At 38.5% G+C, this 72,089-nt stretch overlaps 3 protein-coding genes across 4 annotated transcripts; all 3 read right to left on the bottom strand.

Moving 5' to 3' along the window:
- Positions 1–5,407: 5,407 nt before the first annotated feature.
- mrpl52.S (mitochondrial ribosomal protein L52 S homeolog) lies at positions 5,408–7,472 on the bottom strand. Of its 2 annotated transcripts, XM_018239803.2 has the most exons (5): positions 7,319–7,472; positions 7,117–7,228; positions 6,966–7,033; positions 6,196–6,260; positions 5,938–6,108 (listed from the first exon to the last, which is right to left on the bottom strand). In XM_018239803.2, the coding sequence occupies exons 1-5, from the start codon at positions 7,356–7,358 to the stop codon at positions 5,962–5,964; spliced, it is 432 nt and encodes a 143-aa protein (XP_018095292.1). In that variant the 5' UTR covers positions 7,359–7,472; the 3' UTR covers positions 5,938–5,961.
- Positions 7,473–14,636: 7,164 nt separating this feature from the next.
- Positions 14,637–67,890, bottom strand: LOC108704934 (capping protein, Arp2/3 and myosin-I linker protein 3-like). The gene is given in 41 exon segments (XM_041580186.1): positions 14,637–14,900; positions 16,197–16,280; positions 20,119–20,208; positions 20,530–20,542; positions 20,544–20,762; positions 21,601–21,683; positions 21,951–22,014; positions 22,114–22,221; positions 22,397–22,652; positions 22,795–22,892; positions 22,971–23,200; positions 24,113–24,176; positions 24,273–24,395; positions 26,622–26,709; positions 28,480–28,652; positions 28,746–28,859; positions 29,580–29,708; positions 29,881–29,976; positions 30,974–31,067; positions 31,383–31,451; positions 32,737–32,909; positions 34,201–34,255; positions 34,918–35,014; positions 35,765–35,846; positions 41,863–41,932; positions 45,949–46,053; positions 47,550–47,626; positions 47,798–47,875; positions 54,785–54,894; positions 56,060–56,146; positions 56,256–56,350; positions 56,480–56,568; positions 57,002–57,077; positions 57,170–57,243; positions 58,650–58,720; positions 60,435–60,535; positions 61,002–61,120; positions 61,206–61,265; positions 63,989–64,039; positions 66,699–66,796; positions 67,357–67,890. Coding segments are annotated over 41 exon segments (4,047 nt in total). The 5' UTR covers positions 67,397–67,890; the 3' UTR covers positions 14,637–14,856.
- LOC121399448 (putative uncharacterized protein DDB_G0271982) lies at positions 67,602–70,275 on the bottom strand. The gene is made up of 2 exons (XM_041580188.1): positions 69,670–70,275; positions 67,602–67,733 (listed from the first exon to the last, which is right to left on the bottom strand). Exons 1-2 carry the CDS (start codon positions 69,836–69,838, stop codon positions 67,654–67,656), a joined length of 249 nt encoding a protein of 82 aa, XP_041436122.1. The 5' UTR covers positions 69,839–70,275; the 3' UTR covers positions 67,602–67,653.
- Between the last annotated feature and the right edge of the window lie 1,814 nt (positions 70,276–72,089).

The following is a 72,089-nucleotide window of genomic DNA, read 5'->3' as shown; positions in this document are numbered from 1 at the left end:
ATTTCATTTCTCACCTTCTAATAAAGCAGCTCTGGGAGGGGGGGGTTAACTGTTTTAAATTGATACATTTAGTTGATACATGTGTTATCTTTAGCCCTACCTAACAGAACTGAGTTTCATAAAAGGCAGCTGTTAAAAATTGATACAATAGTTGCTAATATTCTAAAGATACTGACAAGATATGTATCAATTGATTGTATCAACTAAATGTAGCAAATTGTACCAGTTCAGAATGCTCCTGAATCACTGAGCTGCCACACTGAAACCCCAGAGGCACAAACATTAAACTTTAAAAGGGAACTCCACAAACATAATTTAAGCTTTTTTGAAAAGTAAACATAATTTCAAGCAGCTTTGCAATATACATTAATTAAAAAATATGCAGACTTTTCATGGTTTTTAATGGTTTCTGACAGTTCCCTAAGCCTAGCCCCCCACTCTTCTGCGGATATTTCTGACTACTTTGCTGAGCTGGCTGACTATTGTTACTTTGTATCAGCCTGTCCTCAGCCTGCATCCTCCAAATACCACAATTCCCTGCACACGTGATTTCAATAAGGATAGGAAAATCACAGTGCAATGCACTGTGGGTTATGTAGTTCCTGCATGCTGTTGAACAACCCCTTTAATAAAATATTATAAACGACAGGAGGGCCAAACCACAAGGAAAAAAACAAAATTGGTTGTCTGAAAGTAATATGGTGTTCCTTTAGATACTCCTTTACCCAGTGATGTAACTAGAGGGGGACGGGCCCTGGCACGGTGAAGCGCTTCCTAGCCCCCCGCCCCCCTCCTTACACCCAGAACCGCCCGGGAATCGTGGCGCGTGAGCTGCCGGGGGTGCCCTGAGGGGGTGCGGGCCCTGGCCCAATTGCACCCCCTGCTCCCCCGGTAGTTACGGCACTGCCTTTACCAAGGTGTCACTTAAGGGTAAAATAAAAGTTAAAAACATCACAGGGGTATTATAGACATTATGTCTTCTGTTATATAGTAAATGCCTCAGCTGACCCCACTGTTTTTAGAAAGTTTAGTTTAAGTTTGCCTTTGTGGTCCAATATTTAGTCAGGACTGTCCTTAACTCATTACAAAATAATATTAACTTGCTTTTATGCTGAATTCCCACAGCCAGTGGTGTGAATGTTTATCAGGGGACCAGCTCCACAGTCCTGAATCCTATGTGTAAACTCTGTTATCAGCAGTACCAAAACACTTTAATACATGGATGTGGGTAGTCAAAATTGCCTCCACTTTAATTCATAAAAACTATATTTTCAGTTTGACCTCCATGACCAAAGGAAATCACTGTTTAGTCCTAAACACTTGCTACGTCACATTGAGTTATGCAGCTTTGGACTTTTGTCTACATGCTGAATCTTCCCTTGTAACTTAGAAGACCAAGTGCACAGATTAATTAATTCAGTGTGACTGGGGAGCAAGGAGCCACAGAAAGCAATTGTCAGTCTTACAAACAACAATATATTCCAGTAAGACACTAGAACACACTTGCTTGGGCTTGTAAGCTTTGATACTCTGTGGTCATAAGTTCACATGCTGCAGTGAGATCATCAGTTATTGGGATCTACAATCAAACTGGGAAACCTCCATACAAGATACCATCATCTCTTGCCTTTGATGTATGTAGTCCTTTTGCTATGGATTTAATATGATCAATATGGTTTCTGACTTTTTAGAAAATGTTTTCCTGTCATATGTTTTTCCACAGCTGCACAGTATTTACTAGGAAAGTCCAGCTGTTCTTTGTTGGATACGGATTGTACTATAGCTTGTTGTCAGTGATGTTACTCGTCTGTAGCAATCCCACCCAGTCAATGATACTCACATCCTAGGGCTTCTTTTGCATTCTCTAGATCAGTTATTCATAAACTGGGTCGGCATATTTCTTAGGGTAGGCAATTCTCTTTTTAAAATAAAAGGGTTTATTTATGGCTACTTGTACTGCAGAGAAAGGAGCACAAAAGGGTGCAGAAACATAGTAGGAAGGCAAGAGCATAAAAGGCAGATCTATTTAATGATTATGTGTCCATTTTGCACATTGCCTTCCAGTTCATTTACAAACCCTAGTAATTTACTGCATATGCATTACTGATACAAGACTAGCTGATTATGTCTAATTTCTCTCTTGGCTAAGTCATTTACTTAAACATGCTTTGTGATCTCCTCTAATGAAAGAAGGGAATAAACAGGACTACAAAGCTATACGGGATGTATGTGGTCCACTGATCCCAGTCTTTTCAAGGGGTCTTGAAACTATTCTACAAATATCCCAACACCAATATTGAGGTTCAAATAGATATATATATTTTCTTGCTCGATTCTCTATAATGTAAAGCTTTATAGCGGTTAATAGCCGCTCACCATTGGTAGTAGTTGGCTCGGGTGCACCTGCCCCGAGCCCTGCTCTTATTACACATTCCTCCACACTTTATTCCCAATGCTTATTTTCATACATAGGTAAATACAAAGGATCAGCTTACCCTCTCCACAGGGTAACCCGGTTGCTGCCGCCCCGAGTCTGCCGCTAAGGGAGACGTTTTCACAATGCACATCCAAGACGTTGCAGCACACTCCAAAGTCAAAAGATCGCTCAAGTTCGTTTTCAGTTTAAGATCAACCTTTATTAATTATATCAGTTTAAAACGAAATGCTAGCTCATGGTCTGACGCATTTCGTAACTATGTACATCATCAGAGGGGTCCACCCACTTCTTTGCACAGCATCATTTTACAAATACAGTCTGATACATAACCCATTAAGGTCATGGTTAATGGACTGTTTGCCTTTGATGTGAAGAAGAGTGTAGCAGCATTTTCTAAAATGCCAATCCTGCCCCCCCCAAGATAGTTTAAGAGGTAAACCGGCAGAATATGGGTTCATGTTGCACTACAGGTGGCCACATTCAAAGGCACCTGGGCTATGCCATGGCTATAGCACCCTAAATAAATGTACACACAGAATCCACCTCCTCAATCATCTCTTGGAGGAATAACATGTTATTCAAGGAAACAACAGAATTGTATACAGTTGGCAACCATTTAAAAATGACAACAGCTATAGGGTCAAAAATGATTGCTAAAGAGACACAGACAACTGTTTACACTGCATAGGCTATAAAGCCACATTGACAGGACTAACTAATACTTTGAAAAGTAGCAAATCAAAATTAGCACAGTCGTCAAATGCATGAACTTGTGCAGTAATTGAAATGTATTAAAAGGACATACTCTGTTATATTTTATATAGGCATGGGATCCCTTATCCAAAAACCAGTTATCCTGAAAGATCCAAATAATTTATTATTAATGGATGACCATTTTAAACAAATAATTGTAATTTTTAAAAATAATTATGTTCTTCTCCAAACTCATAAAACAGTGCATTGGACTTAATCCTTACTTAACTGCATGAATCCAAATTGGTGGCAAAAAAAAATTCTATAGGGTTTAATTACTTGATATTTAGCAGACTTAAGGTATGGTGATCCATTTTTTTTCTGGTAAAGTGAAAACAACTGAACTGAAAAAAAGTGTTGGTGTAAAACTCTTAAGGGTGGTGGCACACATAGCGTTCCTGGGAGATTAGTCGGCCAGCGACAAATCTTCTCTTCATTGGGGTACGATTGACATTCTAGCCGGTGGGAAGGCATTTCGGGGAGATTAGTAGCCCAAAGAAGAGGAAATTTGTCGCTGGGCAACTAATCTTCCCAGAATGCTATTTGTGCCACCACCCGTAATGAAACTCAGGGATTCTGCTCAGCAGAGCCAAAGATAAGAAATGTATCAACAAAATGTATCACATTAGAACAGTTACAAAGTCAGTAACCCCACCCCGGAGTTGCTACAGAGAGACGGCAAATGATAGGAACCAGTATGGCAAATGTTGGTAATTGTCTCAGTATCTGTTACATATAATTGCTTTGTGGTTCTGCTTAAAAAAATGTCACTAATCCCAACTCTGAACTGTGATGGACATGGGAAACATCATACCAACAGGTGACACTGGGCTGGGGTTGGTGGAGGGGCTACAAAAGAACTGCACAACACTTGTTAGTGATACTAACATGATTCTAAGGGGCAAATTTACTAAAGGGCGAAGTGGCTAACGCTAGCGAAAATTCGTCAGCGTGACGTCATTTAACCGATTTATTAACGGGCGCTGGCATAAATTCACTAGCACAGTGGACACCAGGCGAAGTTGCGCTATGGCGAAGGGACGTAACTACTCTAATTCACTAACTTGTGGATTTTACTGAACGTTACCTCTTGTGTCAGACTTGCCTTCGCCACCTCAGACCATGCGAAGTGCAATAGAGTAGATAGGGCTTGTTTCAAAAAAAGTTGAAATTTTTTGTAAGTTCCAAAAAACACTGGCGTCTTTTAGTTTTTTTAGGGTGATAGGCTGAAAAAGATCGTAATTTTTTTGGGGGTACCCACCTTCCCCCTATATTTCCTAACATATGGCACCTAAACTATACAGTATGCACATGTATAGGGCAAAATAACAACTCTTTTATTTAATGAAGCTTTCCTAGGCTTGTGTAGTGTAATGTATTTGTTGCTACATATACAGTACGTCCATTCAACTTTAACTTGGCGCCATATGCAAATTAGGCATCACTAGTGTAACTTCGATTTGCTTGACGAATTAACGCTAGTGCAACTTCTCCACCTTTCTCCTCCCTGAGCGCAATTTCAGATTTTAGTGAATTAGCGCCGCACTGGCGAAGCCAACACTGGCGAAGCCAACACTGGCGCAACTTCGGAGGTAAGTAAATTTGCCCCTAAAAATTTATAGCAGCAAATAAGTATCACTTTAAGTTCAGGGCATTTAGTAGTAATACCACTTTTGCAAATAATAACATTGATTATTTGCTTTTTATTCCCCTTAGTTTAATGAACTGACAATTTTTATATCATGGATAACTGGACAATCATACTAAATAGCATAAAAAAATATTAACAGTGAAAAAAAAAATTAAAAGTGATAATGGTCCTTTATTGAATTTGTGAATGGAACCACAAAAAGAGCAAGGTAATTTCTAACCAATTTCTATGAGACACCAATTAGCAAGCAGTCTGCTTTAACAAACAGTTAACTAAGTAGAGAAACATGGTAAAAAAAAATATGCAAACATTTCTTAATTGAGTTGATTAATGTTTCTTTTCTGTAATGAAATAAAACCTAGCAGTAGATGAGAACTAATGGTGGCCATAGACGCAAATATCCGCTCGTTTGGCGATCTTTCCCCGATATGCCATTAACGAGCATGGCTATATCGGGGGTAATCTGATTGTTCGGCCGTATGGCCGTATGACGAAAGCTGTCGGCACAGTCCACACACAATCCGAAAATCATACAAATCATTGATTCGTACGATAGGATCTGTGTGTCTATAAAAACAGGTAATTTATAATATCGTTATATTTTACAAGAGGGGGTACTTTATTCACTATATAAATTATAATGCCATAAAAAGATCAGCGTACTTGACCTGTTTAAAATACTTTAGCAAATAAGCATCACAAAATGTGACGATGGATTAACTTTTAAATCAGTAGGTCTGACATCTGGCAATGAGTCAAAACCAAGTAAATATAGATAGGAAATGGCGGGTGTGATTCACAGCCATGGAGTGTGATTCAGTGAAATATCCCTAATTTTGTCTTCATTGATCTGGTCTGTTTCTGGAAATATTACCACTCTTTTGGTCTGAGTACCTCATATTCCTCTGCATTACAGTATATGCACTTATGTGGCTTTCCGAGTAACTGACTACATCTGAGTAACTGACACCAGGAAAGAGCAAACTTCTAAAGACACACACACAGAAAGTCAGCATCAGAGCAGAGTCACAAAGTAGAAAAACTAAATGCAGGGATATAACCTCTCAGCACTGCAAACAGTAATCCAAGCTCAACATTTAATCTTAAATAATTATATTTATTAGGTGTTGGTTGTTTTATTAGGGGAAGCCTTGGACTTGAGTTTGCTAATCTCTTTCTGTAGCTGTTCTGCTTTCATCTCCTGCTGTTTTTTGTGCCAGTTAGTCATGCCTTGATCCATTTCTGTGCTCAGCAAAACGACTCGACGCTGAAAAAAACAGCAAGTTATTTACGGCAAACTCTGTAATCTTACAAATGACCGGTGGCAATGCCAGTCTTCACGAAGAATACTTACAGCTAATGCCTCACGCTCCTCCTTTCTTCTAATCTGGCCTTTCCATGGTGGTGCTGGGCGACCATCTGTAAATCAAGGAGTTACTTTGTTTCAAACAGCATAGAACAAAATCTACCCTATCTCAATATTTTAAAGGAGACATTTTGTGTAAAAAATAAGAATGTACCAGTGCGTCATACTCATTTATATATAGAAGAATTGTGCTTAAAAAAGTAGTGTTTCAGGCAATATTTCTGCAAAAACCCTAATAATCCCTCCCTTCCCTTTCTGCTCCCTGAATTCCCAGGCTGTGCAGGGGAGCCGGCGGCTCTCAGCGCACTGCACTGTAGGGCAGGAACCAATCAGCATCTAGCAGGACCGGATAGGGAACTGAAAGGCAAAGGCCTTTGTGATTGCGGGGCTGTGATTGGCTGTCCCCTTGTACTGTGATTCTGGTAGGGACCCTTACGACACGTCCAGCCCTCATTTGAAACACAGACAGGGACCAGAGAACATCTATAGGGAGCTCTAATAAAGGGGCTATTTTTAAAGATAATATAAATTTTTAGCACCATGTATATGCAACACCATATATTACCTATAATTGCCTACAAAATTAGGGTTTTTTCATTTATCCTATGTCTCCTTTCTTCTGCAGTCCTCAGTATGTAGTCTTGCTAACAGCAAATGACTGGTGGACAACAGGTTGGACTTCCCTAGAGTACCTGGTTCAGCAAAATAATCCTTGTCAATCTACCAAATACTACTCTACACACTTTAATCCACTTTACCTGCAAAGCTCCAGTCTGGTAAATCTGTCAGGGGGCCATATTCTGAACCACTGCGAGCAAAGCCACGCCTGCAAAGAGATGAACAGTTTAGATACAGTACATTATTAAACTCACTCCACTGTGTGTGTAAAATCATACAAAAAGCACCCACCTTACTCTCCAGTCCTGCCCTGCGCACCTTAGTGTAGAACTATGCACGCTCCTGTTCCCTGTCCTGCTTAGATCGACACTGTTCCGCAGCCTGACGCATAACAACCTTGTTACTGAAGAAGACAAGTAAAAACCAGGGCAACAATATAATAGAGGCATAATATAATCAAAACATTATTCGCTTTATGTCTGCGTGGACCAACCTTGCACAGTACATCTTATGCTCATAATGGGCGCCGCCATCTTTCTCCAAAGACTAGGACGGCCCACATATGACGTAACGATCAAAACACCCAACCACTGAGTCTATGAGCGCGGCAGTAGGCAGGTCGGCAGCGCCATGTTACATGTGGCAGCGGGTGACAGCAGTGCGGGGCTTGTCTTCTGTCCAAGACACATCCCAATTGAAAATCATATAACCATGTAGAATACAGTACTTACTACAGAAGTGAACCATTCCTGGCCGCAAACTATTAGGACAACATTAAGATTTCGATTTTTTTTAACAAAAACTGTCGACTGAAAGACTTATTAGATAGACCATGGCATCATCTTGTATTTATGTTTTATATTGGTGGTACCCTACGAGATCTGGGGTTTATAATAAGCTAAAGTGCAAGCTTTGTGATGAGTTTCAGAAATTTCATAAAAACTGCTACGTTTAGGATGGCCTTGCAGTTTGGTAGTTTGCTATAGAAAAGTGTATTTACCCGTATTGGTTTCATCCAGAGTTGCAAGGTTGGCGGGTTTCCAGCCAAATTGGGCAAACTAATTTAAAGCCCAGTCTGGTTTTGAAAGTACAGAAAGCCAAGGTATGGATTTGGGCTAATTTTTGAGCCAAAGTTTTTTCTTACCCTAATGTGCCAAGACTGTGTCTCCTAATGCATGTTGGGTAATGTAGTTTTTGTTTAACAATTTTCCAACTTCCAAGTTTAATGTAAGACTACAATACCCAGCATGCAATGGGACTGACTTGTGTAGAAGACAAGAGTTAACAGATTTTAGGCTCCTCTCCCGTCATGCTTAAGCATTCTGGTGAGTTTTGGGCAAAAATTTGCTGGCCACCAAAATGTCTTTTGGTTGACCTTTTTTACCAATATTCATTGAAATTGTATATATATATTAGGGCCCCTATACCTCCTGGGTCCCCCTCTGTACTTATCTGTACCATTTTGCTTCATGGAAAAATATGAAAAAGGAGTATTGTCATATATATTAATTTATTTTTTAGACATTTATTTTCACTGCACATTGTGCTATTTTTGGGCTACTTTTGAAGTGCCTCTTGGCTAGTTTTGGGTTAGTTTTGTAGCTGACTTTGGCTGGTTTTAAAATTAAACCTGGCAACCCTGGATTCATCAGATTGTGTACTTTCAGAAAATACATGGTTTTGTAGGGTCTCCTTACTGTTAGGGGGTCTTATGGCCAGGCTTGGACTGAGAATCAAAATAGGCCCTAGCATTTTAGGTACACAGAGGCCCAAACAGCCCCTCACCAGCTCAATAAATAGTAATTGTCTGTGGCAACTTACAGCAGCCCCTCTGGCATTTGCCAGAACCCACAGATTGCCAGTCCAGGCCTGCTTATGGCACATAATACACATACCGGGTACTTATATTGCAACAGCCAGAGTGTGAAAAGACTGTGAAAATTCATATGCACTATTTTCATTTGTGGGTCTCTGTGCGCTACATTGTTTGGTTAATCTATGCATATTGGGCATCAAAGTGATCAGTAGACCCCTGGCATGCTTATTTAGGGTGGTGTATGTTGGTACCTTACAAAATCTGGGTTATATAATGGGATAAAGTACAAACTTTGAGACAATTTTCATATAAACCTCTACATTTAGCATGGCCTTGCAGTGTGGTAGTTTGCACTAGAAAGGCGTAATTTGGAGTAGTTATAATGTATATTTTTGGAAAATATGTGGTTTTCTGGGGCTGATTTACTAATTTGCTGCTCTTACCCCACATAAATCAGACAGTATTTAGTTTGGTAGTAGAAATACATGCTATGAAATGTGTATGCACTAACTTTATTTTGGGGTCTCTAGATACTTTGATAATGAAACAAATGTGGAATGAGCTTCAAATGGTAAATGAGAAAATTACCAAAATATATATTTAACAGTTACAACTTTTAAACATAATCCCACATTGAAATATGAAAAAACACCACCGTTTTGTCTTGTTTTATGACTTTTCGGTATACAGGATATTATGTCACTGACATGAGATTATTGTTGAGGATGTACAGGTAGCTTCATTTTAATTTCCCAGGTATAACCTGACAAAGGAGACGCTGGTGAAAAGGGTAACGTACTGAAAAGTTCGCACTTTGATGATGGAGTAACCATCATTCACCTGACCGAAAATTTGCCTGGCGAAAGGGAGCGAAACTTCATTAGCACTGAGCTCTTTCACTAGCTAATTGTCATCTACGCCTGTTAGTAAATTGGCGAAGTCCCTGCAAATTGCTGTTTTGGAACATTTTCGCTTATGACAGCCACTTCACACTATAGTACATCTGCCCCATAGAGTTAATAAGAAAATGACAGGAACCTGTACGGCAGGCTTTTCTCTTTGCCCCCCTCTCTCTGAACTTTCTTTTTTTGCCAATACTCGACAATATTCAGGAAAATATTCAGCAAAAATTTAGGCGAAACACTCTGGTGTGTATGGTAGATGAATCCTGATCTTAATGTGTGAGCTTGCAAAGGTAGTAAGAAATCAGGGGAGCTAAGAAGTGTAGTCACGTAATCTGGTCTGCCCTTATCCAGAGATCAGGGCAACCAAAGTGAAAACTGCAGGTTAACGAACTAGAGTGCAATAGTCAGTTTTAGTGACTTACAGCAGAAAAAATGTCAAAGCAGGTATATTAAAGAATGAGGACTTCTGTCATTGCAGATTTCTCTTACACTTATATGCTACATATTATGGCTAATTATTCCAATCATACTATGTAAGTTGTCTCACTGAGTTTTCTAAATAATATTGCCAGAATCGTTAACAAATAAAGACAAAATTGTTGGCAGTTTCTATTGCTAACCCGAGAGTGGCGACATGTAATAAAATGTCAGAAATTGTATAGTGGGACAGATAAATTCAGAATTTAGCATGAGCTGCACTAGGGAAAAGTGATACTTATAAACATAATATTAGTGAATTAATGTAGAATAATTATTGTAGTTTAAAAAAAAAAAGATTTTTTTTAGTATAATAATAATCCCACAGGTATGGGCCCTGTTATCCAGAATGTTCAGGGGGATTTTCTGGATAAGGGATCTTAACGTAATTTGAATCACCATACCATAAGTCTACTAAAAACTCATATAAACATTAAATTAACCCAATAGGTTTGATTAATAATGTCTCAATTGGAATTATAAACATTGCACTGTTTTATTATTACAGAGAAATCTTTTTGAAAAAATTTGATCAAATTGAGTTACGGGAGATGGCCTTCCTATGATTTAGAACTTTCTGGAAATGTGTTTCCAGATAAGGGATCCCATACCCGTATTTGTAATAATACAATCATAAATTGCTTATAAATACTATTTGATACAACCTATTTATTAGTGTGGCTATTAGCAGTGGCTCTGAAAAAAATATGCAAACTTTATGGCAGATTATGCAATTAACCTAAATGAGACCCAAAAAACAAAGCCAAAATCAACTTCTGTGCTTGCGTAAATAACGAAAAATAATTCTGTTAGACAAATTTGTCACAACGCGCTTTAGTAAATATTAAGCGGTATTAATTTTGTTGCAAAAATATATGCAGTGTTAATGGATGAAGGGTTACAGACAATATTTACAAACTTACACCCAGGAGTAGGGATGGGCAAATTTGACCTGTTTCGTTTCGTCAAAAATTTGCCGCTGAATTTGCATTTTGTGTTAAAGGAGAACTAAAGCTTAACTAAAGAAGTAGCTAGAAATGTTGAACATTATGTTTTGAGCTTCCGTACCAGCCCAAGGCAACCACAGCCCTTTAGCAGTAAAGATCTGTTCCTCCAAAGATGCCCCAGTAGCTCCCTATCTTCTTTTCTGCTGATTCACTGCACATGCTCTGTGCTGCTGTCACTTACTGAGCTTAGGGACTGACTCACAATATACAATACACATAGAATATAAATGTCACAATATAAGGCTGATTAGTTATTACTACAGATAATAACTATATAGCAGCACAGAAACCAGTGTAACTAGCATCAGAATTTAATAATCAGCCTTGTAGCATCAGCTTATATTACAGACCAACCTCATTTTCTGCTTGATAATTAGTGACGAGCCCTAAGCTTAGCTTCTCAACAGCTGCTCAGAGCCCACTGAGCATGTGAGTGTCGCAGACACTTTCCAAGATGGTGACCCCCTGTGACAAGTTTGAAGTCTTGGATCATTGCTGCTATTGACAAGCTGAAACTTTAGGCTGGTACAAAAAGTTCAGTATATAAAATATGGCATTTTTAATCATATTCATTTTTAGAGATTTGGAGCTAAGTAACACAGCATTACCCCATTACATGAAGGAGATGCGCCATCATATGGGATTTTTCAAAAGGAAAGACCATGGCAGCTCCCCTCAACCAAATTCTGATGCTGAATAGCTATTTTTCAAGAGGAAAGCTCATGCCAAATGGCTCCTCCTCAACCACATTTTGCCACCTGTAACTAATATCAATGACAAGTCATGGTGTAAATAATGTTCAATGGCAGTGGTATACAAATTTCGATCACTGTTAATAAGTAGGGCCCATGTACTGCCCTCAGCCAAGCATACAATCCCCAGTGTGCTACTTACCATTGCTGACCAATCAAAATTCCTCAGGACATTGCACTCTCTGGTTGGTAACTACACCAAGCATTAGCTCAACAATTAGGGTCATTTTCATAAAAATGAGAACAAACATTTTAAATTTGTGCAGTTTCCTGGCTTTTTATATTATACAAACAACAAAGGGAGGCTCCGTTTTATTACACATTGCCCAACCTTTTTATGCTACCCATTCTACACTTGTAACTTACATACCTCAAACATACAATACATACTTAAAAAATTGTCCGCAGAATAGGGACTTATTTATCACAATAACCAAACCTTTCACAAAGACATAAGTCAAAAATAAAACCACATAAAGGGTGTTGAGCGCCACTGGGTGAAAATGATCCATAGGGAGGTACACTCTGCAGGAAGTTCAAAATTGCACACATAGAGACTGTGTATGATTGGAACCATACTGTATACCATCACGCTGAAATTCATCTTATCAGTGTTTTTCAGATCATTTGTTGCCCTCCAATGACTAAAAAATATGTGTGTCTGTTCTGCCTGGGCAGTCATTTTTTCAGGGCTTTTGTCTTTAAAAATAATGTATTACTTTTAGAGAGGTCCTTACTAAAACTTGACTTTTTCTAACTATATTAAAAAAAAAATTCGACCAGATTCCCAAACCTGAATGCCCTTAATTTACCAATATATCTGAACGATAAAAGCAAGAGTGGGAAAAAGTTGTGACAAAATTGTTCAATGTTTGCGATTTAATGTTTTTGTCGGTTTATCAAACAAAAACCAGCCAGAAACCCTTGAAGATCATGAAGGCAAGAAACATCTTCAAATTGTTAAAGGGACATCTGCCATTGAGTTTGACATGATTTCGACAGGTTTTAGCTGGAGTATTTTCAGATTCGGATTTTTAGCAGCTTTGGAGCATAATAAATCTCGAAAAATTCAAGTTTTTTTCCCCACTAAAAATTTGATGTTTCCCCCCTAAGAAAACTCAACCAGAAAAAAATCAAGCCTTCATATATACGCCCCTTATTGTTATAACTTACTGTTTTGTGCCCTTTATTTCCCTAGCCAAAATCCATGTTAAAAATTAAATGTTTCAACCTTTCTGTAGAAAATAAACAAACAAAACAAATTTTGCACCCCCCCCCAAATACAGATAAAAAGACTCCTTTTTTGCAGGCGTCATTTCACTTTGCTTCAAAAATTCCTTTCCCATGGAAACTGATAAACTAATGGCATCATCAAAGGGCATAAAGCATGACTAAGGGTAGGACTACACGGATGTTTTCGGTGCCATTCTGCTTGCCCACTGCCTCAGGAATTCCCTACATTAGATAAACTCCCACAATCATTCGTTTCACAGTTCTACTTCTCCCAAAGGAAACACTTCAGTAACAATGAACTGTGCACACCTGCATAAAATGTGAGCTCTTTGGCCCAGGGTCCTTATGCTAGTTGCCATTCCACACTTTCATTCTGCCCTATGTGATAGGATTTGTGTTTTTTGCAGTCATAACTATTGTTTTATTTGGCAAGTACTAAATAATAGTACTAAATAAGACATACAGGACAATCTACAATAAAGCAATCCACATTAACGAAGACATTTCCCAAATAGCATATTTTCTGTTAAAAAGAAAATAAATGACATTTTAAGTAGGGTTTCTATTTCATATAGTTTCATTTACACTGTAAATTGGCAGCAAAATACAGTATTAGATCATGTATTGTTTGCACAGAACATTTCTAATCCTTATATTTAGATCTATACATTAAAGGCAGGCACTATATGCTGTAATAAAACTATAAAGTCATTGTACTGTATATATTGATATCCCCTACACAGTCTTCAATGAATAAAGCCCTGGACTGGAATTCAAAATAGGCCCTGGCATTTCAAGTACACAGAGGCCCAAATAGCTTCCCACCAAATAGTGATTGTCTATGGCAATTTACTGCAGCCCCTATGGCATTTGCCAGAATCCACTGACTGCCAGTTTGGGCATGAATGTATCTATATTAAAGGACCCAGCCTTCATAATACTGTGATCCCATTATCATGTATGCCACTAGGACTCCTATAGATAATTGGCCATTCCCCTACAGTACTCCTGCAGATCTTCACCCAACCAACCCCTGATGCGCTTGTCTATCATCTCACATACTGTACCTCTTAGAATTCTTGCACATCACACACACCAGTGCTCTTGCTGATCATCACACAGAACTAACTGTTGCTCCAGCAGATCTTTACATTCACTAACAGTGATTATGCGTATCACAAAGCATGTTTTGCTCTCCTGCAGATCATTATACATATATAATGCTCATGCACCTCATTGCAAACAACCTCTATGCTGTTGCAGATTACCGCACAGGTTTAAGGCAGAAACAGTACTCTGTGTCTCCATCAGATTGTAAAAAGCTCACCAGTATCTTTTCTTCAGCATGTCTGCACTAGAATCCGCTCTGTTTCATTGTGTGTGGTTGGCTTATTTCTGCTGGAGTATGACATTAGCTGAACAGTATATCAAATCATTAGTATTAGCCTGTATATTATCAGATGTTCTTTGCCACCTCTTCCCTCCAAAAAGTGTGTAATACATTAACAATGCAGTATATCTGTCTGCTTGCTATGCTGGCAGTTGACTGCCAAACCCTACAAACACTGGAGACAACTATGCTATAGTATATAGAATAAGTTGTAGTTAAATGCAAAAGATCTTTTCGATGACTGGCTTTTTTTTTATTAGGTGCAGAAAATGCACAGATGGTACAGGGGACCGGTCACAGACTGTTGTCACACACTGAGATCTGGCTAGAGGGAATAACTCTTCACACTGTAACACTGTCCCAGGTAAAAACCTCCTACTAGTCACAGGTAAAGATTTCCAAGCGTGAGTTGGCAGAAGTGAGAACTCCAGTCCTTCCTTGGGTTGAAAAGTCAGGCCGAAGATGGCAGGCTCTTTGCATCTCTTTCTTTGGGTTCTAGAATATAGTAAAATACATATTACCCTTTTTTACCATTGCCTGTAGATTCCATGGTCATAAAAGAGGGGTCATAGGTAAGTCACTTTTATATTTAATCTTGACAGACTTAATTTTAGTCATCTGCTTGGTCTACTGGGTTTTTGCCTCTTACCTGTATGTAGGTAGCAGTAGTATTATTTGGGGTACCGGATTTAAAGGGGTGGTTCACCATTAAAGGAGAAGGAAAGCTGCCAAGGCAGTTTATTGCCAATAGATTAGCCACAACAGTGCAAGCCATGCCATTTCTATTCTTTAGAATGTTTTTCCATACCTGAGTAATCAGCTCTACACACTGTCTCTGTTTAGGATGGCAGCTGCCATATTAGCTTGCTGTGACATCTCTTCCTGCCTGAGTCTCTCCCTGCTCGCTCATAGCGCTAAACTCAGATTACAGCAGTGAGGGTAGGAGGTAGGAGGAGCAAACTGAGCATGCTCAAGCCCAGGGGTGTAACAACAGCGTGCCGGGCCCCCCGGGCCTGGCATGCATAGGCACTCCAACTAACTTTTAGTATGTAATAGAATGGCTATTTCTAAGCAACGTTTCAACTAGCCTTCCATTTCTCTTTTTTTTTTTTTATAGTTTTTTAATTATTTGCCTTCTGGCTCTTTCCAGCTTTCAAATGGGGGTCACTGACCCCATCTAAAAAACAAATGCTCTGTAAGACTACAAATGTATTGTTATTGCTACTTTTTAATGCTCATCCTTTTATTCAGCCCTTCTCTTATTCATATTCCAGTCTCTTAATTCAGTCAGTGCATGGTTGCAACGGTAATTTGGACCCTAGCAACCTGATTGCTGAAATTGCAAACTGTTGAATAAAAAGTTAAATAACTCAGAAACCTCAAATGATAAAAAAATTTGAAACCAGTTGCAAATTGTCCCAGGACATTATAGGGGGCGAACAACCCCTTTAAACTCTTTTCACTGTAGTTATTTCATGCAAAAAAGTTTCCCGATGGATTCACACAAACTGTAACTATAAGTGTGCCTGAATATTTAGTAAAGTAGCCTTTCAGATATAGTCTGAAATAGGTTGTATTAGAACAATGAAATATAGGATGTAGAAGGTAGTTATGTAAATGGCATGGATAATGTGGGAACTCTTTCCTTGCACATCTATAATGGCGTTCTACCTTTATTCACAAATTGTGCTTTATGTTTTATCTTTATTTAATTATAGTATAACACCCCTATATGATTTTATAGTCCTGCCGACCTAAAAGTATGGAAGAACTTACTTCACTGGGACTCACCAGCAGTGTGACGAAGTCCATGAAGAATGGCACCATCACTCTGAGGCATCTTCTGTTCTGTCAGCATTCCACCTGTGATGGTCACTGAGACAAAAACATTAAGTGGTGAGTGTTTGGAATTAAGTCCTGCAAACCAGGTTTTAGATGCAGTGGTCATAATTTAACATTTTCGTGGAAAAGCTTAAGCAGAGCAGCATCTTTACTAAAAATGCCTTCTTGACAGCTCATTATAAGATAAAATTATTAAACTCCAACAACCACAGCAGTATTATTCACTATAGCCTGTCATCAAACCATCTCACCTACCAGTTTCCCTACCCTAGTGAATATATGTTCCAAAATCCACCAATAAATATGTTGTATAGAAAGGACCTACTTAATAATTGAAATGCCTTTGCCATTAACTTACTGTGTGAAGTATTGCTTTATAATAAATTATGGAAATTAGGAACATTTCCTATGCTTCCTGGATTCATAAAGAAATTGGAATTAATGTAGCTAAGGTTCCAACAATTAAGCAATTACACCTGTGTGACTTGCTTTATGAAGTGTTACTTCAAAAAAAAGTATCTTATTCAGGAATAGTGATCCTTTAGCAGAAGTGCTGATATGTTGATTTCTTAGTTTCTAGCAGCATCAAATCTTTGGCTTTCTCTTTTACTTTCTGGACATGTGTGGCCTAGCAAAAAAAAAATTATTTTCCCTGGAACCACATTTGATGTCTTAGGGGAGGAAACAAGTCCATCTTTACCTCTTTGTTAACTATGTCTGACATAAATCCTTTAGCTCCTGTAGCCTGCTTTACAGTACATTATAGTTCAACCACTGCTTTAGACTGTTTTTGCTGAGAATTATATGAGTCTTTCTGATGGTGAACATGGTAGTTGTTTTGGCTCAACATAAATTGACTATTATTTGTTAGTCTGGCTCTGGTGACACATACAGTACCTAAACAAATATTGTACAATGCACCAAATGTCTTTAAACATTCAAAAAGCTTCCCAAACACCATCCGATAAAAACTGCCACTGCAGGTTCTATAGAAAGTCATACAAAGAGAGACTTTTACAAAAGAGAAATCTCCTCTTCTTATATTACATCTGAAACACTAGCAAATGGTATATCACTTAAGTCCCACCATTTAATATATGAATAAAATTAAGGATGGGTGGCATGATGGTGCAATGGTTAGCCTTGCAGCTGTGGAGTCCTGAATTTGATTCTAGCCACATCACTATCTGCAAGAAGTTTGGATGTTCTCCCCACAATTTCATCAGTTTCCTCAAGATACATCATGAAATATAATTTCTCATTTTTATTTAAAGGAGAAGGAAAGGCTTGCAGCACTTGGGGTGCAAAATGTTAGGCACCCCCCAAGTGATTGTATTGACTTACCTGAAACTCCATTTACATAGTTACATAGTTACATAGTTAAATTGGGTTGAAAAAAGACAAAGTCCATCAAGTTCAACCCCTCCAAATGAAAACCCAGCATCCATACACACACCCCTCCCTACTTTTAATTAAAATTCTATATACCCATACCTATACTAACTATAGAGTTTAGTATCACAATAGCCTTTGATATTATGTCTGTCCAAAAAATCATCCAAGCCATTCTTAAAGGCATTAACTGAATCAGCCATCACAATATCACCCGGCAGTGCATTCCACAACCTCACTGTCCTGACTGTGAAGAACCCCCTACGTTGCTTCAAATGAAAGTTCTTTTCTTCTAGTCTAAAGGGGTGGCCTCTGGTACGGTGATCCTCTTTATGGGTAAAAAGGTCCCCTGCCATTTGTCTATAATGTCCTCTAATGTACTTGTAAAGTGTAATCATGTCCCCTCGCAAGCGCCTTTTTTCCAGAGAAAACAACCCCAACCTTGACAGTCTACCCTCATAATTTAAGTCTTCCGTCCCTCTAACCAATTTAGTTGCACGTCTCTGCACTCTCTCCAGCTCATTTATATCCCTCTTAAGGACTGGAGTCCAAAACTGAACTGCATACTCCAGATGAGGCCTTACCAGGGACCTATAAAGAGGCATAATTATGTTTTCATCCCTTGAGTTAATGCCCTTTTTTATGCAAGACAGAACTTTATTTGCTTTAGTAGCCACAGAATGACACTGCCCAGAATTAGACAACGTGTTATCTACAAAGACCCCTAGATCCTTTTCATTTAAGGAAACTCCCAACACATTGCCATTTAGTGTATAACTTGCATTTATATTATTTTTGCATATATAAGTGCATAACCTTGCATTTATCAACATTGAACCTCATTTTCCAGTTTGCTGCCCAGTTTTCCAGTTTAGACAAATCACTTTGCAAAGTGGCAGCATCCTGCATGGAACCTATAGTTCTGCACAATTTAGTATCATCTGCAAAAATAGAAACAGTACTTTCAATGCCCACCTCCAGGTCATTAATAAACAAGTTGAAAAGCAAGGGACCTAGTACAGAGCCCTACGGTACTCCACTAACAACACTGGTCCAATTAGAAAATGTTCCATTTACCACCACTCTTTGTAGTCTTTGTAATCTTTTAGCCAGTTCTCTATCCAGGTACAAATACTATGTTCCAGGCCAACATTCCTTAATTTAACCAGTAACCTTTTGTGTGGCACTGTATCAAATGCTTTAGCAAAGTCTAAGTAAATCACATCCACTGCCATCCCAGAATCGAGGTCTCTACTTACATTCTCGTAAAAAGAAATTAAGTTAGTCTGGCAAGATCTATTACGCATAAAACCATGCTGGCACAAACTCATAGTATTATGATTTGCTATGAAGTCCAGTATCTTATCCTTTATTAACCCTTCGAAAAGCTTTCCTACCACTGACGTCAGACTAACTGGCCTATAGTTTTGAGGCTGAGAACGGGATCCTTTTTTGAATAGAGGCACCACATTAGCAATTCGCCAGTCTCTCGGCACTATGCCAGATCTCAATGAATCCTGAAAAATTAAGTAAAGAGGTTTGGCAATCACAGAGCTAAGCTCGCTAATTACCCTGGGATGAATACCATCTGGCCCTGGACCTTTGTTAATCTTAACATGTTCAAGTCTCTTTTGAATTTCTTCATGTGTGAACCATGCATCATTAGTTGTATTACTAGAATTGGGACTGTTAAGAAGGAAACCTTCACTTACTGGTTCCTCATTTGTGTAGACAGATGAAAAATAAGAGTTCAGAATCTGCGCTTTTATTTTGTTTTCATCAACCAGCTGACCCCCCTCTGATAGTAAGGGTCCCACCCCTTCCTGCTTCATTTTTTTACTATTAACATATTTAAAAAATAATTTTGGGTTTTTTTTACTGCTTGCTGCAATATCCTTTTCTATAGCAATTTTAGCTTGGCACCCCCAAGTGCTGCAAGCCGTTTCAGGGCACTGAAAACAGATTATTGTTTGTCTAAAAGCTATATACCAGAAAGAGCTTCTTAAACTTTATTTGATATTAAGTCTTCTTTCATTTACTTTGTGCACCAGCCTACCCAGGATTGGCCTTAGGACAAATAATACCCTGGAAAGCAATGTAAAAAATAGGGGTACAGGTATGGGACCTGTTATACAGAATGCTCAGGACCTGGCACTTTCCAGATAATGGATATTTCCATATTTGGATCTGCATACCTTAAGTTGTCTAAAAGAAGATTTAAACATGACTTATACCCAGTATAATTGTTTTGCCTTTAATAATGGTTAATTATATCTTAATTTAGATCAAGTACAAGGTACTGTTTATATAATATATATATATATTGGATAAAATTGAGTCTATGGCAGATGGCCTTTCCATAAGTCTGATCTTTCTGGATAATGGGTTTCCATATAATTGATCCCATACAGAACTCCCAGATCCATAACTCTACTAGCCACCTATCCCACCCAAGCCATAGAAGCATTGCATGGCTCACCAGGCGGTAGTGGCTCTGCTGAGTCACATGACTGCATCCTGCGTGATCGCTGTGGCTTAAGTGGGGGTCTTCGCACTGGTGGAGCGCAATCTGTGCACAGAGGAATGTATAAATTAAGAAACTGGCATGAGATTAAGAGGAAAATTAGAAATGCATTGACATTGCAATACATAAATTGCAATTATGATCAAATGTTGGTGGATGCAGAGCATAATGGATTAAAGGTAGGTGATAAATATTGCAAGGTGAGAGGGCCAATGAGGGTAAGATTGAGATACAAAGACAGCGAGAGATAGATAGGAACAGAATGTAAAAACATAAGAATGAATAATGCACAAAGGAACAAAGAACTTGAAGGGGCAAACAAGATACACTTGGGGGTGGGGTATTGGTGAGAAATAAAGAAGGTACAGTTTATGGTGAGGAGTCTTTTCAATGATCACTGGGCTGTCCCCACCTCCCCCTGGGGGGGCCGCCTCTCTCACAGATTCCCTGTTTCGTGGTCTTGGCACTGGGATTTCCTTCCTGGTCTCTTCAGAACATTCAGTATCACCATGCCCCCCTCCACAGGACACTTTCCTACCCCGTGGGGCAGCAACTGGCCTCGGCTCTGCAGGAGGGGGGCAGGAAACAACAAGACCTCCCTGAAAAGAGAATGTGGAGATGTGCTATGAATGGCATGTAACATTTTATTTCTCATTATAACTAACTACATTGTACCCTATTTTGTATATATAAGAGTTGTGCTAGGACCATGGATTTAATTGGTCTCTAAAGAAAAAAATAGACCCCACCCCCAATTTTTAATGAAGAATCAGTTTCTCCTATATTCTCCAGTCAATTGGTATTCTGTATTCCTCTTTGCCTTAGAATCCCACCTCCTAGGACAGTTGGCAGCTCATATGCCATAAAAACCCAAATCCACATCTAATTGTGGATTTCCATTTGGAAAACCCAGTCCCAAAACATTTTTAATGTGGTCCTTTGCCCTAGTACGTAAGTGCCATTTTTCTCTTATCAGCTTTATTGCTTTGCTGCATTCAGCTTTATTTTTGCAGCAGCTAAGATCTTACCTTAAAGCTAGTGAATATAGTCATATTTGCATCCACTTGGAGTGCACTGTGCACTCTTGTTTAGTTTTAAAGACTTCTAAGCAATGTCAGGCTCTGGGTATGGAAAATAAACATTCCTGGAAATGAAACTGAGGCACAGTCAGCTGCAGTACATACAATAAATATAGGAACTATAGGTACTATTTTGCTCTGAACGGTCCAGCTGTTGTGTGCCTACTTGAATCTAGCTCTTTCTGCAATGATATCCTTACTTCCTGAGGCCCATTAGCAGTCACAGAACCAAAAAGGAGCACACATATCACTTGTCATGTTAAGGCTACATTTTCTTGAGCTCTAATTGCTGTAAACCTATAGTAAGAAGAAGCCCAGGTGTCACTATATTTAACTGCCTTTGTAGCTTTATTGTTACCTCTTCTCTTGATAAATTCTTCTGATTGCTGCTGTCTCCATTTGATATAGAAGGCTGTCTGTCCTCAAACGTAGCACCCTCCTCTGAGAGACAGAGAGAGAGAGAGAGAGAAGGAGAGGAAAAGGGAGGAACAGAACAGAGACAGAAAGAGTGAAAGGCAGAGAACAGAGACATACTCTGACAGATGCACAGAGGTATGACCAGAAAAAGACTCCAAAGAATAACAGGGAGAAGGAAAGCCTGGCATCCAGAGCAGTGATATAGGATGGATTGCTGGTTGATGGCAGAGGAAGCCTGAAGATGAATTGTAATGGATGCAATGGTTGAGAGCAGCCTGCATCAATACTTACCCCCATCCCCAGATGAACGCCGCCTGTCATCAGGACCGCAGTTGGTTCCCCCCAAGGTATCCATCTATATAGTATTGGAATATGTTTAGAGATAATCATAGCATTATTTAACTTTTTTTTTAACACATTCAGCATTACCATTCTTATCACATAATTCACATACCTCCCGCCACATACGGACACTGTCCATTCCAGGAAGTGGGACTCCACCAGGCAGAGGGACTCCTCGCAATCTTGCAGGCTGAACTTCATCCACTGTCTGCTCACAAGACTGTATATAAAAATGCATAGGTTTATTTGCTCCTGTAGCTTTTACCCTACTTTTTCATTTCCTCTGTTTCCTTTAACATCTTCTATTTCAACAATTATCTTTATTTTATCCTGTATATAATATATCTTTTTCATTTTTGTGCTTCTCCCCCTAAGTTGGCCACACCCAGACGAACCGGAGTTCCTCGACCAGGCAGTCCTCTCACTGCTCCTATATAAGGTCCTTCTACTCCATTGCTGGTTGGCGTTCCATTAGTCATTGGTATCCCTTCCAGCTTTAGGTGGTCTATGTTTCCCTCAAGACCTGGGGAAGGTGGGGGCGCTGCTCTTTCTCGATCACGTTTTGGAGTCCTACTTCTGCGGAAATGAAAGAGACTCCTACGACGCCTTTTGGGTGGGCCTTCTGAATCACCTGATGGGGCTGAAGAGACACTTTGGGGCAGACAAGGAAAGAAAGAACAACGGTGTCATATTGAAGTGACATGAAGCAATAGTAGTATAGTAAAGGCTGAATAATCTTGTCTTAATATCTATGATGATAAAATGTTTTTGACAGTGGTGGAAAGTATAGTACCTGTGAGACTGAGTCAACACTGTGCGATGGAAGAAATCATCTAGTCCTTCATCAAGTGCTGCATCTGGCCTCTCTGAATCAGATGTTGGGCCTCGAACCTAAGTGTTGAGAAAAAAATGATCTACTCCTCTTTTAGTGATGTCTTTCTTGAAACACGCACAGTTAATAAAACAAACCTTTCCCCCTCCTGGGGCTCGCCTGGACTGCTGTTTGGGTCGATCTCGGGTCTGATGCTGAAGTTTGCTACCTTCCGTGGGGAGCTCAGATAGACCTTCCAGAGAAACACTAAGGGAGCGGGACAGTTGACTGCTGGCAGACGAAGAGAGTGCAGGTGGTGAACTAAGGTCACGTGATCCTGGAGAACCCAAATCTAGTGTCCTGGGGCTTAACTCTTGGTCACTAGCACCTATAGGATAGATTATAGAGTATAAATATATAATTTTGTAGATGTGTGTATTCCATACATTGTCTAAAATGTCTGGAATGATGAAAGTCTACATGAAAAACTCAATGAGAACAGCAATACTGTTATTTGACTGATATTTGACTGGAAATCTTTGAACAAATTGTATTGCATTTATTTTGTCCACATGTCATAAATGTATAAGGTGTAACTTCCAGTGATTATTCACTCCCACTGGCTTTTTTCATTACAAAACAATATATTTGATTGTTCAAGAACATTATGGACTGATATATTCATATGATATTGTCATATCCCCATAGTTTTTCCATGTTACTCAATCAATTCATTTAGAATTTACTGGAGGGATTTTTTTCCCTACAAGATTGGAGCAGTTGAAACTAGTGTGAATGACTCCTAAGAGTTTGCTTATTTACAGTATAAATACTACACTTTGCATTGCTTTATACTTTCCCCTTTCATAACCAGGTGCATTGTGACAAACTACAAAGCTGCCAAACACTGCCAAAGTCAGTTATTGAATAGCTAAAGGAAGGGATATTTAAAAGGCAGAGAATTGGCAATGGGTCATTTGTAAGTACCTACACTAGGAAGCGCCATAAGTATGGTTTGCAATAGGCCTTACAATTAGACCAATGTGCATAGTACTGTCTTAGGGAAAAAGAAATGATAGAATTAAGGACCCAGATAGACAAACAGTGTGGTATGGTACATTCAGAAGGATTAATGAAGAAGCTACCTAAAGACGGGATAAAAGGTCAGGAAGATGAAGCATAATTGGCATGATGGCTGAATAAAACATGAGAAGATCAGTCACAGAAAAGTTATGGAAATAGCAGTATTTAAAGCATATTTAACAAGAATTAAAGCAGAGGAGCATTATTAGAATCTTACTGATGAATGCAGAGACTGGTCGGATTTTTCTCCCTTGAAGACGCTTTTTTATCACCATGGTATCCTGTGCAGAGATATAAGTACAAAATGTCATCTTCGTTGGCAATATATTTGCTTATGTTAAATGTGTGGGGGGGGGGGGGGCAGCCTTGTTCCTTACAATGCTGGAGTAGATCTCTCCTTCATGGCTTTCTTGTTTATTTCTTGGGGGTGTTTGGGGCAGATATCCCAGAATCCTCTGCTCCTCCTCCATCAGGATTTGCAGTTGGGATCTGTGACGGGACTAACAAAATAAGAAAGAAAAGAGAAGAAACATTTGATCAAATTACAAATATTACTCTTGCTAATCCCTTCTGAATGAAACTTTCCTGCAGTGTCTCTTTCCTGCAGTGCTTCAAAGCATACTTTATAAGAGGGAAAAATCCTGTTTCATGTTTTTCCTACCTCCCATAGCTCCTTTTTACATGTAAATTACTACTACAGCATTGCTCACCCAGGTTTCATTTCAGGATGAGTTAGAGGAAGCAGCTTCTATAACCATGACACATCCTACTTACAAAAGCTCCTTTTTAGGGAAAAATGTGCATTATTAAACAAATATTGCCTACTCAGACTTTACTGCAGGATGTGTATCTGATGCATTCGGGAAATCCACTGATTCACTGGGCTTATAATAAGTCCAAATTTGCAAGAAAAGAAAGAGGATAACTAGCAGATGCTATGCAACAAAATGTTTTAGGTTCAGTTTGCTTTCACAAAACCTATTATTTACATATTTATTTGTAGTATTTATATTTAAATTGTACACTACAAAGTTTTCAAATGTTTCATTTTTAATTGAAAGTTAATTAAAATGTCATCATGTCCAACATGATTTCAACAAATAGGGCATGTGCTGCACATACTTTATGCCTATTCTTTTAATCAGGAACAAATCTGTTTCCTTTACATCTAATCGTGCAGCACATATGGGGTTAAGCCCCCCTCTTCATTTGGTAGGACAAGTGAGCACCAATTAAAAAACGTAACCACCATATAACAACCCTCCCCCTTCAGTTTTTTTGTTTTTTTGTCCTACTTCCTGAGGTAGGGACTGAGCGAGGCGATGCAGTGAGTTGTTTAGCAGCGCTCTTCTGTTTATATCCCGGGGCCAGAGTGCCTTGATGACCTTTGGGAGATCTCCAGAAGGTGCTGATAGTAGCCTTGTGTGTATATCCTATGCTTCTATGAGGCAGTAATTGGATTATGTATTTTACATATATATATATATATATATATATATATATATATATATATATATATATATATATAGTTACATATATATGTGCAGCCTCATGGATCCTTCTAAAGGAAGAAAGTCTCAGCTAAGACTAAGCATCTAGCTTGTAGAGAGTTTACTCTCTTGGATAGTTATCCTAGGGGGTGCTGTGAAAGTTGTCTAGCAAAGGACAAAGTCCCTTCCACCCAGGAGACCTCTATGGGTTGGTTTAAGGAGCTGCTACAGCAGACATTTACTGAATTCAGGCAGTCAATCCTGAAGGGAGTTCCTAAGGTGGTGGCTGAAGACACACCCTCCTCAGTTGACGAAGGTGAACATTTTTTAATTGACAAGATCTCTTCCTCGGAGGAAGAAATGGTGGATACCTCTCTTTTTCAACTGGATAATATTACTAAGCTTATAAAAGCTGTTAAAAGTGATATCGAAGCTCAGGAGGGGCAGTTATCGGACCTTGTTTGTAAATTTTTCTTGAAAGAATAAAGGTCTAAAAGCATCAAAATTAACCTTATCTAGATGGATAAAGGATACTACTGAGACATGTTACATAGCGCCAAAGTTGTCTCCGCTAATTTTCATAAAAGCTCGTTCAACCTCTGGGCAGAGCATCTGCTTGTTCCACCAAATCAGATCTGCAAAGCCGCTACTTGGTCAAGCCTGCATACCTTTTCCAACCATTATAGGCTGGACATTGATGCTTTGCAAAAAGCAGCCTATGGAAGAGCAGTTCTCCAATGAGAGTTCTTTGATTTTTTGTTTTTTGTCACATCCTTAGTTGCTATATCACATTTGTGCTACTGTATTGGACATGAAGGAAAGAGGAAATTTTACTTACCGTTACTTCTTTTTCCTTCAAGTCCATACAGCGGCACAATAAATTCCCACCCTAATAAATTGAGTGACATTGTGTCGGTGTAGTTTTTTTATAACACTAGGTAGAACTGAAGGGGGAGGGTTGTTATAAGGTGGTAATGTTTTTCATTGGTGCTAACTTGTCCTACCAAATGGAGAGGGGGGCTTAACCTCATATGTGCTGCTGTATGGACTTGAAGAAAAAATACATTACGGAAAGTAAAATTTCCTCTTTTTTGTTGGCAAGCAGGGAAACTGAAGCTACTCCATGCTTTTTCTTTATTTTGTGAACAAAACCCCCTATTAATGTAATTGTGTCCAATTGCACAAATAAGAGCAGTATCTATGAAATTATTGAATGCGGCCTCTCACGCTAGTTACCAGTTTTCTGTGTGTTCTTTGCATTTCCTGTAGAACCTGCTCCAAAACAGAATTACTGAGACGAGACATGAGGGAAAGTTGTGCAGCCCTGCAGAAAGAACATGACAGTGTATCAACTCTTCAGAGTAGAACTTTGGAGCAATCCTGCATTTTAAAGTAATTCCCATCCCCAATTATTCCTAGATCTGCTGTCTAACAACATGCAAGTAATTGGCCAGCATTCAGAATCAGGTTTATATAACTTATTTATCCCCATGGATTGCTGGCACCCCTCAAAAGTAAATGAATTTTGGAAGTTATATGGTTGCTAAGGTCTAATTTACCATAGCAACCAGACAAATATTTGCAAAAGTTACTGGAATATGTACAGAAGAGGGAACGAATAAGTAATAAAAGGTAAAAATAGCAAGAAAAAGTTATATTTATAGAGCAATAGCTTTATGAATAAAGGTGACAGTGACCCCCATACGAAAGGCCGAAAATGCCAGAAGAAGAATACTAAAATTAAGACCAACTGGAAACTTCTATAGTATACTATATAGCATTTCTATAGCATAGAAAAGTTAATTTAACTGTGAACTCCCAGGCCCGGATTTGTGGAAAGGCCACAAAGGCCCAGGCCTAAGGCGGCAGGATTTTAGGGGGCGGCATGCTGCCCGACTACATCCACATTTGTTCAAAAGCACTGGTAGATATGAGCAGAAGATACCGTACTATAGTTTTTTAAATTTTCCATACGACAATCCCCAGTGCGCTGAACCCGATGATGAAAATGTGTGCATGTGCACAAATGAAGGGGAGGGGACAGGGCCGACGAATGGCAGCAATCCTAGGGGTGCCGACTACGACTTCGAATCAAAGGATTCTAACTAAAAATCCTTCTACCGAACCCAATGTTAGCCTATGGGGAAGGTCCCCATAGGCTTGGCTAAGTTTTTTTGGTTGTTCGATTCGAAGAATTTAATTCGAACGATTATTCCTTTGATCGCAGTTTTCGCGCAAAATCGAAGTCGAAGTATTTTCATTCCCAGTCGAATATCGAGGGTTAATTAACCCTCGATATTCGACCCTTGATGCATCTGCCCCTAAGTGTTCATTCGGAAGTCACTTCTTATCCAAGTCTGGCTGCACTCTGCAACTTGCTCCAGGTACAAAATCTGGTACAGAGAAGAGACTGCCCCTAACCTAAATTAACCTAACCTAAATTAAGGGGGTCATTTACATGCCCCTTGTGAATACAGTGCTGACAAATGAAGGCAATGCCGTATCTCTGTTCTCAGAAATGGACCTATGGCGATTCAGACAAATAATGGAATGCACATATATTTGAATTTTACAGCCTACCTTCTACATTATAAATGGAAAATTGATTGATGATAATTTATATGACAAATACTTGCTATTATATATATATATATATATATATATATATATATATATATATATATATATATATATATATATATATGGTTGCACCTGTTTCTTGCATTGCCCTATGGTCTGATTCATGAAATAGTTTTTCTATGCATTTATACATTTCAAAATGTTTAATTAAATTAATTAGAAAGAGGTAGTTTCATTCGAGCATGTGAAAGAATTCGTCTTTAAACAGGGCCTTCCAACATCTTGTACAAAGAAACAACCCAGTCTATATCTGAGGCTGCAGTGGCCCTTTATTTGTCAGACATATGTACAGATCATTCATTTATTCCAATATCCCTTACATAAACCAGGACTGGACAATTTTTCACAAAAGATAGTAAGGATAGTGACATGAGACCCAGGAATGACATCATCTTGTGTAACACAAAAAAATCCCTGGTTTTGTGACATAAGCTGTTCTGCATATGTCCCTCACCTCAGTTTGCTGTGTATCTCACATCCAACTTGGCGAAGCATGTCTCGGAAATGGGGTGGACTGAGCCCATGTTGCTCTTTCAGCCTACAGAGCATTGCACTCCCTCTTTGAGCATCACGAGCAGCTCCTGGGAACAGGTCCTGAGTTGCTTCCCACATTGAATCTGCAATATTCTGTGAGGAAATGGAGAAGCAAAATGGAAGGAATATACAGTATGAAAGAACATCCTTTAAGGATACAACACAGACCTTTTGTTTTTCTAATACCTGCATTTCTCTATCCACTGCACGAGAGAGCTCGAATGAGACAGTCTCTAACAGACGCTGTGCAGGGCCCGATGGAGACAACCAGCTTCCTGCTTCCAGGAGGCGTGGCAGCAGCTGAGGAGAGACATTGTGAATTGTGAAGACAAACACACAAAGCCAAGGCCAAGATCTCCAATCCTTTACATAAACACTACATTTACAGTATTGAACAATGTGAGTTAATGGTTTAATGGCCACAACCATTACATATTCCCCTACCAATAATTGTGTATAGTAAACCATGGAAAGGGGGATCTCATAAAGCAGAAGTGGACTAGTGTAAATTTCTATAAGAGCGCCTATTGCAATGTGTGAGTTTATGGTATGGGCCTTAAGATGCTTAAGATTTAAACAACGTATACAAAATTCAGGGTTGGCCCCAGTCTGTTTTAGGTCTGACCAGCACATCTCACACACATCATTATCAAACAACATTTTTTATAGAAGTGATGTGAGTAGAGAATCTCAACTTTTTTGACATTTTAATTTTATAGATATTTCCTAAACCATTTCAGTTCAGTTGTTGTTTTGTTTCATTCATAATTTGCAGGATTCATTTACTTTAATATGTAACTATTTTACGATCTAATTGAAAAGAAACCTAATTTATCTTGATATTTTGCAATATAAGAATACGGTTATGTATTTATTGACACTAGAAGTATCTGCCTTCTCTACACTGTCATTCATCATCTACATATGCCTTACATGTTTTACATGTACCTGACATCCTAGCTTTACACTGGGTACCCTCATTAAATAAAATTATACATAACATCGCAAAAGGTTACTCACAGCTCGACAATTTTTTGCATCTCGGAGCAACTGTCTTGCACATAAAATGTCGTCTTGAACAGTCTCCAGGTCACAGGAGCTCAAGGCATTAATGTGATCATGAATCATCACTGAGAGTGTCTGTAACATCTAACATGGATTCGAAAGATCAGTGACTACTACTATGTTCTCTGCTACATTACATATTTTATGTACAACCCAATGCAGCCCATCCAGTCTTGTAAACATATTATTAATCATACAGTTATAGGTGATCTAAAATATTACTGAATGTCCCATGAATAAGTGTAATGGCCAGTACCTGCTCTGCACTGCTTGTTACACCCTGCTGCAAGCGCAGTGCTCTCTGGTCTGAAACAGCCAATGTCTGAGAGTTCCGCAGGAGACAGCTGTGTATCTGTCAGAGACACAATTAATAGTAGAAAGTACACAAAATTAATATTCATGTTCTAGAAGTTAATTTTTCCAACAAGAAGAGCACACGAAAGTGTACAGAATATGAAGTATGGGCCTATAATGAAAACACAGAGGACTATGTAGCCAGAAACAAGATGGGAGGGAGGGGGTTCAAGTCTCAAGTGTTCATGAAAAAAGGAGAAAAAGTGAAGGAGCTCCCATAGACAGAAGGGAGAAGGATGTTTCCCCATTGGACAGCAGGAACATGATTTTGCCCTACTGGATAGTTCTTGTAATATGTATTTTCAGACAAATCAGGAGGAAGACCTATTCCCTAAAGGGTGAAGTGAAATTCGCCAGTGTGATGTCATTCAGGCGCTTCGCAGATTTCCTAACGGGTGCAGGCGTAACTTCGCTAGCGAAAGAGACAGACGCTAGCGATCATTCGCACTTTATCGCCAGGCGAATTTTCTCTGGCGAATGGACGTAACTCTGCAAATTCACTAAGATGCACATTTTACTGAACGTTACCTCTAAGTGCAATGGAGTGCATAGGACTTCCTCAATTTATAGTGCAACATTTTTCTAAGTCCCACAAAACACTGGCCTGCAAAGGTCTGTAAAAAATGTTTTTTTTGGATAACAGGTTCCTCCCTCCAACAAATGGAACATAGACTCATGTGTAGGGCATTATAACAACTATATTTGATTTATTAAGGTTCCCTGGACTTGTGTAGTGTAATGTATTTGCTGCAACATATACGTCCATGTAACTTTATCATTTTGCAGTGTGCAAATTAGGCAACGCGAGCGCTTCTTCGCTTTGATTGGGGAAGTAACGCTAGCGAAAATTCACCAGCTTTCGGCGCCCTGGACGCAACTTCGCACATTAGTGAATTAGCGTTGTCCTAGAGAATTTATGCCTGGTGAAGTGTTCTGATGGCTGCGAAGCCTTTGCTTTTCGAATTTGCCCAAACCCTCAGTTGCAATACTGCTACCTTTTTCCAGGCACTCTCAGCTCTGTCCGGATGTCTCTGATAGGCTTGGCAGATATCTCCAACAGGAAAAGACATAAAGCGCAAAGTTCGATTCCTGTGATGTTGCAGGAAAAGTAACACCAATCACAAAGCTGTTATAGTGCAGCCAGGAACATAAATTAAAAAATTAGAAAGTGCAGTATATATGTGTATATATATATATATATATATATATATATATATATATATATATATATATATATATATATATATGTTTGTGGACTTTATCGGGATCGGAATCAAAGACTGTCATCTATGTTTCATATCTATTACATTGAATTTAGCATATGTGGCTATAAATTAATGAAATGTTGGAAAGTGAATATGTGTGGCTAAGTGCATTTTTGGAATATACATTTTCTATACTTACTTCTCCAAAGCTCGAGCTACATCCATAAACCCAGAGGCAGTAACTGCATTTCTGTCCCAAAGCACTGACCTGCACATGGGAGATTGAGAACACTGACAAGGCAGATCGTAAAGGCAGAAAAATACTTCTAATTGGTACAGGACAGACACATGGAACAAATTAAACTTTGCTTCAGAACTCTGCTCCACTATAGAATAAGATGGTCATTAAACCTAAAATACACATTGATCCAACAATGAAATATAGAGCCATATTCAATTCAGGGAGTAAAAGGTTTATTACATGAAAAGTCATGGACAAGATTCAATTTGAAAATCAGAAAAACTTATCTCACTGTTTATCAAGTGAAAACTCTATTGAAGCCTATGGCAAAAACACAAACTGAATTTGGAGAAAGTTTTTCATCCTCAAATTAAATCTCATCCATGTGTCCATGAGTTTTTATGTGACAAACAGCGAGAAACTCTCTGAATAAAATCTGACCCAAAATTTGTAATATTTACAAATGTATATGAATTATGATAAAAGTTGAATGAAATTGAAGCTAATCTTTTACTCTATCCCCTCTACAAGCTATTGTATATATATATATATATATATATATATATATATATATATATATATATATATATAAAATCATGTCCCCCCAATTCAGGCTTCTTGCATTGGCCTTCAGAGCACTGTCCCAGGAAGTTTGAGATACATAGGAATACACTATCCTCTTATGGTCCAATTTTTAAAGGGAAAACACAATTTTTTCAAAGGGGAAAAAAAACGTTTTCATGATTTATTAAACTCTGATGGTATTAAAAATTGCAATAAAAAGTACTTTGACCTGCCGAGTTTGTGTAGAAGTCAATGGCAGATCTGCACTGGATTTCGTTCAATAATCTGAAGATTTCGTGTTTTCGGATATCAAAGCCGAAAAAAGTTACAGTTTTCGGGCAAATCCGAAACATTCGTTGGATTGGGGGGTTTTTTCACAATTTTATTGAGTTTTTTCCCGCACAAGAAATTTACTGAAATATTTATTGATAAATAGGGTGGAAAAGTTTGTGTGGATTTGGTCAGAGTAGTTTTCAGAAATAGTGAGAACTTTTAGGATTTTGATCAATAACCCCCTTAATATCATAAATGTATGTATATACCGTAAGTATGCTAAGAAGGAATGCTTACTTTAATAAAATTGTGAAATAATTGATTAAAATAGGAGTCTATGGGAGATGGCCTTGCCGTTATTCAGAGATTTCTGGATAATGAGTTTCCAGATACCAGATTCCATACCTGTATTCATGCTAGTGCTGTCTTCATTTGAATTTTACACTACAGATTGTTATGAGCATAGTGTGTTTACCGCAATGTGGTGTTAATCTGCAGGGTTTTGCCTAGCATTTTGGCTCCAATATCTGACATTCCGTTTCCACTGATGTCAAGCTCTTGTAGAGATGTATTGCTTCCAAGAGCATTCAGGACAATGCAGGTGCGAGACTTCAAGCGAGAGTCTGCGAGGGAAAGAGACTGCAGGCACTGAAAGAGAGGGTGGATAGAAGTAAGTAAAACTCCTTGTTGATGATCATCACAGTTCTCCCACTTGGCATTGTTAAATGAATAAACAACATGGACGGGTTCAGTGGCTATACCCTGTTGCCTTCTATTTGCTATTGAGGGGCACATCTATTAAAGGGCGAATTGTGTATTTTTGGTGAAAATTCAGCAAATTGACAATTTGCAGCGAATTTGTCAATATACTAAAAATCGAAGAATACAATTCTGTAGCAAAAAAGCTCAGCGCTAGAGAACTTTCGTGATGTTTGTCCAGGCGAATGATCTAAATGCAAATTAATTAAATTTATTATTTCTCCAAAGTCTACTTTGCCTGGTTCTAACTGGTGAATTGTTGAGATGAAGCTACATCCTTAACATTACTATGTCAGTGACATAATATCCTGTATTTTTTTTAAAAAAAGTCCTATAAAAACGCTATAGTGCTTTTTCAAATTTTAATGTGGGATTATGTTTAAAAGTTGTAATTGTTAAATATATGTTATTTACACGTTTTAACCATTTGAAGCTCATGCCACATTTGTCATTGCAAATTCGCAAAACTGGCGAAAAATTTGCGAATAAATGGGCTCCGGCGTCGGAAAAAATTTGATGCCGGCGTCAAATTTTTTCCCGACGCCGGTGGATTTTCATGGCAAATTCGTGAATTTATTCGCCCACGGCGAAACGAGCAAATACATTTGCCCATCACTATTAATAATAAGTGACCACTTCCAGCAATTTCACCAACATCATAAATAAACTTGTATGTAGCCCACATATTTAAATTGACGTAAGTGTAAGTATGGTAATGAAGAAAATAATGCTAAAGAAAATTCGCTAACAAACTTTCAAGGTGACACATTTTCTCTACTGAAAATACACCAGCGTTCATTTGTTCATTTTGATGAATACACATAGTCATAGCAAAATAATGTCTGGCCTGGTTGGGTGAAGTATGGTGAAGTTTTCTCAAACGAAAATTTGGACCTAAGTAAATTTGCCCCAGAGTGAAGTTTTAGCTGCCCTAAAATAACCTTTCTATGGTGCCCAGTAGAAACTATTTACTATTTCAGGACTGATAATACTCAATAGACCAGAATTGCCACATTAAAATTTGCCATGATGGGAGGTGGAGAGATATGTTCACAGAATCTATGTTGATACACACATGGCTTGTCTGCACAATGCTCTCAGTTATTATAGCTCCTTGCCTGCTATTATATATTACTGTATAATCTTAGAGTTATGTGAGCATTGCTCATTTGCCACTTACACAATCCTCATCTTGCAGTAGATTCACTATTCTCTGCAGTATATCTTCCAAGACTCTGAAATAAAATAGGGGTCAGATAATTGACATCTTCTTTGTCTTTCATTTACCAAAACCTATTGCCCATTGCTTAGATACTTAATCTATGCATCACCACCTACAACCTTTACTTTCTTTACTTATCATTGAATCTTTTGTTGTAATGCTCATGTTTTTTTTTTTTAAAGGTAAGTTTTATTTCTCATTTTTAAACACATACAACAATCATACGTACAACAATAAGTACACTCGCAGACTAGACTGTACAATTTAGGCAGGAAGAAAATATGGCACATGCTATCACCAAGCATAACACAATACAGTTATTGAGCAGTTGAGATGGACACTATCAAACTCAGGGGAACTATACATCTGACGGTTAGGTTGGGACCCTCGAGGATACGAAGGATAGCAAACCATGCGGGGTGTCACAGTAGGAGATGGACTCGGCTATGACCTACTATAGAGGGGTCGGGGCAATGTCATTCCACAAGCCCCAAATTTTATCGAATTTTGTTGGTGTTCCCCTAATTTCGTAGGTGAGCTTATATAGGGGTACTGCTTTGTTAATCAGTCGAATGCTCATGTTTTTATTACATCTATTCATAATAAGCCATTTTGTGAACCCTGAGGGTGGTCAGTTTGGTTGCTGACTTCTGTCTCAAAATGGGCAATTCTTACCGTGATTTAACTGAGAAGTTTCTGCCTAAAGAGAGATGCTTGAGATGTCTGTTTCGTCCAAGGGCAGGAACAAGAGACAGTAAGTGAGAATCCAGTCCTAATAAAAAGAATAAAAGACACTGCAGGAGATGTCACAATATGAATAATTGCAAATGGAGACAGCATATATACTGCAGATATATGTAGATACAAAATAAAGCCAAAAGTATGTGGACATCTGTCTGCCAATATTGCATTAAACAACCAAGGCTACTAATATGAATTTGGACTTTTTCTTTTCTGCTAAACACTCTTTACCCACTACTCTTTTTGGAAAGCTTTCCATTGATGGGTTGGCTTCCAGCCATTTGTAAAATGCTGGGCACTGATGCTAGAAGATCAGACCGGGCTCGCATTGGTGGTTCCAATAAATCCTACAGGTGTTGAGAGAGGTTGCGGTAATTGTGTGTACAGGCCAGTCAACCTCATCCACTCCCATCTCTGCAAACCAATTCTGCATGGGCCTTTCTTTGAATATTTTCCTGCTAAAACAGGAAGGTAACTCCTCTAAAGCTTTGCATTAAAGTAGGAATATATCAATAATAAAAGGGATGTCCTGATACTTTTGCTAATATAATATATATAAATAAAGGGAGAGAAGACAGAAAGATGCTGACAGGGGGTGATAGCGTTGACCCAACAGGCAATGGGAGCAAGAATGAAAAATACTGAATTCAAAATAGGAGACAGAATGATGTAACAGTTAGAAAATCAGAAGAAAATTATGTTCTAAAAGACAGTATAAAGAGTGAAAGAAAGTGAGAAAATGCACCAAATGGCTGCAATAGAGATAAAAACATATTCTCACCATTATCGGATATGTTTAGACTTCCAATGCTTGCGATTGGAGGAAACTGTTCTTGTAATATCTGAACACCTAAAGAGCGCAACTACATAAAGGTTTGGGGATGACAAATAATTGGAAGCAAAAAAATAAAAAATAGGGAATATAGTAGGAATCCAATAATGAAAGTAAAACAACATGTACATGGAGAAAGGGATGCACACAAAGAGAGGAGAAGAAGGGAAAGAAATAAGGAATTGAGAGAACATAAAATATACTATTTTCCCTCATCTTAAGACTGGGAACAGACTTTGGGGTAATTTATCAAAGAGTGAAGTTCCGCCTCTAGAGTGAAATTCCGCAGCTCATAATTCATTTCTATGCAATTTTGGAAGGCATATTTATCAATGGGTGAAAGTGAAAGTTCACCCTTTGATAAATACGCCTTTAAAAATCCCATAGAAATGAATGGAAAGTGGCGGAATTTCACTCTAGTGGCGGAACTTCACTATTAACTTCACTCTTTGATAAATAAACCCCTAAAGCTTTATTTGCATAATACCAATGGTGATTTGCAACACAAAATAGAACTATGAAACTAAACGTAAAATCCAAGCTTTCTGCATTCCCCTCTTCCTGTTGAGTCACAGAATCTGAAGCCTTCTATACAAAGAATGGTTGATTATACTAGTTGGCTTCAGGCACCAGTCAAATTAATGGAATTAGAAGGAAAAGGGTAATGCAGGCATTAATGCTAATTCAAATTGCAGACAATGTCACACGTGTTGTTCAGCTCATAGCCCCCAACTGTTGCTGAACTGTAGCTTTCAACATGTCTCATCAGGATACAATCTAGTCGGAGCGGTACAAGTGGATAGTCTAGCCTTAATATGGACTTTCTTCTAAAATCAGAACATGATCACAAAGGCAGTCTTAGGGCAATGACAGAGAGAGTATTTTGCTGCCCATGATTTTGTTTGTAATTGCCCATGTAAATTGGCGTGGGTTGATTGATCAAATCATACAATTGTGTGAAATTGCTATATTAATGTGATTTTATTGTGATTACGCAATTTAATTTGCCCACAGCAATTTACAAGGGCAATGTCACAGTATTTTAACCTGTTTTTTAGGCTGCAATTTAATGGGGGCTGAGAAAAGTCCCGACTATTATTTCTAACCAGGCACACACCTGATACTGGTTGCCAACATGGTCACTCTAGACTGAGACGGCAGCTTAGAGGCCAGTATATTGAGCCAAAAAGAACATTCTGTTTGATCAATATTTGTCAGGGATTGGGCAGGTTTGAAAGTACCATAATGTAAGGATCATACAGGTCTATCTGTGTGTGATGGGTTTGAATAGGCCCCTATTGTGATCTGACTGTTGGCACAGACACCGGAAGATCAGATCATCCTGATTATGGTGACAACAACGGATCCTTCTGTGTTTAGTGAATTTTATTTTACCCATTGCTTTTTTATCTTCATCCAGGCTTCATCCCATTATCACACTGCTAAATATCGTTTTTATACTTCCTGTTGGTTAAGTGTTATACACAGCAAACTGCAACTTCACTTAAGTATCTAACATCTGCAACATTGTAACAATTTCTTTTGGAGTAACCACCCCACAGTAATCACATGAGGGTCTGAAAACCTAAACAACTGTGAATTTTGCAACATCATCTTAATGGATAAACAATATTGTTTGTAAGTGTTACTTTTTCTTTCAAGTAGCAATTTAAGATGGTTTGCTTTAATAAGTAACTATATGATACCACCTTAAAGGGGACCTTTAACAAGTGTGCTAGAAAATAGTTTAAACAGCTGCTGCCCTCATTTAGCCTCTAAAACCCATTTGCAGGTCAAAATGCTTTTCCACCTGGCATTAGGAAGGCTACAGTGCATGCCAGAGGTTTTTTGATGTCCCTGTGTGTGACCACTTCACTTGTTTTGATGTTATGCTAAAGGGCTCTCAATTCTAGGCAAGCACACAGCTGTTTCACTCAGAATTATGACCGCAAAAAATTGCTTTTATTGGATCCCTACTAGAAAAGAGTTTATGTTGTAGTCAGACAAATAAGATGGGAATTTATTCTATTCAGCATTAGGCTAGCTAACAGGCATGCGGTGCCCAAACTGGAATCAGCATCTTTTCCATGTAAAGTCAAACTAGAAGTTACACAGAACAATGTTTAATTTGTGCACACACATTATAATGATGTAGAGCTGTGTGGGCTGTAATGAGTTTCCCTGTCATGCATTGCATAACATCATTCACTGGCTGTCAGTCATTGCTAAATGCAGACATTTGACACCCACTGGAGTGTAGAGCAGTCGTGATACCACTGCAGAACAGGCAGGTGGATAATATCTTAACATTACATTGGAACTGCCAAAAGAAATGCACTGGAGGAGGGAATGAGACAGAATTGAACCAAGGGAGCTGGCAAGGAAAGCAAAAGGGGAAAAATATGTGTGCAGTGTAAAAATTGTCAAGAACAGGAGGATAAGGGACATTTTTAGGCATGTATTTTAGGTAAATATAATTACAAAATGCTGTGTGGATATATGAAAGAGATGAATAAGTTGCAGACCTTGTTTCCAATGTATTAGAATGGTGTTTCTACAACATGAAGTTGGAAGATGATCTGTTCTAATAATGCTTTTACAGGCTAGATCGTATTGGAATGGTTATGGCATACCAAAGAAAAAAATATCAATGTGTCTGGGGGTGGTATAAAAACCATGTGGAGGGGCACAACATGGCACGCAAGTAATAGTGATAAAAGGTTAAGAATATGCTGCTAAGTAAAACAAAAGGAATGCATTTGTTTTAATGATATATAGATTAGTATAATAACAAGCAAAAATTTTACCCTAGGGCGAGTAATAAGTGTCAATTTATCCGATTTTTGCTTTTAAGCAAAAGGAAATGCTAATTGGTGATTTGTTGCTATTGGTTGCTGGTAGTGGAACAACCATTTCACACATATATATCTCTCCCATAAAATCAATCTGCTAATAAAAGATGCAGTTTGCATAGAAATAGCAAGAGCACTGAGTCTGCAATGAGTAGGCAGTTATTTCCCACACACAGGATATACAGACATTCTGAACATATGGCATGCATGACTACATTCTGGAAAGGGTAACTGGAAGTAAAAACAATAAACATAATTCCCAAAGCCAAAGAATACAGATGGGTAAGGTAGATGTGAGAAGTTTTTAGAGAAGTGAGGGAAGGCAAGTCTGTGAAACAGATGTAGGGAGTGAAGACTAAAACAATAAGGTGGGGAAGAATCCATTGCAGGAAACACAAGGGGTTACGTGAATAAAATGTATGAGATACTGAGATTGGGAGTGGAAAGAACAGCTGTGCAAGTATGCGAGAAGAAGTATTAAAAAATATATATCCCTAATTGCCATATTGTATCCTACAGAAGAGATGCTTCAGAGATTGTATGCACAGTGTGAGACAGATAATATATTTAGGTGGTGCAGTAAACTGCACTGGCACACACTAAGCTGGTGTGTCAGATCTAAACTTGCAGAAGGGTGAATTTCATGTGTAAAGGGTCTGCCTAAGGAACCCTTGTAACCTGCTTAGCACTGCGGAAGGCAATGCACAAAGAATCTGGTATCTGGCACTGGTATGCATCTATGCCACCACCTGATATGCCTGGGGAAAAGTGACATAACACAGATGCAACACTTATCGCTTAAGTTTCCCTCAGTGTGTCACAAAATCGATTTCTTGAACCCACACTAAAATGTCAGTGCTAGCAAGCAGTTTACAAAATTTCAACTTGCAACAGTGGGAGTGACAGTGGGAGCCATTTGGAAGCCACATTCATCAGTTAGGGATACCATTCATGATTTATATTTTGTAAATTGCATGATGTGCCTTTGGACTTGGAGCTGTTGCCATTGTTTGCTTCCCATGAGAAATGCTTTATAGATAAATTATAGAAAATAGCTAAGATGATGACAATACTATTGCCTTTTGCTGTTTTAGTTATATGCCACATAAAAATCCCCATCTGACAGCACAAAATGAGGCTTGCTGTGCTTTGGTGCTCAAGTACAAGCAGAGGCAACTGTCATTGGGCTCCACAGTGAAAAGCAGTTTGTATAAAGTGAGAAAGTAAAGAAACTCATTATGCACTGCTGATTTACCTCTTTAGGACAAGGGACTGTACAGAAAAGCAAGTTAGTATCAACTATAGGCATCCATCTCCAGGCATTCTGGGAGTTATAGATCAAAAACAGCTGCAGAGCTCCCGGTTAAATTACAAACAAAGAGACCCTAAAGCTTCACCACAACTCTTTTTTTGTCCTAAAAACTAAAAAAAAAATAGAGCTTCCAGAAATGCTTCCTAGGATGGAGTAGCCAAGAGAATGTGGAAAAGGAAGGAAGGTGTCTTCGCTGTACAATAAAAGAGTTCGCTGGAGGCAGACAGAGTTAACATTAAAAACAAGCTTCCGAGTTGAAATACAGTACAAGGGCCTCAATGATGGGGCTTTACCCCTTTTATCATATTAGTATATATATTTATGTTATAAACATTTTCCCTGAAGAATAAAATTCTCAAGTAGTGGCTAAATCAATTTCAAATGCCTTATTATGTGCTTTAATAATCCACCTCCTTCAGATTTTTCCGTTGAGATAATCCACACCATTTTCCACACTATGCAATTTGCCACCAACTCTGCGCTTTGTGCTAGAATACCAAACTTCAGTATGAAAGCTGTTGCTTTTCTTATATGACTTATGGAATAGCACAGGACTGAAGCTACTTCACAAGGATGGAAATAAGCCATTTTAATCAATGTCCTGGAAATGACAGGGCAAACAAGGCTTTATATGGCAGGAAGGCCTATGGTGAAGGATAGTTTACATCTAAAAAAACAACTACAATTGTTGTATTAGGCAGTGTACAGATTTCTTCTAGATCTTTTTAGATCACTAGTCATTTATCTACTCCAAGCATCAGTAACGCCCACCCTGTCTTGAGGTTGCAACTGGACTTAATTTTTAAATCATTTTAAATATTTTTTTTTATGTATGGAAGTATAAATAATAATAGTAAAAATCTCTCTTCAGGATTAATTAGTTTTCTTGCTACTAAGCTCAGTGACTCCAGCAACTAGTGGCGTAACTACAGGAAGCAGACCTCGCAGTCAGGGGGGTGGACTGCAGGGTCTGTAGAAAGCCGAGTTGGACAAAAACATAACATAGTGTGGAGGTAATATGTATAGAATTTGCATTTAAGTTCATATGGAGCAAATGGAGTCCAAATGGATATGAAAAATATAAAATAAATCAGGTATACCCATTAAACAGAAATTTCTGAACTATAGGAAGGCCATCTCCAATAGACTCGTTTTTAATCAAATGATTTAAAAAAAAACATGTAAAATTAATTCCTTTTTTTTTGTAATAATACATAAACAGTACTTTGTAGACCAAAACAAACATATTATTAATACGTATTGGAGGCAAAACAATCCTACAGGGTTTGTTTAATGTTTAAATGTTTAATTTTGGGCACACAGGCTGAAGGCTCTGGCTGTTGTCAGCCTGCATATTTTTGTTGGCTGAGAGAAGCAGATCTGCTTAATGCTCCTGCTCAATTGATCTGAATCCGATCAGCCTGCATCTGCACACACACAGTGAAGCTAAAGCTGAGGTCAGCCTGGAGATGCCTTATTTCACGTATTTGGGCTGACCTCAGCTTCAGCTCTCCCATGTGTGTGCACATTTTTCTCAGATAATCTTCTCAGATAAACCTTCACAGATGCCACAACTACCCAATCTTTTGTTTTTGACATGCAGATAAGGGGTCAACATGCCAAGAAATTGCACACACAGTACATTTAGAGAAAGAGGAATCATAAGGGAGACTACAAGGTACAAGGTGGAATGAGGTGTGAAGTATACCATGGTGATCAGAAAAGTAGCATCTGTTGAGGTGAGCACACACTATGAGGAAAAAGGAAACTGAAACATTGTATATTGGAAAAGGTCTGAATGTAATTCTCTGGCCTGAAATATATAATTCAGCCCCTGTCCCTCCCCACCTCATCACTACCTCTGCTCACATTTCCCTCCTCACCTCACAGCTGCTCAAGTCTAGATGAAGGTCCTGGATGTGCGTGTTTGAACAAAGTCCTTGCAGCAGAGCCCTGAGAAACAGAATGAGATGGTGAGAGAGGCACAGAGCCATAGCAATTTAAAAAGACTGCAAAAACATTCATGTTTTATGTGGTAAATAAACAAATACAAGCTCCTACCTGAATTATTTGCTATAGATAAAGCAGGTAATGCTTATTAGTGCAATCAGTAATTGGATTGGACTTGTATTGGGTAACTGGGTACCTAATGGTAACTAAGCTGCATAAATCCATGTCATTGGCAAAATAATGCTATAGGGTTTTTTAATGTCCAAAATTGTTTTACTAGCTTCAAGGTGTGGTGATCCCAGGGTCGGACTGGGGGGCCAGCTTTAGGGCAAGGGCACACGGAACAATTTGTCAAAATGCAGATGGAGGCAAGCGGATCAGGTGTCACATCTGCTTCTATGCTTAGTCATATTGACAGGCACAGCACCAACCTGTTTGGAACTACAGAGTGGATTTCAGCACAAAAATGAAAACTTTCACGTTTCCACACAGATATCCACTTAATGTATGTCTGCACAGGGCGTCACCATGTCTGTCAGTGGGCCTGTGCAATGCAGTGGTGGATGGCACCGGATCGCCTTTCTTCCACCTGCATTTTGTACGGATGAGTTTGTATTTTCGTGCTAAAATCCACAGGATGACACTGTGCATGTCACTGGAACTACAAAAAGGAGTGGATGAGTGGACAATAATCTGATCTGTGTGCCCCTGCCCTTACTTACTCTTTTAAGTCAGAAGTTGCATACCTCCCAACTGTCCCGTTTTTCACGGGGCAGTCCCACTTTTGACAGTTCAACCCGCAGTCGCGGATTGTTACTGAAATGTCCCGACTTTCTCTTTGATCTCCTGCACTAAACAGCCAGAAAAAGATGTTTTAGCAGATAGTGGTCTATTTATACAGTGGTCTGTTTGGCGGCACCTCGCATTGATGCATGTATGAAGATGACATTAAAGTGAGTCTTTTCCTCATAGGAGTTCTAAGAAGAGAAATATTACAAATAAAGAAAATACTATAATCTGAGCTGCAGTATGAATATATCTAATGTTTCATTTGGCAAACTGAAATGGTGCCTTCCGTTATATCTGAATAAAGAGCAATATCACCACCTAGTGGATCATCTATGTTCTGGTTTCTCCTCATTTATTTAATATAGGTTTTCCCCCCTATCTATAAATATAAATAATATTAATATTATGCAGTGCTGTTTGATCAGAAAATTTAATATATCAATCACTGATAACAATAAAAACTCATATGAAATAACAGGTAAAGGGCTTTACTCTATAGAGCTAACACTGGAAGTGATGTGAAGAACGATGCAGAAGAATAAGGCTATCTAATAAGGCTATTTAGAAAAGGCTCAGCCTGTTACTTTCAGGAACAGGAATAAAATTTGTGATCTAATATAACAATAAGCTGAAAACGGAAGTGTTGTAAACAACGGTTTTAGATAATAGAAAGCAGGTTTAAAAATAAACTATTGGAGCTAATCCAATGGTAATAAAGGCAAATGGTAAGCTTGTCTGAAAAGTGTTTTTAAAATGGGAATGTGCAAAACTTTGAAGGTTAGGGATTAATTACATTGGGTGGAATAACATATTTTAGAATATGAGTGCTGCACACTAGAAATCTACTGAGGAGGAAAAGATGCCATTCATAAAGTTGAATGAATAAAATATGAATCCAAGACTTGGGATACAGGGGACAAAGACAAATTTTATAGAAAGATTCATTTATTGGGGTGTTACTGGAAGGCAAATACAGCACTCATAAGATAAATACATCCATACATACAGCAATCAAAATCGAAATACATCCTATTTGAAATTACAATTTTTTTTCCTTCCGCTTACATCAACATATGTGCAGTTTTAGGGTGGGGGCAAGTTGGTGAATGAGTATCACAACAATGCTTATAACATCCAGCTTGGGTTTATTGCTATTAGATGCATTTTGGCCTATGGCCAGTAAGATGTACTGTGGTGCCAGCATCTTCTCAGAAATACTGTAGATGTTAGCTGCTGGGAAAATACTGGCTGGCGGATTCATAAGTGAGTCTAATATAAAACCAGGTTTAGTATAATAGGTTGAAATACTATACCAGTTCATCATGGTTTAATAGTACTAGGGCACAATAAACATTTATATTGAACTAAAGGAAGATACCTCCTCACAATTTGTCTTAGAATGGCAGATAGGTCATTTAAATCAACAAACTACAATGGTATGGATACAATTGGTGGCAACCTTAGCTAACAATTATATATATATCTTGTCTGTGACCATAGATTATTTAATACTCTGTTAATTTACAAGGGAATATACTTTAACACAGTACTGGAACTAAGACAGAAGAAGCATGTGGTGAGGGAGCTGGGGGGGGGGGTGATGGTGCTACGCATATAACTCTTCTCTCTGCCTACCCCAAAATCAGGATCAACGGGATCCCTGGACGGGGTTTTTGTCACACCACGCTCACCATCACTTTCACATGCGTGTACAGCTTGCCTTGGATGCACCTTCTAGAAGGGGAATGCTCTATGGACAGCTATATATCAACATATGAGGATGTTCTATAGGTATCCTTAGAGCATGTCTTGCTTTAGCTATGCAGTACAACATTTAAAGGGATGGAATTCAAATGTACCCTTACTAGTACTACTAGCACTTGATGCATAGCATAATATAAGTCTATATACAGTATCTCAATGGCATTAACAACACTTATTCATAACCCCCATGTATAATATTAATGTCATGCAATCCAGGGGGATCACTGGTTGGGCTTTTTGTCGCACCACGCTCACATTCACTCTTGCAGGTGCACATAGCTTGCCTAGGGTGCACTTTCTAGATGGGGTATTCTCTATGGACATATATATGATAATTTTCTATAGATATCTGTGGAGTATGTCTTGGTTTAGCCAGACAGTACAGCAATTAAAGGGATGGAATCCAAGCATGCTCTTACCAGTAATACTAAAAAGCAAGAAAGTGATGAATGTATATATAGTGACTTCACTGCACTTATAATATTAGCTTACATATATTAATGGCACAAACAAACACTTATTCTAGGCCCCCATGCACAGTTTCAGTGTCATGCAGTCTGGCTCCTCTTAGTGTTGTAGCCCCATGCATTTAATTCCATGCACTGTACATGAAATTATTTGTTTATCAGGTTAGTGTTTAGGGTGTCAAGTGGGTTACACCCTGGGGTGCCAGGAGTGCAAGTGCTTAGTAAATGAGCTCTTGCTCCCCTTTGTACTCTTGCGCTTACTCCCCCAGGGGTCATTAATAAGAGAGGCCAATTATGTACACCAACCCCCAGGCAAAACCTTACAGATAATATTTGCATGACTTAATCATTTTGAAAGCTTCCGCTCCCAGAGGGTACAACTAATAAGTCCCATTAAACTAGAAATCCAGAGAGCCTCAGCTTTCACACAATTTTGATTCTTTCCTATGCTTTGGTATAGAGTATTTACATTTTGATTTGGATCTGTTTAAGTGCCAGTGTAGCTTTTTAGTTTTTAACAGGCATTTTATTAGGCTGTCTTGGAATGTCCATGAAATGCTTCGATTGTCTTGTTTTAGATAACATAATGTCTACATAATCAATAATTAAAGCACTGCTTTTCTTATTTCAGCTGATAAAATAAATACTGAACAATTTACATATAACAGCTACTGTTTTGTCTTCGTTTATAGGTAAAGGATATATAGATAGTCTCTGTCTCCTACAATTAATCTTAAACTCTGCTGCCAGAGTCCTCCTGCTTACTCCTAAGGGGCAACCTGTTCATCCCCTGGTAAAATCTTTAGAATGCCTGCCTGTTAAGCAAAGGATAGCTTACAGAATCCTTTTGGTTACATAGAAAGCATGCATATCCTTGAAGCACTTTATAAATAAAGCTATATATACATATACTTATACTAAAGACACATATATGCATAGAGATTTACTAAGAAACTCTTTTAAAGATTTGCAGTCTTTTTGCTGAAGCCAGTTTCTTACCTCAGCAGTTCTGGCGGTACTTTGGTTCCACTCAAAGACACATGTGATAGTGACAGAGAGCTGCCGAAAAACTTCTCCACAGATGGTAGTGTCTCTGGGGTTCTCCTGAATGAAAGATAAATAACATTACTAAACAAGTATTCCAATTACATCCAGCTAGCATGTGTCTGACCATACAAACCAATGGCTGCTGGGTGGGGGTTTAGTAGCAGGTTAGGCCCAGTAATATATGGTTACGCAACTGTCCATTAGAGACCATTACCCAAAGTGGCATTATCCAGGTATGGCTACGTTTAGCTTGATAAAGGGCCAAACGTGGTCTGAAACGTTGCTGTAATTCCCTAGAATTTTGCAATAAAGGCATTTTTATTCTTTACAAGAGAAGTAATGCTGTTCCATTTTGGCAATTTTATATACACCAATGGGAAGTGGGCATTGGAGGAACCTGCACCACGCAAAGATTTAAATTGTTGTGCCGACTACTTTCTACCATATATCCATGTAAAGACCATATGCAACAAATTTGTCAATTCACTACACCACGCCCACAAATAATGCTGCCTTGCAATAAAACAACAAATGGGGGTAGAAAGATGGAAAATACTATGAAGCAGATAACCAAATACCCACGCAGAAAACATAATTAAGATTATTAAGTAACTACAACATAAGTATCCACCAAATAAACTAACAGTCACCAAAACAATTTTTACAATTATTTTAAAATTAATCTGAACCTACCTAAATAAATGTAAATCATAAAACTATATCCCAAATCATATCACAGAGATCAGCTGAGAAAAACAATTTTTTATCTCTACAATGCTTTTTTGCCTGGGGTGCAAGGCAACTTTGTGCTCTATTGTTTTACCAGGCCCACAAAGCAGAGAGAGGTTAATAAAATTTGGTTGTACTAGTCATTCTGCTGTTGCTTAGATATATCCAAGGCAACAATCAAACCTTCACCCCAAAGGAACAGTAACACCAAAAAATGAAAGTGTTTGAAAGGAATGACAATAGAATGTACCGTTGCCCTGAACTGGTAAAACTGGGGTGTTTGCTTCAGAAACACAACTATAGTTCTATAAACATGTCTATTGTGTAGCCATGGGGCAGCCATTCAAGCACAGGATACACATGTAGATAGATAAGTTCTGAAGAACCCCATTGTATACTACAGAGCTTATCTGTTATGTGCTGTGTAACATGTGCCCTTTTTCCAGCATTGAATGGCTGCCCCCATGGCTACAGAGCAGCTATCTTATATCAACTGTTGTAGTCTTTCTGAAGCAACCACACCAGTTTTACCAGTGCAGCACAACATTAAATTATATTTTCATTACTTTAAAAGACTTACATTTTTTGGTGTTACTGTTCGTTTAAATCTCAACCAAACCCTCAGAATGAGCTGTGATCGACACAAATCAGTTTGTAGTAGGACTCCGTATACCTTCATGGCAAAACAGTAAGTAGACACCTACAAATATATTTTTACTTTTCCATTATAGAATAATTAGTGCAAATTGCACGTAACCAGCAGTTTCAACAAAAACACTGCTATACCCCACAACAAGAACCTACTAACACCATGTCTTACTTACCTGTGAGACAATGAGTTCTTTGAGAGGTCAAGGTGTGAGAGACAGGAACAGCATCCAAGTGCAAGGGCTCCAAAAATCTAAACAAATAAATAGTAGAGCTGCTTTATGATTGAGACTTTCAACGCCGTTTCCCTGTAATGCTCACTAGTAACGATTCTTAAATATTCACTTATTACTACTGCTTCTCTCGCACCCAGCTATCTTACACTGTTTGCAAAAAGCAACCACTCTAATATTTGATTGCTTACAGTGTCCACAGCGCAGTCTGTTCCCGAAAGATCCAAATAAACCAGAGAGTTTGGATGCGACAGAAAAGTGTAAAGTGCCTGAAACAACAGAATTATGGAGTAGGTTAATGTGTTACATGGAGTAATCAGATGGAGCAAAGTGTTGAGAGAGAGAGAGAGAGAGAGAGAGAGAGAGAGAGAGAGAGAGAGAGAGAGAGAGAGGCAGGACACTATCGTAAGATGGAAATGTGAGTACTAGAGCAAGAGAATGATGTATATTCTGCAGGTTATAGTACATGGTTCTCCATTAATGACTTTTATAACCTTTCCCTTTTAGAGTGTTATCATAAGAGTGTGCAGTAAAAACCAGTCTGAAGATTCCTAAATAATAATATATAGCAATACAATGAATAAAAGCAAAGCATCTGATAATCAGACAGTTGATAAGTAATTTTATAATGAGGATTAGATGAAGCATGGATGGACATCCCTATGTAAGACACAATGCATTGGGCATCTTCTAGGGACACTCATAGGGGCAGATGTATGAAGGGTCGAATATCGAGGGTTAATTAACCCTCGATATTCGACTAGGAACTAAAATCCTTCGACTTCGAATATCGAAGTCGAAGGATTTAGCGCAAATGCTGCGATCGAACGATCGAAGGATTATTCCTTCGATCGAACGATTAAATCCTTCGAATCGAACGATTCGAAGGATTTTAATACAACGATCTAAGGAATATCCTTCGATCAAAAAAACTTAGGCAAGCCTATGGGGACCTTCCCCATAGGCTAACATTGACTTCGGTAGCTTTCAGCTGCCGAAGTAGGGGGTCAAAGTTTTTTTTAAAGAGGCAGTACTTCGACTATCGAATGGTCGAATAGTCGAACGATTTTTAGTTCGAATCGTTCGATTCGTAGTCGTAGTCGAAGGTCGAAGTAGCCCATTCGATGGTCGAAGTAGCCCAAAAAACACTTCGAAATTCGAAGTTTTTTTACTTCGAATCCTTCACTCGAGCTTCATGAATCGGCCCAAACTGGACAGGTGACCAGCCAATGACTAATCTCTCAGTAGTGGCTTAATCCTAAATTAGATTTTTGATGTCTCTTGAATGCTTTCCTACAAAGCCTTTATTGTCTTATTTGTGGAGTATGAGTCATTTGTTCTTTATTTAACCGTCTCTTAACATACTGTACATACAATATTTGATTTTTTATGAGATGCCATACTTTCTTTTATTTTTTTTCTACTATTTTAGTAGGTCAATCTGCAGCTGCTCCACTAGCAATGATCCATCACTGTATAAAATGCTCAGCATGGAAACAAATGTATTGTCTAGTTTAATGTGAGCTTAAAGGTGTAGTTCACCTTTAGGTTGACTTTTAATATGTTAAAGAATGGCACTTTTCAACATCTCATCATTTGTGATTTTTGGAATAGCTTGGTAAGTATTTGCCTCCATTTTCTGGCCTCCCTTAAAGGAGAAGTAAACCATAAAAATGAATGCAGCTAAAAATGCCATATTTTCTATAATTAACTTAATTGATACTCAGCATTCAGCTCAGATTCAAAACCAACAGGTATGACCCATGTGGCCCCCTGAAGTCACTGATTGGTTGCTGCCTGGTAACCTGTGGAAACCAAGAGAGATGCAAAGCAGGAAGTTGTGTTCTGTTCTGTTATGTTAGACATCCAGTCACTCCAGCCTTTATACATTACATTTTTGGCTAACTAACTATATTAGAACATTTTTTATTTTGCACAGCCTATCTATTTTACCAGTTTTTATTTTTACACTGAGCTGTTCCTTTAATGACTAATAAGCCTTATATTGTGACATTTATATTCTATGTGTACCTTATATTGTGAGTGGGTCCCTAAGCTCAGTAAGTGACAGCAGCACAGAGCATGTGCAGTGAATCAGCAGAAAAGAAGATAGGGAACTACTGGGGCATCTTTGGAGACACAGATCTTCCCTGCTAAAGGGCTGTAGTTGCCTTGGGCTTGTACAGAAGCCCAAAACATAATGTACAACATATCTAGCCTACTTCTTTAGTTAAGCTTTAGTTTTCCTTTAAAAATTGAGTGACAGGGTGACATGTCAACAATGGCGAGCAATCCCATTGGTAACGCGGCACTGCAGAGGGGGCTGCTAAAGGTTGCATGGGGCCAGCTTATACTATGTAAGGGGGCGTATAAGAACCAAGAGGCATATGGCACAATTTTTCAGAACTGGGCAGTAGTGCAGATGATCTCATGCACTTTTTAAGGTATAAGTAAAGGGTTATAGCACAACAAAAGGTGTTGTAGGCTGTGGGGGCAGGGAAAGTTAGTTATTTACTGATTGTTATTATCACTTTATTATAAGTTAATATGCTTTGTGGCTTTTCTTTATCCATTGTCACACATGGTGTGGGTTTATCATAACTTTTTGTGGGTTGAGTAAACAGATAATGGCATAGTAGACAAAATTGCTAAGGGTCAGCATCCAACAATTATATGTTCTATGTTCTATACAATTTTATTGCTATTACTTACCTTTTTTTCAGACCCTATCCTCAGGGCCGGATTTACATAGTGGGTGCCCCTAGGCCCACTACCGTTCATCGCCCTGTCCCCTCCAGGGGGACAGGAGCAATGGGGATTGGTGCACGGGAAATTTAAAAAATTATTTTATCTCCAGTGCATCCCCAGTGTTTCTGAACCAATGTGGGTGTGGTTGGGCAGCATGCCGCCCCCCCTAAAATTCTGCCGCCCTAGCCCCGGGCCTAGATGGCCTTTCCCCAAATCAGGGCCTGCCTATCCTTTTCATCTTCTAGTCTTTCATTCAGCCAATGTCTGGTTTCTAGGGCACACTGAACCTTAGTAACCAGATAGCTGCTGAACAAAAAGCTAAATAATTCAAAAGCCACACTATTGTTTTAGAATATCACTGCTTACATCATACTAAAACTAAATTTAAAGGGGAACGTATCTTTCTATCTATGTAATCCCATCTAATATATATTATGTCAGCACAATATACAGTTACCCTATTACAAAGTAAGAAAGCTTTCATGAAGTAAGAAAACACGGGCTGAAATATGTTAGGTGATGTTTAGCCACACAGTAGCTTGTTTTCAATTACGGGTGGGAACACAGCATGAAGCTAGCACACATCTCTGTACCTCTAAGATGACACCAGGTTCATCATACAACTAAGATTAGAACAAATAGAGCTTGCATGGAAAAAGTCTTGGAAAGCCTTTAAGTGAGGAAAAAAATGACTAAATACCCACAAGCACATTTTAGACATATTCGGTGGCTTTGCCCAGTAAATCCCTACGAGATTTATTAGTCAGCAGCTCACTGTGTTTATCAGTCTTCACAATATCCAGTATCAGACAAGATACCTAACTTTCATCACTCATGAGAAAAGCAGAAACAGCAGTCTATTTATGGAGATTCCTTCAGGGGTGATGAAATGAATATCATGAAAAGTACTGGTGTTAGGAGCACAAGAATTACAAGGCATGTTTTGAAAACAGCAAGAAGAAAACATGGCCAACACATCAGCTATTACATTCATTTTAAAAAATTATGTTTCTAATGAGGTCTTGTATACTATATGCCTGGCGCATACAATCTAAATGGCAGCGATAAATGGCAGCGATAAATGGCAAGTATATTACCAATTTCCTTTTTGTGTCTTCTAGTCTTAAATAATCTCTTCTAATGAAAAATGCTTCTGTCATGAATTTTATCCCTTGACTTCTATAAATGTGTCTAATTTTTATAACCCCCTGCTATCTTTCTGTTATGCAAAAACTCGATGTACCGACAGAAGAGGACAGGACATTCCAACTTGGGTTTAAGGTACTGTATATGCTAATGTTTTCCAACATACTTGTGGACCTGTTGTGGAATGACAAGTTTGACAGTGGGGTTAGGCAAAAATTGGAAAAATCCAAAACCTAAAATAATCTGCTCTAAGCTTTTAATAATGAGAAACATAATGTTCCTTAAAGGTAACTGACATTTTTGACAATAGTGCACTAGTGAGATATACTGCAATAGTGAGATACATTGGAATCTTACAAGCAGTGTTACAAACACAAATATTCCATAACAGTGCACACAAGTAAGATTTGACCCATTGTTATTGATCTTTATTTTATCTATATTATTTTATTATTTATTCTATCTATATTTCAAAGGCACATCAATGATTTGTGAATGTACTTTTCTCTAAGATTAGGGCATCATGGCATTAGATCATCGTGGCTTTATTTGTGCCTAGATGCCGTCCCACTGTTTTGCTTTAATTCAAGCACAATTCTAGAGGTTTTCTTATGCAAAACTGAATGGAAGTAACAGCTGGCAGTAGAAAAAAAAAAAATGTCCCTGTATTCTGCCACCTCCTCTTTTGCATACATACCTAAAATACCTAAAGCACCACAGTGAAGTGGTTGGACACTATAAGATTTTAGTCTATTTGGATCCTCTTTTCCAGAGCCATAACTAGAAGTAGGTTGAATAGGCACATGCCTAGGGCACTACTGGGGAAGAGAACATGCAACTTAATTTATTGAATGATACCCTCCATTCAAGCATTCAAGAGTCTAGTTCCTTGAATGGGTGCGAGTACTGGGGTGACAAGTCGGAAGGTGTGGGGTGGTGAGCAGAAGGGAGTGGGGGAGGCAAAGGGAATTGCCTTGGGTGATAGTACCTCTTGGCACAGCTCTGCTCTTTTCTAAGTCAATTTACTTCAGGTCCTAGTGCATACTAAGGTTACATATATGAAAGAACATTATTTTTATAGTCACCATGCTACTGTTTTAGGCATATAAATGGCAGGAAATAAACATTTGCCCCAAAATGTCCTTGAGCCTAAGCCCATTTGCCCAAAGGCCAGGGCTCATTTAGGGCAATGGCACAGAGGGAGATGACAACCTAACCTTAAAATTGCTGCAAGTAAGTCACATTGCTTACCTCGACTTAATAACGGGGAAATGTAAAGGGAATGTGAACCAATTAAAAATTCTGTACTGTTTCTGAAATAATCAAGTTTATCTTCACTATTTCTGTCTCAGCATCTGTTTCTCCTCATTCTGTCTTCATTCAGGAGTTGGGTGTCAAATGAATGATCCAATATATCTTATGGGGGGCTCCTTTTGCCTAGAAGATGTATTAGAGCTCACTCTAATCCTGTCTCTCTACATGCAGAATTTGTGCAAAAGGCAGTAATTTTGTTAGATTTTGTTTGTACTGGAATCAGTTATTTGAGTGAGCTCTAATACATCTGCTAGGAAAGGGAGCCCCCCATAAAATGGGTGTCAGATTGGATCATTCATGTGACACCCAACTGCTGCATGAAGACAGAATGAAGAAATATGCTGAGAAAAATATGCTGAGAGAGGAATAGTGAAGATAAACTTGATTACTTCAGAAACAATGCAGAATTTCTAATTGATGTATATTTAGAATTTTGTATTTCAGCATGAAGCTTATATAAAATATTCATTTTCGCGATAGTTCCCCTTTAAGGTTAGTGAAGGGGAGATTTGTTGCCCCCGGGGTAGCACATATATACTGCCATATGCCATCCTTGACAAAATACCAGATACTCAATAAAGGTAAAAGTTAAAAGAGTTGCTTGAATTCACCATACACTAACGGGCAGATTTATCAAGTCGAATATTAGAATATTAGACATTCTAATTTTTTCTTAGATAACCTCCTAGTCGAATTGTGAGTATATTCAAATTCACATGAATTTGAAATTCGACCTTTGATAAATGGGCCTCTCAAAGGCAAAACAGAAGTTTAAGAGAAAAAAAATCAAAATGTGAATATATATATCAAAATTTGGGGATATTTAGAATATATAAAAATAGAATGTGTTATTTATAATCAGGAAATAAGTAAAATAGATAAATTGTATGAGTTATATTGAGCTATCATAAAGAGAATTGTACATGACAGAAAGCAGGGTGGGTAAATTAAGGTGTAAAGGTAGGGGAATATGTACAATGAGACATAAGTGGAATTAGTATGAGGGTTAGCAATAAATTGAGGATAAAGTGCTACTATACCCAAAAAATGTAAGTAAACTCTGTACAAGCTTTGAGAAAACTCAATGAGTGTTTCCTGCTGATATGTTTTAAAGAAACATTATTATAAATAGCTGCCTAATGATTACAATCCATGCCTGTTGGTTCACTAGACCATAACCCAGGCAGACTTCTTGTAAGAAGGGATATGGAAAGCAGTAAAGAAAGTTGTGACTAGCCAACAATCCTGAAATAATGGCAATTTAGGCCAGACTTATATGGCTTAAATAAAAAAATTCAAGTGGTAAAAAGAGAAAAATATATTTACATATTGATATTTCAACTAGACAAATACAAGGAACAACTGAAAGATAACATACAGTGGTACCGTCCACTTTTTATTTACTGGTGGGACCTGGGCAAATCTACTATTGGTGGGCCCCACCCCCTGAGCTTGTGGTGACATAATAGACACATATTTCTGTATAATATTAATGTCTGTTTGAAAATCTGTAATATGACTAAATGAACATCCAATGTACTCATTTAAGTACCTGTGTTGTTATTATTATTGCTGTTATTATTACAATTAATAGTAGACCTACAAACCCGAATGCAATGCTTGTGATGCAAAGAAGAGAAAATCCATAATAAAGCACTAACGTTTAAAAACAAAAAAACATATTTCTCTATCAGATCCTGTGCATGTGTGTTTCTTGCCCACTGTTGATGCTATCTGGCCTGCAAGCACTGTATACTTTAGGGCAAACATCAGGGACATTAGAAAAAATAAAAATAAAGAAAGCTAATTAAAGGTAGAGATTTTCCAACTCACTAAAACAAGGGGATATTTCATTCAAAAGTTATTGCAGATGAAATGGTTAAAGCAGCAATGACGATAGGAGGTAAAGGGCAATTTACATGGAATTTTAGAGGAGATGGGTGCATTTGATATAAGGGGGGTAGACTTACATTGGTCTCCTCGCTCCCAAGAAGTCCAGGATTCTTACTGAGGGTGAGAGAATGCAGCGAGGAGGAGAAAAGAGCATTCTGGCAGAGAGACTGAAACAGTGCAAGTGCCCCTAGAGAGAAAACGTCATGATAACTTGTATAGGAAATTATTTATAGCTACTCCTATTGTAAAATATATATGTTTATCTCCCTGGAATCCTGGATAAATACTTCAACCTTATATTCCACATAGCATTTCTGTTATCTGGTATGGAAATAATTCCCCTAGTGCCCTTGAATGGCTTAGATGGCTGCCCCCAACTGCATTCAAGCTTCTGAAGCAACCACACATTTTTACCAGTGATGGGTAACATTACACATGTTTAAATAGAAAATCCTTCCATTTTTTGTTGAACACATATGCTCATTCCTCAAACACCCAACCATATGCAGTAACAATGAAGGCTCCAGATTAGTCAATACCATCAAGCATGATCATTTGGCCACTGGGGAAAATGCTTCTCTGAAGTATATGAATCAGATTTCATTTCACCTTGTAGCAGTTTGCACTCCTATTATTAACAGCAAATACAATATACAGATAAATAAGGTTTTTTTCAGAATAAACCATGGACGCACCAGGATAGGATTCAGAAATTCAGAGATCTGTAAGCTTATGACATTTTCAAATGTCTTGACACATATCTTTGTGGTTAAAAACAACAGCAGCAAAACTGCTTAAATAACCTGCAGTCCCCACCCACTGCTTCCTAGGTTAATCACGTGAAAATCAATTGTACTGGCATTTTCTGCAATCATCTAAAAAAGCGCAGAAGGGATCAAATTCATGTTAATGCCATGCGGTAAATTATGAGCATCCCTGGAGTAAACTATGCCTATTTGTTTTAATGAACATTTTTAGACATAAATTGGTACAGTTAGAACAGTTAAAGGTGACATCACAGCTTGTAAAACTCAGCTAGGCACTTTAAGACCACAGTATCAGAAGGTATCAGAAGGTCTGACACTTCACTATTCTGGCACTGAGAATGGCGTACTTACATGTAGCAAGACCAACAGTGATGCTAACAAACATAAAACGCAGTAGCAAGCAGCGATACTCTCAATATCTTATCTTTAAAAAAAGAGACTGTACACTACAGTATCAGATAACCATAGCGTACAGTAGCTCCACTACCTAAACTGAGTTGAGATAATTAAGGGATGGAGGCTCACCTATCCCCACAGACAGGTATATACCATGCACACCTTTTCAACATGCTCACATTTATGTACCTCTTCCTGATATGTTGGTTTTGCTGAGATTGAGGTTCCGTAGTCCAGCATGGAAATACAGAAACTGCTGAGAGAGCGCGGAAATTCCTAAAACAAATGAGGGGGAAGGATACACATGCTGTAAATTACTGGCATATGGTACATGTATGGTGCTGTATAGGTTTTGGATTGTACATGTATACTGAGCTTGTCTTACCTCGGTCTTCCAGTGGGTTATGTGACAAGTTCAATGAGTGCAGGGAGGACACTGCATTATCTGATAACACAGAGGCCAGTCGGATAGCAAAGTCCCTGCAGAAGAAGGTAGAATAGGCATAAGGTGTGGATAGGAGCAAAAAAGTGAGCAGACAACCTACCGTATTATGTATCATTCTATTTAATAATATTTTTTTAAATTATTCTTTGTTGGGCTCCACTCACGCTCTCAGTCCACAGTCTTCAAGGGTTAGTTCCTCTAGGTGCTGTGACCGTCCCACGCAGTGTAGGATCTGCTCTGTGACCTCAGACCCCTGTAACAACAATGCACAGTAAAGTATGGTGCCAATGCACAGCATTACACGCAATGTGACAAAAGCACAACCACGGAGTGACACATTACAAGTCCTATTGAGTACAAAAGAAATTAGAATTATGTATATATTGTGCCTCTGTGAGGATCCTTAGTGTCTGTATATTAATCTAATTAGCCATTATTGATTCACTCGATGTCATTATTCTATGCTAAAATATATAGTATCCCATTTTCTCTTGTGTGACTTTGTCAAGTACTTGGCTGTTGTAAATTGCCAGTCATTTTTATCTTTACTTACTCTCCTATCTTACAGGAATGTTTTGTTAGTGGAATTATCTAATTCTAATTCTGTACTTTCTCTTCCTGTAATATTTACCAGGGTCTGCCATGTTTTGCCTGAATATATCTCCTCAGCCCTTGTACATATTTACCAATTTGAGATTTGCAGCTTGAAGTTTGAGAAAATACTGGTTATAGGCAAGAGCAGCAACAACCAGAGCCAGGTCCCTGTGGGGAAAGGAAAATCAAAAGGAAACACAAATAAATTCATTAGGTCCCAAATGCAAATAGACACTGCCCTATAATATATGCATCCATACCTGCTCTCCAGGTGACTGAAGTCTTGAAGGTTAAACTCCCGGTTTTCTTGAGAGTGGTAAATCATATCCACGTCCTGCAAAAAGACACAGGCAGTCACCATCAGCATTTGTGTGTGATCATGTACAGTACCACTGTCTGCTTTATGCATGAAACAAGTAGTATTTATTTGGCCTTAAAGTGGACCTGTCACCCAGACATGTGTATAGTAAAAGTCCTTTTCAAATTAAACATGAAATTCAAATTCTATTTTTTATTAAAGCATTCATAGCATTTAAAGATTTCAACTGTCAATCAAATATTGCCTGCCTTAGGCATAGAGGCGGGGGGGAGGCAGTTACTTTCACTTTCCATTCAGCACTTTCTAGATCTCACTGCTCTCCCCACATTCCCCCAGTTCTCTTAACCATTTAATTGTGTAACCAGTGTATGGGGCTGGACATCAGGTCCCCCATTCTGGTGCACAAACAAGATTCTGAGATGATGCAAGGCTTGTCTTAATAACAGTGTCCACAAAATGGCTTCTACCTACTTGCTATATGTAGGACATCCCAGATTGAAGGAAACAAAATTCAAAGAATTTATACAGTGTAATTAAAGTTAGTTTTGCTTGACTAATGTATTAAAATAGGATTTGGAATATTTTTTGGGGGTGACGAATCTCCTTTAAGTCGTTTTCCTAAAACGGAATGCTAAATGTTAATAGAAAAAGTAGCCTTATAATTGCACCTTGGCACCTCAGACCAGGCAAGCTTCATGCCAGAATGCGTCAAAACATGCATCAAAACATGTAAAGGATAAAGATCCGATTGAATTGGGCCTTCAAAGACAAGAACTTGGCCAATAACTTTTTTCTCACACTAATTTTGAGAACAGACCAAAATGATATTTGTTATGCCTGGTGCTTTCCAGGTAGGGTTAAACATAGAACAGTAGAACGCAATGCAGGCACCAAATCTGACACAATTGTATTGAGTCTGCCTGGCATCATTTATAGTGATCAGTGTGTGAGTGATGACTACGCCATATTATTTTGATTAATGCAGGGTGCTGAGGGAACCCTAGAGTTACTGCCTGGTCAGGTGGTGATGGTAGCCACAGGGTTTGCACTGCATCAAAAGTTGCAGCAGTGCTCAATTCAAAAGGCAGGAAGGACTGATCACCACTGGACACAACTATACGGAAGTTCTTATACAATACAAAATGATCTGCAGGGAAAAATGCAAGTTGCCCATTGTGTCTGCAGATGTAAATGAACCCTATCATCTCTTCCTAAAATGATACCAAGAATAATGATACACTGTTAGTATGTTCTTGTATGACATCTAAGAAACAAACCCCCAGCTTTAATACACAAGAAGGAGTAATATATAACTAGTGGCAGCTACCCTAGCTTTCCCACTCTCCCTACCCCTGGGAATACTATCATAGGGGTACACATATTGTCTACAAGCAGATTGTCTATCTAAAAGTCTAACTCACCCACTGAACCTCCTCTCTACAGCAGACACCGTTGTAGTCACAGAGAGCAGCGTATGTTTCTGAGAACCCACCTAGAGAAGCAAAGGGCAACATCTTAATATTAATATCACCTTCAGCTTTGCCTACAATGCTTATCATGCCCCATATACAGTATAAACATCTTGTAACAGCACCTTACAAATAATTCTTACTGAAGGATAAATGGCATGGATTTATACTAAATATAAAATCCTGCTATGGGAAGTCTTGGTTTTCTTTTCATAAACAGGTTGTAACTTGTAGATGGGTTTACATGGGCTCCATAACAATCATTTGGAAGAACAATGTCAACTATTGTACATACTAAATGGCAACTCAACAGTTTCAGTGAAAAAAGAAAACAAAAAAGCATAATTGTGGGGCTTTTTTGGCTAGAGCCTTAAAAGTTATTAACAATTAGTCATAAAATGATCCCCATTAAATTACATTTCACACACTACACACATTTAAAAAGATCTCATTGGCAGTGTAACATTAAGGGGGTTATTTATCAAAGTCTGATTTTTTTCTGGTCGGACTTTTAAAGGGGAAAAACACTATTTTTTCGTAGAAAGAAAATTGGAATTTTTCGGGATTCATTAAAGTTAAAAAATCTGAATTAAAAAGTACTCCAACTCAGACCTGCCAAGTTCATGTAGATGTCAATGGCAGTAGAAGTAATCATTGAAGACTTTTCACTACTCATCCGAGCAGCTTCTTCAGTTCAACTGACTGGTGTGAGAAGTCCTTCCACTAATCCAATCCCAATGGCACATTGTAACTCTTCAGACAGGTGACATTCTGTGGGATTACTGTGATAGGATTGCCACGGTATCATGCAACTCCTAGAAACAGGTGTTATTTGTGAGAGTTGCATGAATGGTGAAGTGTTCTGAAACCTCGGATGAGTAGTGAAACGTCTTCAATGGTTACTCAGCAAGTCCAGTTGTTTTAGAATTACTTATACTAGATATACCATGGCCTGGATGAATGAAAATCTTTGTAGTCATCTGTAACATTTACTTTATTTTAAAGGCAATCTGTCTGCAAAGTGGCAGCATCCTGCATGGAACTAGTTTAGCACATTTTAGCAGCATCAGCAAAAATAGAGACTTTCAATGCCAACCTCATTAATAAACAAATTTAATAGCAAAAGATCATGTATAGATCCCCGTGGTACTCCACTACCAACATTGGTCCAATTAAAAAATGTTCCATTTATCACCACTTTATGCTGCAACCAGTTCTCTATCCAAGTACAAATATTATGCTCTTGACCAATTTTCATCAGTAGCTTTCTGTGTGGCACGCTATTAAATACAAAAGCAAAATCTAAAGGGATCACATCCATGGACAATGTCTAGGCTTCTGCTCACCTCCTCATAAGCTAATCATGCACCAAATCACTTCACTCAAACCAATTCTAATCATGCACCAAATCACTTCAATCAAACTCAATAAAAGCTGGCTATCCACTTCCCACAAACCCTGACCACTTTTTCCCCTTCGATCTTTGCTACAACTATAGGCTCATTTATAAACTTAGATGCTAGGGTGCACAAATGTAGTTGCCAATAGGAACCAATTATAATTTGCTTTCATTTCCTAATTGTATTAGACAAACCTAACTGCTGATTGGTTGCTATTAGCAACTGAGCTTGTTCAATTTAGTAACAATGCTTGCAAATCAGCCCATTAGTAATTGCAAAAACTGCTCTATACAGACACGTGACCCTAACCTCTAAAAAGAACTTCATCCTCTCTCACCACAGATGCCTGATGATGGCACCACCCCTGCCGTGTCTGAACATGGGGATGAATTTTGTGAGCTGTCGGCGGACTCGGGATACTGCCTTCTGACCAAACATCTAAAATAAGAGAAGGAAAAAAAATAAAGGATAAATATAGAGGCAAGAATATTTCCATCTATCATGCTTCAATGCCAGCAACTAAGTCTTAAAGGTCATTGATCTTTTTACAAACAATGAACTGTCATTTGAATCTTTACATTGTTTTTATTGTTCATGTAAAAACGTTTACTTTCTGATTCCTGATCTAACTAGAGGTGGGCAATACTAAAAAACATCTTACTGTTGTTACATATACTTATACGTATTATGAAATAAGATAATCTGGCTGGCATTGCCGAACAAAAATGAATTGTTTTCTTTTTCAGGTAAAAAAAAAGTAAAGATCAACATGAAATGAATGTCTATACACTTGTCAAAAAGTTATCTGTTTTTATTGAACTGATCATACTTTTAACCCAAAAGATCCCTCTACAGCAATTACCAAACCAAGATAACTGAGATTTACAGAGAGAGGGGAACTTACACTGTATCTGGAGAGGGGAATATTTTTGATAATGTGGCCTGGATGTAATTAATCAGCTGATCTGTGTTTTGTACAGTGAGGATGAGCTGGAAACTTCCCTTTTCAGTCTCAATAAGAATCTACAGCAGGGGTTAGAAAGGAAGCCATGTAAATAACGGGTGAATTAACATCAACCAAAGTCTGTGAACTCAATATACACCTTACCTGATTGAAACTAATGGCAGTCAAAGATCGGATTTCCAGTACACTGAAGGAGCTTTCAATCTATTGACATGGATTGGGAAGAACAGAAATTGAGCGAGTGCCCATAAAGATGTACATTTAAGGAAGATCAAATTAACTGGAATGAAGGACAAGGTGTAAGTAACATAACAAAGGTAATGGAAGAAGAAATCATTCTAAATAGCACTTTGCATGTTGCAGTTATGTTTATAAATTACCCTTTGAGTTGTTCCTGGTGTAATCAAACAATCCCCTTTCTACCTCATTGCTATTTTTTGGCTTGGCTCATCTCAGAGGAGATGGCAAATGCTAATGCTACTTCATTCACATTGGTTACTGAGTTGCTTCTACACTTTTTAACTACATGAGCAGACATGATGCCACATCTCTACTACCTGGATTTACCTCTCCCATCATCAGGTTGGGGGCAAGGGGTGGTATCAGACAGAACAATCACACAAAACTAACAGAATACAGACTTTCTGTTCATTTTGCAGAATTTCCCCATGATCTTTAAACTGTATGCGTTTAATAAATGCAAACCATTGTGGTTTTCCAACCAGCATATAACTAAATAACGGGAATCTAAATCTTGGGTCTTAATGATTCCATGGGAGCAAGAATTCTAGTAAAGAACAGCTTTTGACTTTTCGCTCTGTTGTGCAGGATGTACATAACCTCCCTCATAGTGCACATGGAGAAGAGCAGACACAAACGTAGGTGCAAAAATAGGAAGGACATTTGCACCCATAAAAGTACTTTAAATTACAGTTGAATTGCTATCCCAAACCTTAATACAGCTGTAACCTTTTCTACCTTTTTAGCTTTTCATTTTGCATATGCACAAAGCATCCCACACAGCACTATGTGTGCATGGTAATCCCTGAACATAACATCTGACATTGACCAGAATTTCTTTTTGCATGACACTTCTAATGAGGTGGATGCAGCTTGTGCAAGGGTTACAAGTGGGAGCAAGCATTGCGTTTATATAAGTGCTTTATTCAACAGGGACATTGGCACAGGGACATTAACACATTTGCTGTCAATGCAAAATGCCCCCTTTGTCATTCAGCTAATGCAGCCTTGTAATGTAATAATATTTTGGAAATGTAATAAAATTTACAAAGAGTTCAAATTTGTGAAGAAGAATTTGCATGTCGCATTGTAATATTCTTCATTAGGCTTTTATTGCAAATCTTACTTGCGCATTGTGAACCTTTAACACCTGCTGATGGCATAAACACCATGCTGATGGCAGCGCCTGAAAGGATTGCAAAAAGCCGCTCCTGCACCTTTAAGAGCCGAATTTCCGTTTTTTGAACCGGAAATTCGGCTGTACTATTGCGAGAGAGCGCAATTGCGCTCTCCGCAGCAGTGTGTCTGCCTCCCCTCCCGACACGTAAGCTGGTGAGGGGGGGCCTCAGGCGGCTCCTTAGTCAGAATCGGCACTGCACCCATAAGGGGCTTATTTATTAAGCCTCGAGTTTTTAAGGGAGAAAAATCAGAATTTTTCAAGGAAAAACAATTTGAATTTTTCAAGGAAAAACAATTTGAAATTTTCAAGATCTATTATGCTCTAAAGCTGCTAAAAATATGAATCTGAAAATACTCCAGCTAAAATTATTATTATGTAAAAGTCGATGGCAGATGGTCCCTTTTACAATTGGAAGATGTTTTTTGCCTTCACGATTTTCAAAGGTTGTGTGCTGGTTCGGAAATCTGAAAAATCTTTTCCTGCACATATTTTTTTATGTTTGGATTTTTTAGTAAATGAAGCCAAATCGTGGTTAGGAATTAGGTCGAATTTTTATTTTTAAAATAATGGAAAAAATTCAAGTTATAATAAATACCCCACACACTAAGATTCCGGGGAGATTAGTCTCCCAGCGACAAAGCGCCTCTTCTTTGGGTGACTAATCTCCCCTATATGCCTTCCCGCCAGCTAGAATATAAATTGCTGCCAGGATGGCACTTGGAGCGATTCATTTTCCGATGCTGCCGCACGAGGAAACTTTGGGCGATTGCTGAAAAAGCTTATCTTCACAAACTATTCCTTTTGCCTTATGGGCATCCTTAAATCTAGGTGATTAGGTCCATAAGCTGAAGCATTGTAACTTTGCTTTCCGGGAACAAGAGGAGTTGCATTGAGTAAGGTCTGCATACAAAATTCTTGACTTTATACTTGGATCTTGTAACAACTTTCATGACATTTATGAATTTAAAAAAATATGGGGGAATGTAATATGTTTGCAAACACCTTTGTGAACATTAGCTAACATGTTTACGCCATTTTTGACTGGTTAAAGACCTCGAAGACTTCCTCGCATAGTTGCGACAAAATTGCTTTTGTGAACATTTGCAGTTTATGTAATAAGATTCTGCAATCGCAAACCATAGTTTGCAACAAAATATTTAACGAAACTCCAGAGCAGGTGATAAAGGTTCGCAATGTGCCATTAAGATTTGCAATGCAATAAAAGCCTAATATAGAATATTAAATTGCGACAGGTGAATTTTTATTCGTGAAGTTTTGCTCTTTTCGAATTTTATTACATTTCCCCAATAGAGTTTAATTGTGGTTTTAAAAACCTCTAAAACCAATAAAATTTAAGCTTTAATAAATAGGCCTCCACAAGTGTTAAACAACTATAGGATTAAAATAAATATAGGAAAACCGCAAGGATTAAATGAAAAGTATATGACATGGAGGAGAGAGAGAGCGGGGACAAGCGACGGAGATTAACAGTTGAACTCCATCTTACCTTTGCAGGTAATTTTATGTAGAATAAATAGAATCTCCAACATGTTGTAACCTGTAAACACATATAACATTATCTTTCAACATTTTTGCTGTACTATTTTCAAAATACAGAAGTGTTAAGACAGACACAGGTCAGTGCTGTGTGCATTTTCCATCTGCGGTGGCTTTACTCAGATAAAGCTTCCTGCATAGAAAGGATGTGGACTGTGGCAGCTAGTCAGATATTTAGGCGGCAAGGCTACTTCGATGTTCTCTCTCGGACAACTTCAAAGCCTGCCAATTGTAGCAGCTTCAGTTCTCAGAAACAGCAGCCAGTGCCAGGTGTGTAACAATTAGGGATGTCGCGGACTGTTCGCCGGCGAACTTGTTCGCGCGAACATCGGCTGTTCGCGTCCGCCGCAAGTTCGCGAACGTCGCGCGACGTTCGCCAATAGGCGTTCGCGTCAAAATCGTTCGACCATTCGACCATTCGATCGCTAAAATCGAACGATTTTCGTTCGATTCGAACGAAAATCGTTCGATCGAACGATTAAAATCCTTCGATCGTTCGAATCGAACGATTTTCAGATGTTCGAAGTTCGCGAACTGTTCGCGAACTGTTCGCAATTTTTGCCGGTGTTCGCGAACAGCGTTCGCGAACACATTATCGGCGGTTCGCTACATCCCTAGTAACAATACAGACAATGGCTGTTGGGTGGGGACCAGAAATGTAGAAGGCCTAGTGACTGATGCCCAAAATAGACACCCCTGTAGAGGTATGCTTGCTAGGCCTGCTAAGCTTAGAAATACAATCCATTAGCAAGAATACAGGAAAAAATAATTCCACTTAATTCTATTTGTTTAAATGTTTAAAATGCTATTATAACTACAGTATAATCAAATGCAGCTAGATTTTCTGGTGAGTTGGACAGGGGAAATTCTCTGTGGTATTTTATTCATTATAAGGTTCAAGCAGATACCATGCTGTGATCACACGGCAAGCGTAACACCCAAAAGAAAGTGTTATCAACTATCTCTCTGATTATCCAACACTTTACATAGAAACACAAATGTAATGGATTAATTACCACTTGTGATAATTGCAGGGTGTGCACGGAATCTAAAAGAATGTTAGGGAGCATATAGACGCTCGGATCATTGCAAACTTTTCATGACCGAATTCTGTAAGAAGAACTGTATTATAGTCGGTTACTTTTAAATATTTCTCATAATGGGAAGAAGTATGACTGATCTGTCGGGATGAAGTATAGTTTATGTACAAAGCCAGTAATGTAACTAAGCAGCTGTGGGCCCTGGGAGCAGGCCATGCAGCAAGACCCCCCCCCCCCACCTCCCTCCGGACACAGTTTTCCATGCGCCTTTGCATAGGTGTGATCGCCTGGAGTTCGCACCCTTTACACCCCCAGGTAGTTATGCCCCTGTATAAAGCACAATATGTTCCACAAAGGTTAGCAATACAGGAAATAGCTAGACAGCACAAGAGAAAATGAATTTATGGAATCAGCAGGCCCTGCGTTTTGGAGTTTATATTCTTTCCACATCATATTAGAAATGCATGAGATTTCCCAAAGGAAAGCAGGAAATCTACATTAGAGTAAGCATGTTCTACTGACAGTATAAAATTGCTTTCTGTGACATTGTAACCTGGGGCATCGCTCTTCCTGCCTCTCTGAAGTTTCCCCTCCCCCTGGAAGAACGAAACATGATATATAAGAGTAAATTAAGGCCCACTGGCAAAATTGGATTGGGTGCCAAGTCATATGACTGAATGCCTTGGAGAAAAAGGACATGATACATGGAGGGCACCTTTATGGATACCATTTTTGGTATAATATATTCAGGACCATAAAAGGGGGGACCTGGAAAATGCAGGAAAACCAGAACCCTCCCCCCCCCCACATAAGGAAAAAATACTTTCATCTGGAGCATCCAACCTGTGACCCTCGATTATGGCTGGACTACCAATACAAGGAGAACACTTGATAAAGGAGGTTGCACCTCCGAAACATTGTGTTTGAGATCTTAATAAAGCACCTATGTTTTAGCACATTTGCTACTAATGTGTGCCATCCTACTTCTTATACGAAAAAAGAAATTGCTGGCTCTAATCCCTCTCAAGACCAATTAAATGTTATCAAAAAGCATCAAAATTTAATCTTGCTTATAAAACATTCAGCGATGGAAAGCCAGCCACTGGGTAGTTCTCACCGAGTGGATAGGGTGACCTGGGTGTCCAGACCCCAGGTCCATCACTTGAAAGATGAACAATTAAATTTCAATATTGAAAAAGGTCAGCAGAGCTTACACTCACCAAATTGGCCAAGTGGCCCAGGTGCCATGCCCCGAACCCGTAGTTTAGGCAATAATTGCAGCATATGTAACAGGGGAACCAAGTAAAGCAGCAAGGTTTCTGGATAGAGCACCACCATAATATAGCCACAGTCTTTTGAACTATTGGAAATTACCCAATATAAGCTTTTGGCTGTTGGTGAGATTCTGGTAGTTGTAGGTCATACATTGCTCCTCAGATATTCCTGGTACAAATTCTATATAATATATATATATATGCAATGGATAACATTTTCTAATAATATTTAATGCCTACAGTGGTCTTTCTGAGCCAGAGGGCCCAGGGGAAATTCCTATATCCCCTATTCTTACACCAGCTCTGCTTAGGGTGAGGGGAAGATCTGGGAACATTTGCTACTCACTAGGATCCTCTCTTCCAATTTCCGGGGTCTTGTCTCCAGCTGGACCTTTTGCAGACGGAACTCTCCTCCGGTCCGGCTCAGCAACTGCCTGATACTGTCTGAGAGACAATATGGGACTGTCACAAGCCAGGCTCCTCACTGTATATTAACTAAAGCCAAATTACTTTCTAAAATGGCATCTGCAACATATATGCCTTTATAGTACTACACAAAAGTACAGGCCCCTAATGAGGAATTTTACTTATATACCATGTATATCATGAACACACAATGCTGGTAATTAATTATATACTGTATAAATCCCAGTGTGAAATGTTACTAATCATAGTCAGGAGGACTAACTAGTCCAGGTCAGTTACTAGTCTGTACAATATCAAACTTATACAACAGCCTTAATTTTTTTTTTTTTTAATAAAAATGCTGCTCCAATTTCATTAGCCACAGATCAGTGAATATATACAGAATATACACATTATATATATATATATATATATATATATATATATATATATATATATATACCCTCTTTAAATATAACCAACATGACCATTATCTCTAGAAGCTATGATGTCCATACAGAGATGAACAGGCGATATAGATGGCTAAAAACACCCCATACGTATGCTTTTGCAGTATATAAACACAGGAGCTCACTCACCTTGCAGCGCTCTGCAGGGCTCCACACACATCTGGTTCATGGCTGCTGCATTTCTCGCTCTGTCATAACATCAACTGCAGCTCCTGTGTGAGCTGAATGCGAGTGGCTTTATAAATATATATCTCTGTGGCAGATATCTATAGGAATATGTCTGTACATCTTTGTACTGAGGGGAAGCTATTCACATGGAATACTGAGTGCGTATGTTTGTGACTGGATTATTATGGCATCAGGCGTGTATGTGAGTGTGTGCAGGGATACTGAGTGTGAGGAATGTGCTAACCTCTCTGGCAGTCTTTATAGCTCATTGAAGGTCTGTTTGTCTCTGTACTGATGTGTCTGTCTCTTTCTCTCTCTTGCTCCCTCTCTGGTTATTCCTGTTGATGAGGAAAGTAAGGCAATCACAAAGAGACTGAAGAGGAGAGTGAATGTGCACGCATCTGTCTGTATGTGTGTGTGAGAGAGAGAGAGAAAGAGAGAGAGCGCATGTGAGACGGATGAAAAGAAAGAGTGTGTACCAGGGAGAGGAACAGGGAAGCAAGAGATCTGTAAGGGGTGTGTGCATGCAAAGAAGTAGGGAGCACAATATTACATGTAACCCTTTCCTGCACACAGCAACAGGCACAATCATCATGTCAAGAAGTCACTACAATCCCAGTGACTGATATTAAAGCTAATCACTATTAGCATGTCGCAGAACAGCACTCACACTCCCAGCGAGTGAACACACATGGTGCAAACACTGAGGCAGAACTCTAAGGTCGCTCAGCGGGTTTTGAGGGCAATATGCAGCAACACCACATAAGGACTAGAGAACATATATATGATACATACTACGTGTCATACTGTAGATAAACTACATGCAAAGCCAAATGCAAATACATTATTATACATGATATGTAGTGAATGTATAATGCATATATTTTTATGCACTTGTGTTCAGTGATTATAAGCATACCAGTGCCTTCTCTGAAACTTTACTGTAGTAGGGGAGGATTCCAGTATATCATTCTATATACTTCCATTTTTATGCACACTCGCTATCTGATGCTATTCACTTTTCTGCCAGGTTGGTATGCATCAACGTGGACTAAAACGGAGATATGTAACAGAGAATGGTCAAACCAGTGCCCTCCTTCCTTGTGATGCCCTCTGCTGATGCATGGATAAAATAGCCTTTTAACAGTCACTACATCTCTGTTTACTGCAGTACAGAATGGAGAGCAAACTGTATTGAACAAGCACAGTAGTAGTGTTCATTAATAGACAGGTATTAAAACACTACCATGCAGTAAACATGATTTCGTTTGTTACCTCCATCAAATTAGAGCCCCTCTTTTTTTAATCTTTTTTTTTTTTTTTTTTATTTGGTCCAGGTCATATTGGTTGGTGAAATTATAGTAATACAAAACGGAAACAAAACCGAGCATAACATTTTTTATTATTATCAGAATATAATCATACCTATACAAATATCCCCATGTAAAAATAAGTGCAAATTAGTGTTACACTGTCAACATCATTACTATAGCAACAGAAGAGAGTCCTTGCTCTCACCCCCCTTTATGGCAAGGAGGTCTGATAAAATCCCACCCACCAATGTCAGCGAATATGTGGCTTGCACAGTAGCTGCAAGGAATAAATCTATGAAGGAGAGAACTAAGAAAAATTGCTACAGGCAGAATAATTTCCTACAAAAACATACTTGTTTATGAGGGCTACAAAGCACCTTTAGCACTTGGCATGGGCACAGTAGGATTCTTCTATCTAGAAAAGCTGTTTTTAGTAGTTCTCAGAAGTTCCACACTCAGAGCAGGATTTACCTTTCATGCTGCTACAGCTAATGATGTGAGGCCCAGCACTTGTAGAACTTATTTACTGAGGTGGATTTATGTAGGATGGGATTGGTTGAGATTTAATCAGCTCTTTTCCATGAAATCTACCTATAACTTGCTTTGATGGGGTGTTAGGACTCTGATCTCTTTCTGAGCTTGAACATTTTATAGGACAGACTAATGTTCATGAGCTCAAAGCAAATGCATTTTGACAAAGGTCACTCTAATCTGCTTAGATCATGTATCACTTTTTAAACACTTTCCTGCCAGGTTTCCTGCCCCCCCCCCCCACAAGTTAAAAAACATTTGAATCCAGGGCCCCTACACAATAAAAAAAACATTGATGGCTAGCCCCACCATACACAATTCAGCCAGGTGCCCCCCCCCAAGTTAAAAACTATTGGTGGACATCCCCAATAAGTTAAAAAAAATTGGTGGTCAGGGGGTTAAAAAAACATTGGTGTTCAGTGGAACTTACCTTTAAATTTCGCCAGATGGCCTTCATCCTCCTTGGTGAGTAGTTCTTTTCCTTCCATAGCGGCTTCTTTTTTCTTTTCCCTTGTGGCTTCTTCGTTCTTCTCCAGAACGGTCTTCTTCATTCTTTTCTGTCGCTGCTTCTTGTTCTTCTCTGGAGTGGTCTTCTTCATTTGTTTCTGTCGTTCTTTTCTGCTGCATGGCCGGGCCCCCCTTAGAACCTGAAATCTCCCAGGCCAGGGACAACAGTCACCCCTGTGCCCCACTGATTGTGGCCCTGGTTGGATCAATACCAGTGTTGTATTAAGGATGGCACTGGACCTAACTGCGCCCCCAGTTTGCTATGTGTGATGGCATGCCCCTAGGAAACACAGGCTAATTCATCTCTCCATGCAGAAAAGACTAAATTAAAAACAACACCATAATAGCAATAGTATAACAAAATGTGTCCAAATGTTTCACACAAATTAGGAAATGTTCCTATATGTTACTACCTTTCTCCGTTACATTAATACATTGTTTCACTACTAGATCACTCTCAAGGACACCATTTTCATAAAATATATTGTTCATGTGAAAATCATTGAGTCTAACACAATGATCTCTCCTTCCTTTGGGCTGTTAAATTTTCACTTGAAATGTCGCACTGATATATTGGCTCACAATTGTTAACCCTTTTACGCTATAGCACTACAGGGAGTGTAATCATATGTATGGCCTCAACTAGTAACCCCAACTGTTGGTACACCTCAATTATTTTCTTAAATATGTGTATAAAAGGACTAGCAGAGCATCTCTGTTGCGTGTTATATTCTATGTCAATACTAATATCAAACAGGTAGCAGGTGATCACTATTTCAATAAATATATATAAAAATATATATATTTATGTTATCTATATCTAATGTTATCCTTCAAAATAAAACTGCTTTATAGGTGCTCCCAAACATTGTCCTGGAATTGTTACAAGCTTGACTCTTGACTATTTACAACTATTATGTTACAACTCTTGACTATTGTCTCATATTTGTTGTCATTGGTGCAAGAGCTTTACACTGGACCCCTTTTGTAGCCCCAGCCACTAACTGCCAGGTATATCTCATTGCATTAATTGTATAAATTTGGCTAAACAGCAAAATCTTTATACCGTCAGCTTTGGCTTTTGTTTCAAGAATGTGGTCTATCAAGACATTGCATTAGAAGTGGCTCCTCAAGTAGCACACAGAAGTAAAGCCAAGATCCACTGGGTTTAATTTATAAACACTGGACAAATTTCCCCCTGGACAGTAACCCACAGCAACCAATCAGCGATTAGCTTGTTTCAGCCAGATGCAGGTTGAACACTGAAAGCAATTATCTGATTGGTTGCCATTGGTTTACTGCCCATGTGCAAATTTGCCTACACTACGCATTCTTGCAGTGTGTACTTGTTTGGAGCTTTTGCCAAAAGTGGTTATATGCTCAACTCAGACTTTCTTGTATTTTTCCCTTCTACACTGCTTTCTCCATTCCAGATCATGCTTAACTACTAATTATCTCATGAGCTACATTTTTATCTTTAATGGTTAGAAAACTCAGTACAGGTATTGAATCAGTCAATTATCCACAGACCCATAATCCAGAAATCTCCAAATTATGTGAAGGCCATGTCCCATGAACTCCCTTTTGAACAAATAATTCACATTTAAAAAAAATATTTCTTTTTTCTCTGTGATAATAAAACAATACCTTGTACTTGATCCTAAGATAAATTTCATTCTGTTTGGAGGCAAAACAATCCTCTTGTGTTTATTTCATGTTTAAAGGGGCTGTTCACCTTCCAACGCTTTTTTCAGTTCAGTTGGTTTCAGATATTTCACCAGAAATAAAAACTTTTCCCAATGACTTTCTATTTTCTATGTGTGACCATTTTTCTAATATTGAAGTGTAAAGTGTCATTTTTGACCTCATAAAGCAGCTCTGCAGAAGGGGGGGTCACTGACCCTGTAAACTGTTCTAAATTGATACATTTAGATGATACATTTGTTATCTTTGTCCCTGCTGAGCAGAATCCCTGAGTTTCATCAAAGGCAGCTGTTAGAATTGATACAATAGTTGCTAATACTCCAGAGATACTGCTGATAAATGTATCAACTAAATGTAGCAAATTGTAACAATTTAGAATCTACCGCTGGATTACTGAGCTGCCAGGGGACAGGGACATTAAACTTAAAACTTAGAATTTAGAAAACCGGTAAAAAATAAAAAAATGGAAAGTAATTGAAAAAAGTCTTTATTTCTGGTGAACAATCTGAAAACAACTGAACTGAAAAAAGTGTTTGAAGGTGAACAACCACTTTAAGTGGTTTTTAGTACACTTACGTATGGAAATCCAAACTACTATACCTGTAGTGTATACTGTATCTGCCCTAAATGAGTACACTT

This window comes from Xenopus laevis, chromosome 1S, assembly GCF_017654675.1.
Source record: "Xenopus laevis strain J_2021 chromosome 1S, Xenopus_laevis_v10.1, whole genome shotgun sequence".
In the NCBI taxonomy this organism is placed as follows: domain Eukaryota; kingdom Metazoa; phylum Chordata; class Amphibia; order Anura; family Pipidae; genus Xenopus; species Xenopus laevis.
The sequence above is the reverse complement of the archived record's forward strand: the minus strand, read 5'-3'. Positions and strand labels throughout refer to the sequence as shown.

Bases quoted from the DNA above. Each gene is read 5' to 3' on its own strand.
- LOC121399448 (XM_041580188.1), bottom strand. From the start codon at position 69,838: ATGAAGAAGACCACTCCAGAGAAGAACAAGAAGCAGCGACAGAAAAGA. The intron at 67,734-69,669 runs GTAAGTTCCACT...CCTCATCAACAG, and splicing joins CCATCTGGCGAAATTTAAAG to GAATAACCAGAGAGGGAGCA.
- mrpl52.S (XM_018239803.2), bottom strand. From the start codon at position 7,358: ATGGCGGCGCCCATTATGAGCATAAGATGTACTGTGCAAG. The intron at 7,229-7,318 runs GTTGGTCCACGC...TGTCTTCTTCAG, and splicing joins CATAAGATGTACTGTGCAAG to TAACAAGGTTGTTATGCGTC. The intron at 6,109-6,195 runs GTAAGTATTCTT...TGTTTTTTTCAG, and splicing joins AGGAGCGTGAGGCATTAGCT to CGTCGAGTCGTTTTGCTGAG.